The 72,089-nt window shown below is 38.3% G+C and overlaps 2 protein-coding genes and 1 long non-coding RNA gene across 5 annotated transcripts; 2 read left to right on the top strand and 1 right to left on the bottom strand.

Annotated features, from left to right (window-relative positions):
* Positions 1-3,896: 3,896 nt before the first annotated feature.
* Positions 3,897-10,918, top strand: UTS2B (urotensin 2B). Its single transcript, XM_072139569.1, has 5 exons — positions 3,897-4,055; positions 5,286-5,384; positions 6,439-6,476; positions 8,374-8,470; positions 10,481-10,918. Exons 1-5 carry the CDS (start codon positions 3,953-3,955, stop codon positions 10,504-10,506), a joined length of 363 nt encoding a protein of 120 aa, XP_071995670.1. The 5' UTR covers positions 3,897-3,952; the 3' UTR covers positions 10,507-10,918.
* A 9,028-nt stretch (positions 10,919-19,946) lies between these two features.
* Positions 19,947-47,495, bottom strand: OSTN (osteocrin). 3 transcript variants are annotated; one of them, XM_072139568.1, is made up of 6 exons: positions 47,387-47,495; positions 42,801-42,916; positions 32,294-32,380; positions 30,969-31,183; positions 22,733-22,828; positions 19,947-20,719 (listed from the first exon to the last, which is right to left on the bottom strand). In XM_072139568.1, exons 3-5 carry the CDS (start codon positions 32,378-32,380, stop codon positions 22,744-22,746), a joined length of 387 nt encoding a protein of 128 aa, XP_071995669.1. In that variant the 5' UTR covers positions 42,801-42,916; positions 47,387-47,495; the 3' UTR covers positions 19,947-20,719; positions 22,733-22,743. The 3 variants fall into 3 exon arrangements, with proteins under 3 accessions (XP_071995669.1, XP_071995668.1, XP_071995667.1); XM_072139567.1 differs by lacking the exons at positions 42,801-42,916; positions 47,387-47,495 and adding an exon at positions 38,450-38,538; XM_072139566.1 differs by lacking the exons at positions 42,801-42,916; positions 47,387-47,495 and adding an exon at positions 36,051-36,264.
* On the top strand, positions 25,653-31,446 carry LOC140120586 (uncharacterized). Its single transcript, XR_011853889.1, has 3 exons — positions 25,653-25,823; positions 25,975-26,129; positions 30,991-31,446. It is a non-coding gene; the product is annotated as an uncharacterized lncRNA (long non-coding RNA).
* Positions 47,496-72,089: the final 24,594 nt, after the last annotated feature.

Here is a 72,089-nt window from a genome sequence, read left to right as displayed (position 1 = left end):
CAGATTTTGGATCTCATGTGAATTTATCAAAATATCCCCCTTTTAAGGTTTTTGCACACATTTCAGTTTTTGGCAATTGCCTTGCCAACTTTAACTACACCAAAAGGCAGTAGGGGTGAGTGAAAATCGGGCACACCCACTTCACCCCCACATGCAAAAAGCATGCGCCAAAAAACAAATACAATGTACTGAGTATACTGCAATAACCTTTATTATACACATATAAAAATGTAAAACTTATGTCCCCTATAGACATGCATGGGAACGAGTGGTAGACAATACAGGAACAACAAACAGACAAAAGCAAAGCTCTCTACCTTAATCAAAGATGCTGATAAATCCCATGCATGTCTATAGGGGACATAAGTTTTACATTTTTATATGTGTATAATAAAGGTTATTGCAGTATACTCAGTATATTGTATTTGTTTTTTGGTGCTTGCCAACTGTAAGCAAAATTGATAATTTTAAAGAAAATGGCTATTCTTGCAAACAGTAGTCATAAATTTGAATTATGGAGATCACACCAGTTTGTTTCCCAAGGGGCCTCCGTCACTCTTATTTATTCCTTGGTTATCATTAATCTTCTTTTTTAGATGGTGCCTGATTTATACTGTTCACCACATCAGCTCCAAGGCCAGTTATATGTTATCCAAATATGAGAGATAAAAGCTGTTGGTAACATTTGAGTATCTAATATCTTCCATGACATACCGTATTTCTCTATTGCACAACTACAAAAGATAAATTAATTGAATAAGGTAATGGAAATATATTATACCTTATTACATGGCCACTTCAGAACATAATTTATTATGATATGAAGGAAAATCAATACCATACCCAAATACTAATTGCAGTACATCATATTTTTAATCCAGGTCTTAGCTAACTACCCAATCTACAGTATGTTGTAATATCTATCAGTGTCCATATAGGTGTAAATAATATTTTTTTCAATGGGTAATTCATAGTTTCATACTTTATACGGAAAAAAGTCACGTGTCCATCAAAACATACTGTTAGGTTGTTTAGATTGTGAGCCCCATGGGGACAGGGACCAATTTGACCTAATTTGTGCAGCGCTGCATAATCTGTGTGCGCTATATAAATAAAGAATTATTATTATTAAATTCAGCCAAGGAAGGGAAGGGATTGGATGAGAATTCTGTGCTTATCCATAAAATTAAAAAACCTTTACTGTTTATATATTGTTATTAGAATCTTAATCACAATCTGAGTTCCAAATGAACCTATCTTCCTGCCAATATTTTCATTGGTTACATATTTGAACCCACAATCCTAGTACTCCATTGCGATATTGCTAACTAGTGCTGTGTTACTGAAAAATAATGAATGGAAGTGCCATCTTGTTATTTGTTACTATTTTTCATTTTCTTTTCTATGGAAACTTGAGTCAAAAAATTACTGACTAAGTTGAGTTGCTTATGGCAATTACTGCTGTGCCCCCTGTGGTGTCCCCAATAAAACCTACCCCCAACCATATCACTGGTTATAAAAAGACACTGTACAGAGTAGCTTCCAATTACCCAACCTGTAGATACTACGTGTTTGTATCTTGGATCTGATCTGATATAGTGTTCCCTTCTCTTGACCCACTTGGGTGGTAAGCCTAATTGGACTACTAGCAGCGACCTTGTTACTGTGTTGCAGAAGTTTAGAGCCATATAAAGACGTTTAATGGTGAATACCAATGGATTCATTTAGATAACACCCTTGGAAGTAGCCCTAAGACATACAGTCATGTACTGCCATGCACAATACATAATAAACATTGTCATGCAGCGGCAAAAATTCATGTGATTTATTTCAAAATAATGCTAACACACAACGTTCAAAAATCCCCCACAAAATGTAAGGAATATTCACATTTTGGGTAAAAGGTGAAGCTAAAATACACTGTATTCTTTACAGGTGACCTGCAGATGTAACCTTCTCTAAACTCTTGAATGCACATGTCTAAATGTTCGGCATTTCTTTACTTTTTGCATAACTTGCTGTCCACAACAGGATGTTCTGAGATGGACATGGCCACTGAGCTCAGAGTATCATCAGCACTTTTAACATAGAGGCAGAGAGAATGGAAGAATCTCACAATGGCATAGAAGTAGACGTCCTTTGGCCACATCCCACCATCCCACACTGATCACCACTTGATTGTAAATAATGGCCTGCCAAACCGAATAATGACTGTCACAGAACCCCAGACACATTTAAGGTAGGTAAGAGACAGACCATTCAATACCATTTGTTACTGACAACACCACCATGCACAGATATCATCATTTTGCATGGGGCAGGGAGCATCTATGTTGGATGAGGAACCAGTGGGCCTTAATGGTGACCATTGCTGAAAGTTGATTCACGTTGGACACCAATGATATTTGGAGGCATCAAGGAGAGCACTATGCATCAGCCACTGTTTTCATCAGAAGAGTCGTTGGTGATGGTGATGGTACAGTGTGGGCAGGTGTGTTTTGACAATCTTCATAGACATTCAACTTCTTGGCTGACAATACACCAGCTCATTGGGGTAACATCACTTTGTACTCCAGAACCCCATTGGCCCTTAAAATAGAGTAGGATGGAATACCTCATGAGACAGTCAACTTATAAACAGCATGAGACATCTTTGGCAAGCTGTAATTGATGCTCAAGGCAAAACATTTTTGGGGAGTATATACTCAGCACGGTTGTTGGCTTTTGTTTCAATAAATTGAGATGTTGAAATCACCACTTCATGCTTCTACATTTAAGATGAAATATTCCTGTAGGGTGAACCATTTCCTTTTTCCACAAATTTTACCTGATTGCCAAATATCCTTTACTTTTTGAAAGTAGTGTCTATGTTTTTAAATATTACTGCTATACAGTACCAAACAACAGTGTCCAACAGTATCTTATAAAGTCAATATATACAGAAACTGATAGTAAGAGATATCAATATGCCACCATTGCAGAAGCTCAGAAAGCTTCCTTTAGTGTTATTTAAATGTTCATTTTCCAATGTACAAACTGTAATATACATTCCATCTCTCTGGACCGATTCTAATTATCTGCAATAATTTCCGGAATGGGTTTTGATTGCCCATATTTTGACGCACAGCATTGCAGAGTTTGTCAGATAACTTATTTGTAAGATGCACACGTTCTGTTCTTTTAGCTTTCGGCATTCAGACCAAAGATTGTGTCATCTTCGCCCGGATTCCAAACTTTGGCAGAGTAAATGAGAAATGTGACATTGACAAATAGCCATGGAAAATCAAAAGGAGGAAGAGTCACACCTGAAGTCATCAGTAGCGGATGACATCCATTCATCTAAAATTAATCAAGCCCCTGGTCAATTTCTGTCTTGTGTTCTCTTAAGAAACACCATGTATTACAACTTCTGCTGACACTCCTGAAGACCTGCTATGTCTCTTTGATGAATTTCATATTTGTCTTCAGTCTTTCGTCTTCCCCATTTTATCATCTTCCCCTCCGAACTAATTCTGTATCATCATGTTGTGAACCATGGAAGTCATTTTAAAGAGCAAGGTCCTGAAATCAATTCAATTAGTGATTCTTCTGCCCTCATTTTGGCATTTATTACAAAGATCTCAGAGTAATTAAAATGAGAGCATGGAAATGCAACAATAAATTACCATGAGCCTGTCACTACCTTCTTTGCCTTTAGCGTGTGTATACCGGTACTTCTTTATTGGTCATATTCTGGATAGATTGATCTAGGTCTGACGTCAAGAAATTCACGCAGTTCATTTGTCAGTTTTCCAAGAATTGAATGCCATTGACAGGATGAATGATTTTTATTGGGGGGTTTTTGGAATATGACACAATGACGACTGTGGGCACTATTTAAAGTGGGGCTGACCTAGAGGAGGAACACATTCAAGCCTCAGGTACTCTACAAGGTTCAATTACCAGTGAAGACATGTTGCACAAAGCTGCATCTGTACATCTCTGTCTTGGGACTTTAACTTTCCTGTTCATGATCTCCATGCAGACTGCAGAAGGAAAACCTTATCTATTGCAAGGTGAGTTTTCAAGAATTAAATGTGAATTCATTCATGTCATAGTATTCTACTTCATCAAAGTAGACACTGTATAAATATAGATATTATACAGGTAGAAATACTTATTTTTTACATTTTCATAAAAAGAACCAGACTCAATATAATATTACTTTCTTCTGAAAGATTTCTTGACAAGTTGAATTAGTACCAAATACTTTCTTTGAGACACTAGCAGTATTTCCTAATATGGTATTTACTGGTCCATCTGCATTAATTGCATTAACGACTTTATTTTTCAAAGTTAGTTTTATTAAACAATTTTTTTCATTTTTACAGCAAGTACAATATATAAGCAAAACCCAACACTTCCCCTTTCCCACTAGTTGCACATTTAGTTAAATTTCATAGATAAACAATTATTACAATTCACAGACCTACAAAGGTCCTTTATAAATAACTTGTCCCATAGAAATCATTTAATTGTTATTGTTGCTTTGCCAGGTTGTACAGAGTTACACTTGCAGCTGAGAAGTAGCATACTTACTACCCCTAAACAGAGAGAAGGGATAATGCAAAGATTTGTTTTTACTTTTTATCTGAACTTTAATAGAAATGAAAAGTGAGAGCAACAAATGTATGACCCCCAACTTTTCTTACCCCAACTCCAAAAAAGGGTGTGGTTCCTACATAGGCTATGTAGCTACGAAATCTGTAATTCAAGCCTTAGATGGGATACATGAGAAAATCCATTTTAAGAATCAGTTTGTTTTCTCATGTGCTTTCCTGGCTTCCTAAAATGAATGTTTCTATAGTTTATAAAGTATTTTAATTTGAGTATCATACTTAATAGATTTCACAGATAAAACAGTATCAAATCCTATCCATGTGTCACTTTTTTGTCAGTGATTGTGCGCCAAAACCAAGAGTAGCTTGAAAAAAACCACAGCATGTGCAATTTCTTTTCATTATATCTTATCTCTATTTAATCTCCAAACTTTTGCTTACAATCACTGATGGGAAACACTGACCATGTAATTATAATGTGAATAATGCCCTAAGGAGTGTTATAATGTACACAGCCAGGCTCTTGCTTACTGTTTCCTATTTAAACCCTCTGTTTTGCCTGCATCATCCAAACATATAACTACCGTGTCTAATTCACGTGATTAGTATTATCTGCAAAGCAATTATTTGTCATGATAATATAATAATTGTTATTTTGTATGTAATATTCTTTTTAACATTGAAAAGAAAATGAACTTTATCCAGATAAAGATGTGAATCACCAAGATATGCTCCTGACGCTTCTCCTCAATAAACACTTGCCTGTTAGGAGACCCTCAAATTTTGGTAAGAGCTTGTGATATTTTTTACAAAAATATTTTGTTTTTAATTCAAAAAAGGACTAAATAAATCCCCTGGAATGTAATGTTACTCCGCTAGACTAATGGTAGCGGTTAGGTAATGTTAATGTTACCTAAACATTGACGGTTAAGGTATGTTCTCATGCAGATTGTTGCAGCTAATTTTTCGACTATTAAAACTTATCAAAACTGTACAATGTTTTTAATATGCTTTTGTGTTGCATAGTAATTGCTTGTAACCTTGCAGCTGTACAAGGTATATGATTAAGCATTGAGTCTGATATATTGCTTCATAATGGTAACTCATTGGTGACTAGTTTACAAAACAGTAGTCTGTAAAATTTAATAAAAGCTTTATTAGCTTACAAAAAAGGACTACAGACTACAAAAGAGATCCATGGATTGTTTTTTATATTGTATGCAACATTTAGAGCAGGTCACTGCCATTGTCAGTCCATGGGACACAAGATTCTGTGGTTCAGGGATTGACAATGGCAGTGGCCTGCTCTAAATGTTGCATACAATCTAAAAAACAATATTACTAGACCAGCAATATTGCTGGGGACGGTACTCCTTACATCATAGCAATCTATGGGAGTTCCGTCCCCATTGTTGTCAGTTTGGTACAAAGAACGTTCTGTAGATCACAATCTGACAACAGCAGTGTGAGCCTACCCATAGGTGAATGTTGAAATACTGGACACAGCACATGGCCAAAAGTGCAAAGGCTTCAGAGAAATTGTGACCGTTTTAGTTCTGGAGCAGTTCTGGATAATCAGCACCCAACTATAAATTCCTCTCATCCAAGGCTCCTGGTTTTTTATGTGCTACAAAATCTGCTGTAAAGTACTACATAAAGTCTAAGTTTTGAAGGAATAGCATAGATCAAATATAAAAATAATGTCAGAGTAAGGCTATTCTGCACTCTTTCTTGTTTTACATAGAACTCCCTCTGAAGTAGTTCATTCCTTTATGTTTTATATATATAAAAAATGGTCGTACATTTTTAAAAATTATTTATTAAATATTTTGTACATTAGAGATGGATCTGGAGAGCAAATTGGAACAGCTGGAGCAGGTTAGTCATACAATTTATTATTTCTAAACATATTTGTTGCAATGTTTAATGTATACAGGCAGTCTACATCCGACTAAGGACACCCGACTTACAAACTTCCCAAGTTACAGACGGACCCCTATGCCACCTATGACCTCTGCTGAAGCTCTCTGGTTGCTTTACTATAGCCGCAGACTGCAATGATCAGCTGTAAGGTGTCTGTAATGAAGCTTTATTGATAATCCTTGGTCCCATTACAGCAAAAGATTTTGAAACTCCAATTGTCACTGGGGCAAACAAAATTTTTGTTTGGATATACAATTATAAAATATACAATTTTGACTTACATACAAATTCAACTTAAGAACAAACCTATCTTGTACGTAACCAGGGGACTGCCTGTATAGTTGTTATGTTAGTTCAAACAAAAAACAATAACAATTGAAATTCTTTATCAACAAAATACCAACATTCATGCTCTATCTTTTCACCGTGTACGGTGCGGATCGCCGCCAGGCCGCCATTGCCGTCTATGGGGACGTATATGCAGCCACAAATTTGCCCTAATGAGCCCTAATATTAATAAATTCTACAGTTCACAATTTGTACCGCCTGCACCACATATATGAGACACAGCCAGTGAAGTGCAGGGGTACTGTTTCAGTTTAAAAAACAAAAAAACTATTTGGCTAATGTCAGAAAATCCCTTTACATAGAACCGAATGCTATGTTATGAGTATTCAGATCTCTCTGCATAGTTAAGTATTACAATTGCAGTTCGTATGTACTTTGGTACCTGAATACTTGTTTTCTTAAATAAGAAAGTACTTATTTTATGTCATTAAGAAATGTGTAGCTACTAGTGATTAGCCGACTTCTTAAATTCTTAAATTTAAAAAAATCGGTTAAGGTTCAGGCTCGGTACACCCAACAACCCATCTGATACTGACATTAATCATGGGTGTTAACTATTTCAAGTCACCAGCAGCATTTAAATTAGTGGGGCTACCCATGTACCGTTGACGCTGCATGCCACCATTCTGGGGAGGGTTGTCGCCATGACCATTTCCATTAGATAACCTGCTGTCTAGATTTATGAAATTTATTTTGCAATATTCATAGTTGTTGTTGCTTCTGGGTTGACATCTTTAAAGGGAACCTGGCAGCAGAAATTGACCTAATAAACCGCTAACAGTAGGTTGTCAACAGCTGAACACATTCGGGATCATGTTACTTTCATGACCTGGTGTGGTGGCATCATCCAGAAAACAAGCTTTGAAGTGAGATGTGAAATGGTTGTATAACGTCAAGGAGGTGGAGACTTTAACTCTGAAGTCATACTCTCAGAACGTCCCCTTCACTGTATTCATCCTGCATCCAGAGACATCACTAAGCAGATTGCCTGAACTTTGATTCATGATATCAATCACAGCGTAGGAGGCAATTGGGGGGAAAAGATCTTGACTTCAGGACTAAACTCTCCGCCTCCATGACTTGATGCAATCATTTTACCACTTTAAAAATGATTTTCTGATGAAAATGCAAGAAACATGATTTCAAAGGTGTTAAGCTGCTTTACAACAAACTGGTGCTAATTAGGCCAATTTCTGATGACAGGTTCCCTTTAAGTAATTTTCCTATAGATTCCTCAATAGGGTGAAAATATGGCAGACAAGATATGCATGCGACAAAAAGAGACAACGGTGGTATTTCTTAATGAAAATAAAGGCCATGAGAACACTTTAGTGTGCAAGTGGCATACATATTAATTAATATTAATATTAATTAAATTAATTAATCAACTCTCAACAGCATTTGGTATAATAAAGTAGAATACAATCTGTTTATGCTCCTTCTTAATGCATCCAAAGGTGTTGAGTACAAGTTGCACTTAAAATGACAAATATTTTTTTTCCAGCTAGAAAAATTGAAGGAACAACTTCTAGAAGAGAAGTCTGGTGACATACCATATGCCATTGACAGGCTCCCACAAGCTTCACATCCAAACAAACGAGGTATGCATTCTGTAAATCATAGGCTGGTTCAGCTGTTTCCTTAATTCCAAAGCATATAAAGGAAAAAAAAACCTGCACACATGAGGCTAGCCCTTCCCGGCATCTTTCATCTTAAAAGTCATACTCAATTCACTGATACTCCTTGTTTTAACTATTCCCAAGTCAACTTCTGGTTCCCTCTAAAAAAAAGGAATAAAAGAAGTGCATCTATGTATTTAGTGGGTACAAGTAGAACACAGACTGCATGTTAAATACATTTCCAACTTATTGTACATGCTTTTTCACAAAAAGCATACTCTTACAGGTAATTTTCGATAATAGAAAAAATAAAACTGCACTCTTAGACCTTCACTATTCAGCATTTTGCACACTTATTGAACTTATTGGCTCAAACAATTCTTGTTTTTCTTTCTTGTCTTGTACTAGTAAGGAGAAAGTAGTATTTTTCTTAAATTATTGGAGATGATGGTTTTAGAGATTAGTTTGTCTTTCTGTTACTAAACCCCACCACTTTTATAAAAGTTCTCCTACAATAAACCCTGAATGTGGATGAATGAGATTGGTTCATTGATTAACACTGGAGATCAAAATTAGAACGTATGATCACTTGATTTTTTTCAGAAATAATGTAATCTCCATTGATGGATTATTTTGTAAAGTGTACACCGTGCCACTAGAACAGTGTTCCACAAAATTGCCAAAGTCTGTTAACATAAAACCTTTATTTTGCAAAAAACATGTTGATCATAATTAGAGAACAGTAATGATTGTAGCACTGAGAGAGTCAGTATAATTGCATTTTCTCAAGGTCACACCAGTCAGCAAGGACACAGGCCTTTGCTTTGAATGGCTTCAGCATATCTCCGGCTACAGGACATCACTAGTCTCTCACACTGCTCTGGTGCGATTTTGGTCCACTCTTGTTCTAGTCACTTCCATAGTTGTATGACTATTATAGGTTTCTTGGCCATAACTTTGTCACTAAGGATTTTAACGATTTTTACTATTGGGTTTAGATTCAGACTCTGGGATGGTCATTCTATCTTTTCAATGTTTTCCAATTTGCTGTGTGGCAGGGGGCATAATCCTGCATGAAAATTGCTGGCTGATTAAGTGAAGAATGCAAGGAAGGAACAACAAGTTGTTGAATAAGGTTCTGATACACACTTGCATTCACTCTGACATGTAGCCGCATGAGAGGTTCAACTCCTGCTGCAGAAAACATTCCCCAAACCATGACACCTCTTCCACCACCTTTCACTGACTTCTTTACACACTTTGGCTTCAGTCTATCCCCAGTTTGTCAAAGAACATAATGGGGCACACTTACTAAGGGTCCGCACACCGCATTTCCGTCGGGGTTCCCGACTATTTCCGATTTGCACCACATTTAACAGGGATTTTTGGCGCACACGATTGGATTTTGGTGCAATAGCATGACTTTCATGCGACACAAATGGGGGGGCATGGTCGTTGGACAACCGGACTGATTTGGACTAAGCGCGGGATTTAAAATTCAAATTGTGTCGCAAAACATGCACTCACATACACCGGGAAGAAGAAGGTGAACTCCGGCGGACCTCAGCGGGGAAGAGATACATGCAGGATATTGGGCGCACAATATTAGTGAATTGCGCCAGACTTCGTCCTCGTCGGACAACGCACCTCGGGGATCGTGACAGGACAGGAAGTAAATTTGCCAGCGGCAGTGTTGAAAGATAGGGTCACTCCTTTGGCTTTCATCTGGACAACCTGTTGCTGTAGCCTTTTTGCAAGCACCAGGTGTCAGAATAACACCAATATCTGAACGTGTTCTCTAATTTTGATCAGTGTTCTTCCACAATTATCTAATTTACATGTTTTTAATATATACAATTTATGAAATAAGCTTAAAATAAAGCTATTTTACGCATGTTAAGATATATTCACAATGGCATGACATTTAGTAAATTGTGTGTTGTTCTCTTTATATTTCAAGCTTTTTTATGTCTCATTTTCCGTTTTTTACAGCCTGCTTCTGGAAATACTGTGTGTGAAGATTACCCTCTGGGAAGAAGCATTATCATTACAGTTCTTACCAGAGCTTTGGCATATAGACCAAAAATTTGCAACAATGAAAAAATGTGAAGTTATATTTTTATGCAACATTTGTAATTTATTTGTGTAGTTTGGTATTCACTTCAGTGGAACGCTACATATGAGACATTACCAAGCCTCTGATCCCCCTGAGCTTTACAAGTCCACAATGCATTAAGGATATTGCATCACTTGACTCATTAGACGTTATGAGCTGAATTTACTATTGTGTTTTCAAATGTCAGCTGCAATCCATTACCTACTTTCATCTTTATTAGACATGTATTTCATTCCTTACATTATTACTTGGTATATGAGCCAGAAACTCATTTTTTGCATTGATTGAATAAAGATGTATCAATTATATTTAAACTGTTCGTATGATAGACTTCTTGCTTATGTTCTATAGTACTAGCTTTTGCAGTGCACTCAAAGTACAGTAAAGTAGAACAACACAGCCCATTTACTTTTGCCACTGACGAATATATCATAAATATTGCCCTCTTGTAGTATATAGCCAGCCTTCCCTCCCCCCTATAGTATATATGCAGCCTGTCCCCTGTAGTATATAGCCAGCCTGCCACTCTGTAGTATATAGCCAGCCACCCCCTGTAGTATAAAGCCAACCTGCTTACCCTGTAGAATATAGCCAGCCTGCCCACCCTGCAGTATACAGCCACCCTGCTCCCATTATATAGCCAGCCTGCCCCCCTGTAGTATATAGCCTGCCTTCCCCTCTGTAGTATATAGCCAGCTTGCCCCCCTGTAGTATATAGCCAAACTACTCAGGTTTTCCAAAATATTTGCCTACTATTTTACTCTATATTACCCACTTCTGCCACATGGTTTGGACTGCTGACACTGATATTTGACAATGGAGAACATACTTTATAAAACTAAAACAAAAGAAAACATTTGCGTCAGTTTTCTGTTTGACTTTGCACTGAAAAAAATGTGCAAACTTCTTGCACATGTATTTATAAAGTGTCTGCGCCAGTTTTGTGTCACGGCTGCTCTGTGTCCAACAAGACAGAAAAACGTGCACCCAAAGGAGCATGTTAGTGTCATATTTATTTCTGACAACTCTCCAGCATGTAGAAAGTGCACCAAAAATAGTTTGCACATGTAGTTACATAGTGTTTGCACTAGTGCTGCATCACGGCTGCACTATGTCCACCGTGACACATTACTGTGCACCTAAAGGGGCTTTCTGATACACTTTATTTATGTTGGGGAATCTGACATAATTGTGGTGAACCTCCGTTAAACTGAGGCACCAAAAAAGAAAAAAATATGGTACCGGGAGCGTCAGATCCAGTGCACCACATTACATGTCTTTGCCTCACTAAATATGGACCATTAAATACACATTTACATCACACTAATCATGTACACTTACATTCCACAGACATGCTTACTACATACACATACCACAGACATGCTTACTACATACACATACACATTCCACAGACATGCTTACTACATACACATACCACAGACATGCTTACTACATACACATACACATTCCACAGACATGCTTACTACATACACATACTCATTCCACAGACATGCTTACTACATACATATACACCTTCCACAGACATGCTTACTACATGCATGTACACCTTCCACAGACATGCTTACTACATACACATACACATTCCAAAGACATGCTTACTACATACACATACACATTCCACAGACATGATTACTACACGTATATACACATTCCACAGACATGCTTACTACATGCATATACACCTTCCACAGACATGCTTACTACATGCATGTACACCTTCCACAGACATGCTTACTACATACACATACACATTCCACAGACATGCTTACTTCATACACATACACATTCCACAGACATGCTTACTACATGCATATACACCTTCCACAGACATGCTTACTACATGCATGTACACCTTCCACAGACATGCTTACTACATACACATACACATTCCACAGACATGCTTACTACATACACATACACATTCCACAGATATGATTACTACACGTATATACACATTCCACAGACATGCTTACTACATACATATACACATTCCACAGACATGCTTATTACATACACATACACATTCCACAGACATGATTACTACATGCATATACACCTTCCACAGACATGCTTACTACACGTATATACACATTCCACATATATGCTTACTACATACATATACACATTCCACAGACATGCTTACTATATATGTATATTTACATTCCATAGACATGCTTACTACATACATATACACATTCCACAGACATGTTTACTACATGCATATACACCTTCCACAGACATGGTTACTGCATTCACATACACATTCCACAGACATGATTACTACATGTATATACACATTCCACAGACATGCTTACTACATACATATACACATTCCAAAAACATGCTTACTACATACATATACACATTCTACAGACATGCTTACTACATACATATACACATTCCATAGATATGCTTACTACATACATATAAACATTCCAAAAACATGCTTACTACATGCATATACACATCCCACAGACATGTTTACTACATGCATATACACATTCCTCAGACATGGTTACTACTTACACATTTCACAGACATGCTTACTACATACATACACTCATTCCACAGACATACTTACTACATGCATACACACATTCAACAGACATGCTTCCTAAAAACACATACACATTCCATAGACATGCTCACTACATGTATATTCACATACCACAGACATGCTTCCTACATACACATACACATTCCACAGACATGCTTCCTACATACACATACACATTCCACAGACATGCTTACTATATACATATATACATTCCACAGACATGCTTACTACATACATACACACATTCCACAGAGATGCTTACTATATACACATTCCAGAGACATGTCAAAAATAAATACTTACGGTTCTTCTAGATCTTGCAGATGATACCTTGACAGAAGTTAAAGCTGCCATAGTGCATCAGCAGCTGGAGGATGGAGGAGGTCGGGGACATAAGATTGGGCCACTGATGAGAAGGAGGGGGCAAAATACAGAAGTAAGATTCTGAGGGAGGGACATATGTGAGGGATCAGCTTGGGAGGGCATCTGTTGCATCACTTTCCTGTCCACCTGTTTTGCTTCCTGTGTCACTGTCACTGTTTCCCCTTCCCTCCTGTTACTGCCGACTACACAGTAAACTACCAGAACAGAAAGGGAGGGACATAGCAGCACACATGACAAGAATACAGATTGCATTCATCTTAGAAAAAAAACAACTAAGGGGACACCTCATTACAATGTACAAATACATGAACTGGCAGTTCAAATATCTTTCCCAATATCTTTTTATACCTAGGCCTGTGACCAGGACCTGGGGGCATCCTCTACGCCTAGAGGAGAGGCGATTCTACCATCGCCATAGACTGGTATTATTTACTGTAAGAGCAGTGAGACTGTGGAACTCTCTGCCGCAGGAGGTTGTTATGGCTGATACTTTGTACATGTTCAAGAGAGGCCTGGATGCCTTTCTTAAAAACAAAAATTTGTTATTGGAAGAAAAAAATTCTTTAATTTAAGAGGTTGGACTTGATGGACCTGCATCCTTTTCAAACCTTATCTACTATGTTACAGTGATACTGTGATAATATATGATAAGCACTCCAACACCAAAGAAAAAATAGAGGCACTGACCCTTTAAACCACTTGATCGGACCTGAGAAGTGTCAAGCTCAGAGACCACAAGGGGGAGCATCGCTATCTTTGGTGTCATGTCTCATTTTAAAGATAAGAATCTCATCTTTCATAGTGTAAAAAGGCTGGAATTTGATTTGTATCTGAAACATCCCATTCCAACAATGTCTTAAAATGCCTGTAATGGAGCCAGTGCAAGTGGATAGTTTTCATACAGGAGTCGTCTTGAAGTTGTTGTCACCAACAAAGTCTTTTGTACAAGTATTAAATAGGTGTGTGCAATAATTCTTCCCTGTGTCATTTTCATTATTACACATACGGTCATTTCATTTATGAACGTCTATGGCTTGATTTCATTACTACTGTCGATTGTTAGCTGCATCTGGTAATTATTTCATGTCAATAGCAGCTTTAGAAATATATTTATGGTACTTAGAAAATCGGTAATGTATTATATACAAATTTATATACAGTTTATGAAATTTATATATCATCAGAGAGGTCCTACTAGTAATTGGTAGCTATCTCTTCATACACATTAAAGAAAAACTACTACTTGCGTTATGATTTTAACAAAATATTCTTGCAGATTGAGCTTTTGTTCTATATGTGGGAAGATGACTTTGTTAGGTTTGAAATGCCTGCATTGTGCAAAAAAAAATATCGACTTTTTTTGCACAATATAGGCGTGTAAATAAAGACATTTTCTCGCATATGGAACAAAAGCCTGACCTGTAAGTACAGTATATTTAGTTTACATCATGGCTACCCAACTGGTAGTTTTCCTAAAAAGAGGAGAGACTATTGATCAGAGATAGGACACGTTATCCTTTCCCACAAAACTAGAGGTCAATCTGCTCAGCTCTTTCTGTACGGCATGTAGATGATATATTTCCCATGTGAAAAGTTTTCTATATAAAAATTTCCATAGTTAAGATTTCTGTTACTGGATTTTCAGATTAGACAAACATTTTCGACATTTACTTTATTGAACAAGTACATTTTGTATAAAATACCAACACTGCAAAATTATTTTGGAATTTGATTTTATTGCAAACAAAACAACAAGTCTAACAGTAGTAGTAAGTCAGGGTAAGGCTACATTCATATGAGCGTATGCCCGGCGGGTCGTAGCCGGGCGGGCATAAGTCCGGCGCCATGGAGAAGAGGAAGGGTGACCCCTCCACTCTAGATAGTGATCCATTGCGCACGGCGGCATAATACGGGGAATGATAGGACATGTCCTATCTTTTCCCCATGTACGGAGCAGTACGGTGCCGCACATGTGTGGCACCGTATTGCCCCATTCGGCCATTGCTTTCTACATGGGATGTACGTACGGCATCAAGCTTGTGGCCATACATACATTCCCAATACAGTCGTGTAAATGCGGCCTAAGAGCATGAGCCGGGAATATATGCAAGAAAACAGAAATATAAGAAACAGTACTCCCATATTATATTGCCAGTAGGTAACAAGTTATAACAATTGATGGTATTAGAACTGTGGTTTTATCTCAGTGGTATTAAGTACATTTTTTAATGTTCTTATGTTCAAAAGCAATGCAATGCGTAGTTGTGTTGTTTCTGTATTGTTTTTATCTGTCTTCAGAATACTTTCATGATTTATTTATATCCTTTACTTACTAAACATTGCTTAGCTTTGTGATCTAAGACTTTGCAATCAAATTTGATATTTGATATTTCTGTGTACGTTATATGTCTTGGATAAGCAGACATTAATAATCAAAAGATACAAAGTCCTTTACACCATAAGTCCCTTGTAAAAAAATGTTGTAGTCAATTTGCTCACAAATTCCTGTAGATGGTGCTACAGTCATATACACAGTTGATGTACATTGCCCTGCAATGTGATAATTGTTCCCACCCTCTTATTAATGGTCTCTTCTGAAATAGGAAATAGGAATACAAAATTCTCTCTCTTTATAAATACTAGTCTACAAATCTGTTACGTACACCAAAGTATAGTGGTAAAACAGTATTAATATAGCTTTCATCTAGCATTCAGCAAAAATGAGTGTCAAAATATTAGTAATTACTACATCTATGATTCATTCCTGATGGGGAATAAGTAGTTAAATATGTTGTAATATGCTACATGAAAGCATAGATAAATCTATGATACTTCTAAAAACAGTAATCAGCTGCCTTGGAAACTGATAGGGAAGTCCGCTCATACTTCTTTTTCCATCCTTTTTCCCAAATGTGCAGAAATATAGCTATAGATGCCTTCTAAAATTTGTGTCTACTTTATATTACTATTCAGATCTCATCTCTGATCAGAGCAGCCCATGATCATGATAATCCATCGGATAGGTCACAACTATCAGATTGTAGGCATCCAAAACCTGGCACTGCCACTGACCAGCTGTTCCTGGCTGCACCTGCACTGGAAGTAACACAAATGGGACCAGATAGCTGAAACCCAGCTTTCATTCACATGAATTGGTTGACCTATAGTTTTAAGGGTATTTTTTTTTAAAAAGGGTTTAGGAATGATTTCCTCGATAGACTATGTCATATAAACCGCAGAAAGGAAAAAATGAGAAGCAACACATTCATTATTAGAGTGGAATCTGTGTGAAGATCACAGACAATTACCATCACTGTTATAAAACCATTGGGAGGCTGAAAAACCTCATCAGTACTGACCCCCAAAAAACTCATTGCCATAACAGAAACTTAAAACTTAAAATCCTTGTGTAAAACTGAGATTACTGACACCACATACAGCCACAAAGAGCAAATGGGGAAGTGCAATATAGCAAAGCCCCTCCACCTGATATTGATGGCTTCAGTCTCATAAATACGTAAAACCACATTTAAAGCTGAATTACGATTAAAAATATGTGTAGATTTTACTTGAACTCCATTGTAGTTAGATTCTCCTGGCTGAACTGAAAATGTCACTTCTATCAGGCTTCTCTGATCTTCAATGATGACAATGATAAGCTATTGTAGACCAATGCCAGCTGAAAATGGGGACAAAAGTAGAACGGATGCCCTGTGTAACAGTGGTATTTTACTAATCATGGGACACGTGAATCTGTCTGGATTTGTCATCCAAATGAAGACCCAATGGACTACAAAATTAGACTTTAAGGAGGCAATTCAAATAATAGACAAGGAATAAGGATGTGCAGAGAAAAAATAAAGAATGTGCTGCAGTTCAGCCTTTTATTGTTTTTCTACCACGACTTTAACGTTCATAGTTATGGGGCCAAATTCTTAGTATTTTCAAATGAATACACTCAGGAAACTCCTGGTTGGGTTGTGGGTTGCAGCCTCTCAAGATTTTTGCTAACGTGACACAAAATTATATTGGAAATGAGAAACTGGAGTCTTCGACCAAATTGGTGCTAAGTTTAGGTGACACATCTATCGATGAACATAGCATCACACAATTTTACTGTATGATTGTGGTCCAGCCACTTCATTTGCACAGTATAGCCACACCAGGTTTTACCTGATTTAGTTAAGAAATATATTTTTTTAAGTCATCCTGCAGATTATTATTCTTTAGAAAAAAAATGGACCAAAATTACTGCATTTAACCTACCAAATAGTACACATAACAAAGAAAAAATCCAACACATTTGCATTATTGGTAAAAATGACAAGGTCTTCCATGATCATACTTCCCAAATGGGAAGTGTAGAGACAGTGGCACATGACCATGGTTGCCTTGTGAATCATGAAGCCTTCACTGGTTGGATTATACTGAGCAACCACAGTGCCAAGGATGGGACTCTGGGCATCCTTGGCGAGAAGTCTTTGCAAACAGCAGCGCCAGCTGTAATCATTATTACAGCATGGAAGGAGGGACTCATTACATTACAAATCAACTATCAGGAACTGAGGTCTGTCCTCAACAGTCCATGTAACCTGGTCAGCAAAGAACGACCACGCTCATGTGTCTCTGGCCTTATAGTTATCATGTCATCTTATTACAACTAGAGGGGGGGGGGGTGGATGACTTTGTGACTATTATTTAAATGTATATGAACATATACATAAAGCATTTTTTTTGATGGTTGGCTATGATACACTTTTATCGCTGAAAATCCAGCAATTTAGATGAATTCTATTGCTCGATGGTTGACATTTATTTTCATGTAATTCTTTATATACAATGCTACGTGTGCCAGAGCTATGCAAAATCATCATATGAGGGATCTGTGGATGGACATATTGAACAATTATCTTAATCCCATATCTTCAGAACCAATCTATCTTGTTTATAGACTTGGTGTCTGAAAATGTTATGTTGCATCTTTAAATTCCTCTACAATGTGAGATTAAAAACAGTATTGGATTTGTATATAATGTGCAAAGGATGGTAGTGGTGCAGCTATAGAAAAATATTGGAGATGTTCTATGTATTTCTATTGATTTACCAGCAATGATATTTTTTAAATTTACTGTAAAATATACAGTATTTTCGCAGGCAGGACTTAATTTTGGAACTTGTTTTTTTTTAGCCACATTAAGAAATGGATCCAGGAGACAGAAATATTTCCTTTACAATTCCCATTCCAGGATTTAGCTCCAAAATGCATAGTAAACAGTCACAAAAACTGTAATCCCAAAAAATTGAATCATGGAGAGGGAGTTATATTAGCCTTGTACATTAAGGCTACTAAAAGTGCAGTAAATTTTATGCAGGATAGATTTTTACTTTTCTGTGAAAAAATGCTGATATGTTATGTTAAAACACAAAACCTTTGATCACAAGGCAGTCTAGCTAATAGTGTACACTGGTAGAGAGCAGAATAGTGAAGAAATCAGGCAATAACTTTTTTTGAGGCTGAGTATATTTGATGATGGCTTTGGTCAGAGATGATGTTATACATAAAACAGACAATACACAGCATTTTATACACACTAGGCAGTGATCATCAAAGGATATTAAAATAAACTTTATTACAACAGAATGATATATAAACAGACATCTTTATTTACAACAGGATAGTAATAAATAGACTAAAAGATTGTGAGGTGTGACAAGAGACCACTGGCTCTTATCTGCATGTGGCCTCCAGGTCAGAGATAGGGGGTCATGAATATTAAGACGACTTTGCAAGGCGTTGAATTTCTGAATTAAATTATACTCCAATTCTTTAATTTCCCTCTCAGTTTTGAAATGTCCCATTAAAACATTAATCCGCAAATCTTCAATAGTGTGGTCCTCACTAGAGAAATGTGTGGCCAATGGGAGACCTTTCCATCTGTGTTTTGAAATGTCCGATAAAAAAAAACAAGTCTTCTCTGGAGAAATGTGCTACCACTCTTTCTACAGATCTTTCCTTCTGTTGTAGATATTTGATTAGTACAAGTTAATGCGCTGATGAAGTTTCTAGCCTGTTTGCCGCACCATGATGCCTGTGGTGGGACACTGTTCACACATAATAAGGTAGACCACATTGGCGGATCTGCAGGAAAATGTCCCCTTGATCTTATACAAGTACAAGCACGTGGTCACCATGTGAACGTACCAACATGTTTTGCACTTGTTTTGCAGGCAGGGTGAGGTGCCATTTTATGCAAAACAGGTGCAAAACATGTTGGTACATTCACATGGGTGACCATGTACTTGTACCACAATCACAGCAGCTACCTAAGATCAAGGGGACATTTTCCTGCAGGTCTTCTAATGTGGTCTACCGTATTATGTGTGAACAGTGCCCCACCACAGGTCTCATTTTTGCGTGAAACAGGCTAGAGATGAACTCACACCAATCAGATATCAACAACAGAAAGATCTGTTGAAAGAGTGGTAGCACATTTCTTTAGAGAAGACTTGTGGATTACTGTTTTAATGCGACATTTCAAAACACAGTGGGAATGGGAAGAATGGGAGTATAACGTAATGCATAGATAAAATACCTTACAGATTGGTCTTAATATCCATTCCAGCTTCATGACCTCCTATCTCTGACCTGAAGGCCACAAGAAGGTAAGAGCCAGGGCTCTCTTGTCATGCCTCACAGGTTGGTTTGTTTCTGTATGTTTGTTTCTGTTTATTACCATCCTGTTGTAAAGTTATTTAATATCCTTTGATGATCACTTCCGGGTGTGCATAAAACATTGTGAATTTTCTGTTTCATGCATAATATCATCTGTGACGAAGGGAACTAGTATTCTCGAAAGCTCACCATGAAATATACTCAGTTAGCCTCACAAAGGTATTGCCTGTTTTCTTCACTCTTTTAAAGCCAGTCTAGCATTGTATATATCCACCCTGTAAAGTGACCAGACACACCCTGGCTGTGGAAGTCATCTGATGGATTGAATCTATTATTGTTTTGACATTGGACATGAAATAGATTTATAGATGGTCAGTTCATTAATCAATGTAACATAAATCAGGATCTGGAAGACTGCAAGGTATAAGCTTGTTTTGGTGAATTCTGAGATGTGTTATATATCATCCAGGGTGTGTACACCTGCAAAAGATAAAAGGGAATGTTCTGTAAGGCAAGACATCTTCTAAGCATCATTTTGTTTCTATTCTATAAAAATGACCTGCTCAAAACTATTGCTTGGACAAAATATATAACAATGGGTTTTAATGGTTATTCTTATCCAGTAACATTTATGGCTGATTTTCCACCACTCGGATCCTCACCGACTGGAAGTAGGCCCCTTTTCCATTTTTGCGTTTCTGTTTTTTTAATTCTTGCATTCCAAATGCCATAACTTTTTTATGGTTCCATTTACAGAGTGGAAAAAGATCTTGTTAAAGGCGTCACGCTTTGTACTGTACATGTACGGCGCAGAGGTGTTGAGGCAGTATGAAGAGGGCTCACAGGGGCAGCGCTCTTTTACAGAGGTGGGTGTTTGCTCCATATGACATCATCGGGGAGGGGCGATTGGTTGCCATGACAGCCTCGGGTCTTCATCAGATCCCAGGCTGCATGGCATCTGCAATTTCGTTACAATGAGCCAGTGGATCATTGTAATAAATACTGTGTAAAAATGCCATATACTGTAATACAGTAGTATTTCAGCATATGTTAGGAACAATCAGACCATCTAGGTTTAAAGTACCCTAGGGAATTGTAAATAAAAGTTGAAAAAATAATAAAATAAAAAATAAAAATTTAAATCAACCCTCTTTTCCTAAACTGTAAAAATAACAAATATGTTTCACTGTGTCTCAAAATGCTAGATCTATCAAAATGTAAAAATGGTTATTCCCAGCGGTGAACCCCATAACGGAAAATAGCGCCCAAATGTACAAAACGCTCCTTTAACATCATTTTACATCACATAGAAAATGTAATAAAAAGTGTTCAAAAGGTTGCACAGTCCTCAAAATGGCACCAATGAAAACATTCCATCAGAAGATGGTGAAAAAAAAATATTTTTTTGTACACATTTGTTTGATTTTTGTAAATATATTAAAACACAATAAAACCTATATAAATTTAGGTGTCATACCGAACCAATGAATAAAGTAGACATATCATTTGGAGTGCACAGGGAAAGTCTGGAGCCCACAAGAAAGTGACGCAAATGCATTTTTTTTGCCAATTTCACACCATTTTTTTCTGCTTCCCAGTACACGGCATAGTACACAGCTTCCCAGTACAAGCCTTAGTTCTTTGATTGCCATATCACCTGTAACTTTTTTAAATACTTTTGCATACAGAACTGGGTAAGGTATTATATTTCTGCAGGACGAGCTGATGTTTTAATTAAAACCTTTTTATACCTGTGCAACCTTTTGATCACTTTTGATCAAAATTTTAATGACAAAATTGCAAAAAATCATTGACATTTGGACCTTTTATTTCCCATGATGCCATTCACTGCATGTAGATAAATATAATTATTTTGAATTTTTTTAAAAATTTTTTTTTACACTTTTCTTAGGTTAATAGATTAACTGCTGCAGCCAGCATTTATCACAACTGCCAACGCAGGGTTTTTCTCTATAATAATTGAGAGGCAGCGTTGTGGAGAGAGCTCTGTTCATGAGTCTTTTCCATACATCACTAACTGCACCACTAAGTACAGTTATTTTGATTAAAGATTCTCCTTTGTTTAGTTAGAGCGAATTCACTGGACAAAATCTACTGAATGGATGGATAGAGCAAAAAGGAAAAAACACTCTAATGAGTTGTGTGTCCAGTTCAGAAAAAAAATCCCAGCAGCTAAGAATCTTGTTAAAAGAAAAAAAGAACTACTTACCTCTCAACTTAAAGCACTCCAAGGTCATACCACGAATACAGCAGTGATGTCATGTTGATGGCACATAATCACTGCCGCCTATAAATGGCTTTATACAAATAGAAACCAGCAGTGATGAAAGCCGCATAGAGAAACAAAAGGAAGAGCGAGGTGATTGGCTACTGGACAAGTATCTTTGAGATCCTGGTCAATTTCTTTAGGATGGGAATCTTAAATATTATATAGAACATCAATTAAGAATTTAGTAAATAATAAATACTCACTATAAATTATTTTAACCTCTAGTATTAGCAAGGCGGTTCATGCCGATTCTGTCGATGGGAATCCCAAATCTTCTTTTTGTAAGATCTACTACTTTCCTGTAAAAACAATAGCATATGTATCAGGTTTAGAGTAAATCAGTTTTGAAACTATGTTCTATCAATCTTTGGTCAAATGTAAATATTAACTGAGATGAAACTAGATACTTTACAGTAAAAAAAGCAGATTTATCCCCAGTAAACTATTATGTAACATATTCTGCAAGATAATTGGTTGTCTGTGGCACAATGGGGCCTAAATTAAAAAATTTCCATGGAAATTGTGGTCTTTTAGCTCTTTTGTGCACCGTGAGGCACTGTTTAAAAGAGTGGCCAAGGCAGGGTGAGGAACAAAGCAGGTTAGGGCTGCGATGCCTTGGACACCCAACTTTACTATAACTTACACCAAAACACTGGTGCAGGTCAGGGGCGTAACTACAGTGGTATCAGACATAGCAGCTGCTATGGGGCCTGCGGTGTCAGGGGGCCCCATCCACAACCTGACACACTAAAGAGTGGAGGATGTGCATTATTATACACATATTATGCTGCACTTTGTACAGCATAATATGTATATAACATATACTTTATTTGATGTATAAATGCTATATTTGTGATTTATATATGCTATATGTGTATACAATGTATCGTGTGTATATATACTGTATTATACTGTATGCGTGTATGCTGTATGTTTGTATATGGCACTATACTTCTAGAGGGGTGAGTCCCAAACCCAGGGATAACCCCAAACACCCGCACGTCCCTCCTGTAAACAGAACCCTAACCACTGCCAAAGTGAAAAAAACAATACCTGGATGCTATAAAGACAGCAGAAACACTAGTATACAATACCTCAATACAGGATAATTAATGCGGGCAAGACACCTTGCAATGCAGATGGTTGGTATGAGAATGCAGATCGTAGAGGGGAGGAGGGAGGCAAGGTGGGGGTTTGAACCCCACACATTACGTCACGTATCCGTGAGGATAGTAAGTGTTATCCCACTTATATAGCCACGACTAATGAGTTACTTGGGTAGCAGGTGAGGATGGCATGATGGCGGCACAGCCATATTGAGAGAGTACCCTGGTGGGTACTGCGCGTGCGCTACCAGATGCTTCCAGTTACCTAGCCATCTCTCTCAATATGCTCTCTCTTTATAGCATCCAGATATTGTTTTTTCACTTTGGCAGTGTTTAGGGTTCTGTATACAGGAGGGACGTGTGGTTGTTTGGGGTTATCCCTGGGTTTGGGACTGCGGTCCTTCGCGCATCAGGGAGTATTGTGTGATATGTAGCACTTTTTAATTGTTTTTATATTGTGTTTTGTATTTCTTTATATATACTTTTTGTGATTGCTAATAAAATTTACTATTTTGGCCATTTATCTGCAGTGCTTTCCTCTTATTTTGCATGCACAAGTATGCGCAGCCGCCAGCTCTGCATAGATAGTCTATGCAGAGTGCGAACGAGTGCGCGCATTAGATGTCGTAATAGGAGGATTGAAAGATGCTACTGGGGCGTGGAGTAGCCACGCTATGTAGCTTCAGCTCTGGCTACTCCACGCCCCAGTAGCCTCTTTCACATATTTGCATATTAGGGTGATAACAGATTTCTAAATTTGGAGACCACTCAAGGATTAGCCCTAAAAAGGGCTCCAGTGCCTATCATTATATGAACCTGCCACCAGATCTACCTTAATAGGTAGATCCGAGATGGTAGGTGTTCTTTAAATAATCATAATAAACTATGTAGGGGAAACCAATAATGATCACTAATTTCCACTGGAAAAAAAAATGTTTAATTGCATAACAATAACAATTTTGAAAAAACAACTATGTATATGAAATGATAAAAAATAATCACCCAGCTTTCTTAAGAATGAATAAATAATGAAAAATATACACATGGAAAATATCCCCCACAAGTTTGCATGTATGGGGAATTTTGTTTCCAGGCTACTTTCACATCTGGCATTTACATTGCGTTTTAAAACACAATACAACAGCGCAGGAGAGGAGATTTGCCTAATTATGTTGCTGTTAACATTTGCATCTACAAAGCGCAGTGTTAATTGAATGTTAACAAGTTGCAAATACCGTATATACTCGAGTATAAGCCGACCCGAGTATAAGCCGAGGCCCCTAATTTTACCACCAAAAACTGGGAAAACCTATTGACGCCAGTATAAGCCGAGGGTGGGAAATGCATTGGTCACAGACCCCCCCAGTATATAGCCAACTTGCTCCCAGTAGTATACAGCATGCCCCCAGTAGTATACAGCTTGCCCCCAGTAGTATACAGCCTGCTCCCAGTAGTATACAGCCTGCCCCCAGTAGTATACAGCTTGCCCCCAGTAGTATACAGCTTGCCCCCAGTAGTGTACAGCCTGCCCCCAGTAGTGTACAGCTTGTCCCCAGTAGTATACAGCACTGCCCCCAGTAGTATACAGCACTGTCCCCAGTAGTATACAGCACTGTCCCCAGTAGTATACAGCGAGCCCCGGCATTAAAAAAAAAAAAACTTATATACTCACCCTCCGGTGGCCCCGATGTCTGCGTGGCTTGTCTTCAGGCATCCGCGGCCGTCTTCTTTCTTCTTCCATTTAATGATTATGGAGACCACTATGATACATTGACTCGTGTATAAGCCAAGGGGACGTTTTTCAGCACATTTTTCGTGCTGAAAAACTCGGCTTATACACGAGTATATACGGTATATTGAGGCAGATTTATCAAGTGTCTGAAAGTCAGAATATTTCCAGTTGCCCATGGCAACCAATCACAGCTCAGCTTTCATTTTACCAGCGCTCATGAATATTTTAAATGGGAGCTGGGATTGGTTGCCATGGGCAACTGGAAACATTCTGGCTTTCAGACACTTGATAAATCTGCCCCATTGTGTTTTGTAAACACAAATGTTATCAGCTATTTAATTATATCCTCTCCACAGCTGTTATATTGCGTTTCAAAACACAATGGGGCTTATTTACTAAGGGTCCGCGACTGCACTTTTGTTGGATTTTCTGACGTTTTCGGGATTTTTGGCACAGGTATTTAACTGGGGATTGTGCCGCACGTGATCGGATTGTGGTACGGCTGCGCTGGCTTTCATGCAACAGAAATTTGGGGGGGGGCGATCTGTCGGACAATCCGACTAATTCGGACTGAGCGCAGGATTTAACTTTCATATTGTGTCACAAGATCAAGCACTTACAAGAACCAAGCAGAAGAAGGTGAACTCCGGCGGACCTGAGCGGGGACACAATACATGCAGGATATCGGGTGCACAATATTAGTGAATCGCGGCACAGTGCATTCCAGTCGGACAATGGACTTTCGGGAACTTTGTCGTACGGGTAAGTAAATGTGCCCCAATGTATACGCCACGTACGTGTTACAGGAAACACATGCTTTGTGTTCATAAGATGATTGGACTATCAGACTTTTTTATTTAGGTAGCGATTTCAATTTATGCAGCTGCTTCCTCTTGTTTGATGATTTTTGATTCACTTAGGTGTGAGGTGCAGAATCCTAGCAGTGTCTAAAAGCAAACAGTGTGTCAGTAATTACCTTAACATAAACACAGGCGTCCGCAGGCTGCTTATTTTTGTGTGTTAATAAAGAAGTGATTCTGGAATATGTTCAGTAAAAATTCCTCTGCTCCTAAAAAGTGTTATTTCAGTAGCCGTCCTATATCTAGGTCAGAAATGTAGGACTCCACCTTTGCTTTTTACTAAAATATTAATCATCATGTCAATAGTAGGAAAAGTTTTTTTCTGGCACCTAAGGCCAGGATGGCAAAATGCTGCCCCACTTCCCCTTGATGAGAAATCAAATCCAATTTAGGTACAACTTATGCACAATGGAATTTTAAATTATCTATACAAAATATTATATTCAGTAAAAAACAATATGCTTAAAAACATATAAAAGATTTAGTCAATTTGTTCAGTTCAAATCTTCTATAGCTTACTCGCTAGTTTTCTTTTGGAAATTAATATTTTTCAGCAAATCTACATTTTCAAACTATTTTATTAAAAGCCAAAAAATCCAATGTCATCATTAACAGTTTGATGGCTCCCTCTTCTGGTAAAATCTTAAAAGTACACCAATACTGTATATTTGGTGGACAAATTTTTTATCTGATAACAAAAGCAATTGAAAAAATCATGTTAAAGTTATTACTGTTGATTTAAGGCGTTAACTTCATTGTAACATTTAGTTCCATGTATTAAATCCAAATTAACATTAAGTTTCTTCATTAGTGGAAAATAAGATTCTCTCTATATAAAATCACAATTATAAAAATAACAAGCTACAAGAAATATGAAACCAAAAAAAATATATCATATAGAACGTGTAGAACACAATTAAAAACTGGATCTTACGTTTTGTCAGTATGGTACAGCATTTCCAAGGCGTTTGCTTGTACAAATTCTGCTTGTACAGCCAGTGACTTACTTAAGGAAAGGAGTAATATCCTAAATCCCTCTCCATGGTGTTTCCCATTCCCAATGTGATGTACAGTGGGTGTGGAAAGTGTTCACACCCCTTTAAATTTTTCGCTCTTTGTTTCAATGCAGCCACTTGGTAAGATCCAAAAATTAAGGTTTTTTTTGCTCAATAATGTACACTTTCCATCGGATCTTAACAGAAAAAACAGAAATGTAGATATTTTTGCTAATTTATTAAACAGGCCCTTTGTTCAGTATTGACTGGAAGCACCTTTTGAGCTAGTACAGCCAGGAGTTTTCTTGGGATTGATACAACATGTTTCTCACACCTGGATTTGGGAATTCTTTGCCATTCTTTTTTGCAGATCCTCTCCATTTCCCTTAGGTTGGTTGACAAACATTGGTGGACAGCCATTTTCAAGTCTCTTCAGAGATGCTCAATTGAGTTTAGGTCAAGGCTCTGGCTGGACTAGTCAAGAATGGTTCTGAAGCCACTGCTTTGTTATTTTAGCTGTGTGCTTAGGGTCATTGTAGGAAGGTGAAGTTTCAGCCCAATCTGAGGTTCAGACAACTCTGGAATAGGTTTTCATCAGGATATCTTAGTACTTGGTTAAATTTATCTTTACTTCAATTGCAACCCATCGTCCTGTCCCTGCAGCTGCTACCACCATGTTCCACAGTTGGGATTATATTTGGCAGGTTATGAGCAGTGCCTGGTTTTCTCCACACATACCACTTTCTCCACCCAAAAATTTAATCTTCATCTCATCAGACCAGAGAATCTTATTCTCATAGTCTGGGAGTCCTTCATGTGTTTTTTTTCAAACGGTATTCAGGCTTTCATATGTCTTGCACTGGGGAGAGGCTTCGGTTAGCACAGCCCTGACTGGTTGAGGGCTGCATTGATAGTTGAGCTTGGTGAACTTTCAGCCACAGGGATCTTGGGGTTCTTCTTTACCTCTCTCAGCAAGGCTTTTCTCCCACAAATGCTTAGTTTGGCTGGACGGCCAGGTCGAGGAAGAGTTGTGGTTGTCCCAAAATTTCTTCCATTTAATGATTATGGAGACCACTGTGATATTAGGAATCTTGAGTGCTACAGAAATTCTTTTGTAACTTTGGGCAGAAATATGCCTTACCACAATTCTGTCTCTGAGTTCCTTGGGCGGTTCTTTAGACCTCATGATTCTCATGTGCTCTGACATGCACTCTGAGCTGTGAGGTATTATACAGACAGGTGTGTGGTTTTCCTAATCAAGTTTAATCAGTTTAATTAAACACAAGAGTAGAATGATCTCAAGGAGGATTAGAAGGAAATGGACAGCATAGGAGTTAAACATAAGTGCCTCATCAAAAAGTCTGAATACTTAAGACCATGTGAAATTTCAGTTTTTCTTGTTTAATAAATTAATATGGGATGCAGTGTGTACATTAATGAGCAAAAAAAAAAAAAAACTTTTTTGATCTTACTTATTGGCTGCAGTGAAACAAACAGTTAAAAATTTAAAGGGGTCTGGATACTTTCTGTACCCATGATTAAATATAACCTATCCTAGCTAGGACAGGTTGTATATTTATCACATTATCAATGGGATGTACTTGATGGAGAAGGATTAAACTATTATTCTTGTCAATGAGCGAGACATTGGCAGGTCATATGGCATTTTACCTATTTTGTAACAATGTTGAGTTTTAAAATAAAGAGATTTCAGTTTAATGTATTTCATATCCTCAAGTATTGAAAAACAATTTTTCTTACACTCACCTTTCCCACTATGCTTCCACCAAATAAATGTCTTGGGGTGAACCTGACAACCTCTTTAGAAATATGGTAAGATTATAAATACTCTCCACCAGAGGTGAGCGGACTTTACTCCAACTGCGTTTGGGCTTAGTTGATGCGTTGCTGAATCTGGCAAATGAACGCCCCTAGCTGCTGGCTATGGCCAGGGGAATCGTCAGCTATTATAAATGTTCCCAATGATATACATACTGCAGGCACAAGGTGTCGTTGTGGATTATAGTTACATATCACTGAGCAGCTTGGCCACTGTGAAATGTATACATGGTATAAGGTGTGTATATACTGTGTGTGTTTATATAATGTATGTCTGTATATATGGTGTATGTATTTGTGTTTATGCTGTATGTGTGTATACAGTGTGTTAATACTATATACGTATGTGCATATTTGGTGTGTATATACTGTGTGTGTAATAATATGATGTATATATAGTATTGTGTGTATTTGAGAGGTATATACTATATTGGTATAGAGATGTATGTATAAGTATATGAATGTATATATGAGTACATGCATGCATATTAGTGTATAAAGGTGTGTATGTGTAAGTGTAGAACTGTGTATAAATGTGTGTGATTACATAAACATGCAAGTATACAGATACAGTATCTACAATTCTGCTATGGGGCCCAACTTCTCTTAGTTACACACCTATACATTTACATCACATATACAAATCCATACATTTAGACACTTATACACACCAGGGCCAGGACAAGGGGTAGACGAGTGTAGGTGATCGCCTAGGGCACTGTCCCGGCCCCAAGTAGCGATCAGCGATATGTGTATCTTAGATAGACATGGTGCTGGTTGCTATGCGCAGCATGGGTCATAGGGGGGCTAGCTATATACTACAGGGGGGCACGCTATATACTATAGGGAGGGCTGGCTATATACAATAGGGGGGCAGGCTATATACCACACCAAGGGCTGGCTATATACTACAGGGGAGGCTTGCTATATACTACAGGGGGCAGGCTATATACTACAGGGGGCAGGCTATATACTACAGGAGGATCAGGCTGGCTAAATACTACAGGGGGGTCAGGCCGGCTCAATACTGCAGGGGGGTTAGCTATATGCTACAAGGAGGGCTATATACTACAGGGGGGCAGGGTATATAATATAGGGGGCAGGTGTCTATATCCTACAGGGGGGCAGGCTGGCTATATACTACAGGGGGAATACTTCTCCAACTAGAGTTGGGGATAACAGTTTCTTTTAGGAATATAAGCTGACCACAAGACAAACTAAGGGCATATGAAAAGATAGCAGGAATCACTTTCTAGGGGCATTGTCAGAACATTGTCAGAAAATTCTGCCATTCCAATTCTTGTACTAGGCTAAAGTCTCTTCCAAGTGTATTGGGAGAAATTTCCAGTTTAAACCATAACTAGAGCTAAAGCATTGTTTTTATGTCCTCTGGTTTAAGTGTAGACCTCTATTTCTAGAACTTGCAGAGACTTGGAACATGGATGGGCAGTAAGACTAGACACACACAATACATAAACAAAAGTGTGCGGCCCATATGGCACAAATGAACATGGGCACCGCTCATCCATGTATAGGACCCTCTCTGACGGTTGCATGCAAGCCCTCACCACACAGTGACCATGCAGGGTGACCTTTAAGGGGTCTTGGGGTTACTGCAATTTGTGTGGCTAGCTCACGTCCCCCAAACACTGTCATGTGCATGAGTCTTGAGCAGACTTGGCCTGATTCTGGATGATAAATTTGTTTTTTAAAACTGTCTAGTCATATTTTACACTTCATATTAGATAACATAGTTTACATTTATAAATTTGACACAACAAATTATTCCCCAAGGTCTTCACATAGTAGACTCAAATTTTGATATATTGTCATGTAAACTTTTGTAAGCACAAATCATTATTGTACTACATTTTGAAAAGTGTTAAAGTCCTGGTATATGTATTTACCGTTGTTTCCCTTTTATTTCAGTGGTGCTTGCAGAAATTCTGTCTAGTGGAGATCCAAATCCAGGAAAACTTCTTTTCTTTTTGGTCTCGATCACATCATTTTCCAGAGAGACTAGTTCATCTAAGAGTAGGAGTTTAGCTGCCAAATCTGCTGACTTCTCTTCATTCGAAACTGACCGTTGACCAACATCCAAGACAAGTGGAGAGTCAAACCTCTGTTCAATAAAATTAAATATAGATTAGAAAGAAAATACCAAAACAACCATATCAGCAAAAATATAGAATAGTAACAATGGGGGAATTTAAAGAAATCTACCATCAAAATAAAGCATGGTAAACAATTACCGTATATACTCAAGTATAAGCCGAGGCCCCTAATTTTACCACAAAAACCTGGTAAAACCTATATTTTTTTACTCGAGTATATATGGTACTCAGACATTCAGGCACTGGGACTGTAGTAATCTTCTTATATTTGTTATCTATGGCCTCTTTCTGTCTAAAATCAGCTTTTAAATTTATGATAATGAGCTAGAAATGCTATGGTGGGCATTACCAGAGACCTTCCATGCTGTAGCTTTACAGGCTGTGATACTGTACAGGAGTTTTTAAACCTTCTCACTAAGTAAGATTACAACAGGCAGAGGGAAGTGGATGTGCTAGAAGAGCTGGGGGGAGGGGAAGACAGTGTAACAGTATGTGAAGATGCAGCCCGGAGAGTCTCTGGCACACACCCCCAGAGCCCCTGCTAAGTTTAAAAGATGATTTTAAATGGAAGCGGGCCATGGATAACAAACAACAAGATTACCACAGGCACAGTGTCTGGATCTATGAGTAAGTGCCTCTGGCTTATCATGCTTGATTCATTGCGTTTTTTGCGACTTTTTTTGCCAAGAACTCTCAAAGGTGATTCTCGCCACTTGAACTTAAATGCCCTGACCAACAGAATTGTCGTTCTGACCTCTAGTGCTATGCAGTGTATAATTTACAAACTTCAACTTTTTAAAAGGTTTTATAGAAAGTGACGGTAGTCCCCCCGGTGTATGTGAAGTACAGGAATATTGATATCTTACATTTTCACAAAAAGCTTGTAAAAAGCCAGCAGTACAGAACACTGCAGGCAGATTTATTAAAGGGCCATGGTTAACGGACCTCTAAAGACATTCAGTAGCCTGTGACACAGTGGTGGCCTTATGATAGATGACCCCCAATATGTTTATAATTATACATCAGTTTTAACGAGCTCAGAGTTGTGAGCATTTCTTTGCTCGTAGGACCTGATGGGAGTAATAAGAAAAGTAATTCTACAGTACTTACTCCCCTACCTCTGAAGCTGCCTCAGCTACACCAGTCCACTTCAGAATAGTAACAGCAAGGAAAAGGTATAGACTGACATTGGTCCAGTCCATCATCTGTAAAAAAAAAAAACAATACTATTAATAAATAATATATTGCAATACTCCACGAGGACAGGGAAGACACGTGTTTCATCACAAGGGTGGATATATTGCACAATAATGCCATGTCAAACATGATTTTTCATTCTTTAACTCACAATTTCCCTTTAAAATTGAAGGTGGAGATAATACTTAGCAGAACTGGACATTTTCCAACCCAGTTTCCAACAACGTTTCTTCTATAATGTACACACACACACACACACACTATATTCACCTATAATTTATGATGTGTGTCTATTTCTGCAGCTTCATAACCATTTTTTATGGAAGACATTTAATTTTCAAAATTTCACGTTAAAGATGTGTGAACTGGACCAAAGGGAAGAATATACAATTATGTAGAGGATTAGGAGTACATACATATATGTCCACATTATAAAAAAAGATTACTTTTCCTTTACACCTAATTATTATGTTTTTTCCCCGCAAAATGTTGTTAATCTTGGAAAAATATACTCTGGAAACCTATTTTTAAAGTGATTGCCTCCAGATTCACATTGAATTAAGTTGTACATCAAAGTCTCATATTTGAGGAAAGCGTTTTCTGTAATAGATTTTATGAGCATATTAACACATCTTCAAACTTTCATAGCTTACAGTGGCATTGGCATTCACCGTAGGTCTGGAATAAGAGTATAAAAAATTGTGGTTTCAGAACTGCATACTTTGTACCAATAATGTAAGTAGAAAATATACAACGGAAAATAGATAAAATACTTCATAATATTACGTCAAAGCTTGGATTTAATAAATTGTAAAGTGAACCAGTCAGCAGAAAATCAACTTTGAATTGACATGTAAATTAGTTGCATAAAGTCACAGAGACAAAGAGGTCAGTACTATAGTGCCTTCTCTGCTGTGATAGACATCATACATCACTTCACCAGGAGAGCCTGTTGATGTTCCTGGACATTGGGCTGCCAATTATTGTAAAGGTGGAAGGGGTAGCTCAACTTCAGTGCTGAGCTCTCCATCTCTGTGACTTTATATTACCAATTTGCTTGGCACTCAAAATTGATTTTCTTCATGATGCCACCATTAATGATAGTGGTGAATTAGCTTAGGTTCCCTTTAAAGCCTAATTTCTAGGCTTCTGTCTTCATGATGCAGTGTGCTGCTCGCATCCTGCCCCTGTCCCCTCCATTACAATACAAACTCACACAGAGACACTTCCAGCGAACAGCGAACAGAGTTTACTCTACAGACTACCGATAAGATGAGGTCTTTATCCAGGGAAGGGGGGCACTCTGTGTTTGTTATAGCTGAGATGTAGCAGAGCTGAACTGAGCCATTGTGTGCTATATCCATCGCATGAATCTTATCATCTCTCATCTCTGATCTCTCATTTCTCATTTTCTATGTGTCAGATACTAGTAGAATGTTCAGAAGCTAAACAAAATTGCAGATAAATCCTGTGCTCTGATAATCTAAGCACACAGTATCTGATAGCACTAGAGTGATCATGAAGTTTAGTTTTTAGAGAGTTCCCACCCATACTATGGAATTTTACACAGCCTGTCATTGAGTGATGGTAGCTAAAACAGCAATAAAAATTAGTAAAATTATAAAGCATGGGGGTTAAAAATTAGCTTTATTGTGTAAACATCACTAGGGGATTTTAATTTGAGAACTTTGTTTCATGGACAAAACCATTTAAAGGGAACCTGTCACCAGGAGACCCATTTTTAGCACTCCCCCAGTCCCCACAGAGCATAGTACATACACTGCCAAAGTGTTTTTGTATAAAAAAATTGGCTTTACAGAAAAAAATATGTTATATTATACCTTTCATTAGCATCTGCTTTGTGACTAGGTAGTTGCCAAAAGGGAGGGTCTGGTAAGGAGCAGTCCCCCCCCCACCCTTGGGAAACATGTGACCTTTTCAAATATATGAATAACTACGCACACTCAGGATTGGCTGTAGAGGAGCAGGGGGCATTTTGGTCTATATAGCCGGTTGAGAGCTTGTTTTTGTGGGATATTTGTACTTTACAACAATAACATTTATATGTATAGATATGTTTTTTCAATCACTTTTTATTGCATTTGGTTTGGGACGAGATAAGTGAAATCATAACTCTTGGTGGGTTTTTAAAATTCTTTTTTACACTGTTCAATTTTTGGGTTCAATACAATTTTTCTGTATTGCACAGGTCATTACGGATGTGGCGATACTATATGTGGAGTTTTTATGGTGATTTTCACATATTTTATAGATAATGGGGAGCATTATAATTTTTTTTCTTAAATTTTTTAACTAGTTCCACTATGGGACATGAGCAAGTAATCATTTGATAGTTGTTTATTATAACACTATACAGTACTGATGTATATGCAGGGCCGGCTCCAGGTTTCAGTAGGCCCCTGGGCGACAGAACCTCAGGGGGCCCCTTTGCAGTGAACTCACGTGGCAGCATTTAAAATTCAGAAACTAAAACAGTCTCCTGTTTCCTAAAATATTCCCTAATTTATCATCCCAAACAGCCCTATCATGGAAAGGGCAGTTTTGAGGTCATTTAACCAACAGGACAAGCCTAAAACTTTGTGCCCCTCTGCCAAGTAATAAAACTGAAGCTTCTACTCAGCTGCTACGGAACCTCATAATACACCCCTCAGCTGCTGCGGAACCTCATAATACACCCCTCAGCTGCTGCGGAACCTCATAATACACCCCTCAGCTGCTGCGGAACCTCATAATACACCCCTCAATACAGATCACTGCTGCTGCCTAACATCATAATACACACTTCAGCTGCTTCAATACATCACAATAACAGTTCAGCTGCTGCAGAACCTCCTAATACACATCACTGCTGAAACAGAAGCCTCTCTCCTTCTCATGTACATACAAACCAACAGGCAGTCACACATGCAGCAAGACATATAGAGGCAGTCACACATGCAGCAAGACATATAGAGGCAGTCACACATGCAGCAAGACATATAGAGGCAGTCACACATGCAGCAAGACATATAGAGGCAGTCACACATGCAGCAAGACATATAGGGGCAGATTTATCAAGCAGTCTGAAAGTCAGAATATTTCCAGTTGCCCATGGCAACCAATCACAGCTCAGCTTTCATTTCACCAGTGCTCATGAATATTTTAAAGGGGAGCTGTGATTGGTTGCCATGGGCAATTAGAAATATTCTGACTTTTAGACTGCTTGATAAATCTGCCCCATAGAGGCAGTCACACATGCAGCAAGACATATAGAGGCAGTCACACATGCAGCAAGACATATAGAGGCAGTCACACATGCAGCAAGACATATAGAGGCAGTCACACATGCAGCAAGACATATACAGGCAGTCACACATGCAGCAAGACATATAGAGGCAGTCACACATGCAGCAAGACATATACAGGCAGTCACACATGCAGCAAGACATATACAGGCAGTCACACATGCAGCAAGACATATAGAGGCAGTCACACATGCAGCAAGACATATACAGGCAGTCACACATGCAGCAAGACATATACAGGCAGTCACACATGCAGCAAGTATAGCTACATACAGACAGATACATACAGACAAGCATGGAGGCAAACACATCATCACACATACCATACACTCACCATATGGATCAGTCATACACAGCCATACATGTGACATACCATTACACCCCATGGTGTCTGCAGCAGCCCTGGCATCACACAGAGGAGTCTTCAGGCTTCTCCTTCTCCTCCTCCTCCTCCATCTCGTCCCGATCTCTAAGCTGCCAGATCTCTGCTATTCTGCAGCTCCGTGTGAAGAAGAGATGGGGGAAGGGTGGGTTAACCTATTATGTGCTGTATTTCACAGGCTGCTCAGCAGCCTCTAACTGTCCTGTGCCTTGTCCAAGTGAGGGAGGAACAGTGCAGGGCACAGGACACTTCCTCAGTCAAAACAGGAAGTGAAGATGTGCACAGCTTGTGTGGGCCCCCGGCAGCTCTCTGGGCCCCGGCACTTGCCCAGGTATGCCGGGTGCTGGAGCCGGGCCTGTGTATATGTACGTATATATTTATATATATATAAGACAGAGAGATTAATTTTAAAAGAACAAATAATAATAAAGTCAAAGCATGCTCGAAAGGTCATAGTCTCGATTTAACCCCTTTGGTTCAAGTGTATTAAGCACATGTATCCAGTATGCCTCACGGCGGCGGAGAAGAATTTTAACATTACCACCCCTCCTAGGGACTTCAATTTGTTCTAACACTTGGAATTTAAGTTGGGCAATGGTATGTTTTCTCTGGTGTAAATGGTAAGGGATAGGTAACAATTCATTCCTGCACCTGATGGTAGATTTGTGTTTATTAATACGTGTTTTTACCGGTTGCATCGTTTCACCAATATACAGGTAACCGCAAGGGCATTTAATTGAGTAGATCACATTATTAGAATTACAGGTATAAAAACCCTGGATTTTAAACACTTGTCCGGTGTGAGGATGATGCACCGTATCACCTTTTAATACGTTGGAACATTCTGAACATGTTAAACACGGGAATGTCCCTTTTCTCTGAGTGGCCAGAAACACTTGTCGAGGTAGTTTACAGCTCCCACCCATGTCTGCACGTATCAATTTATTGTGTAATGACGGTGCTTTTTTATTGCAAATCAATGGGGGGTTGCTAAATTCCTGTATATTAGGATAAGATGTCCTTAGAATATGCCAATGTTTCCTGACCACAGCATCAACCTTGACATTAAAGGGATGATATTGGTGGCTAAATACAATTCTTTTATTCTTTTCAGTTTGTGGTGTAGTGGTACCCCTAATGGCTGTGTCACGTGCCTCCTTCAAAAGATGTTGAGGATAACCTCTATCACGAAATCTGAGTTCCATCTCATCTAATCTATTGTTTTTAGTAACTTCATCAGAGACAATTCTGCACACTCGTTGGAATTGTGACTTCGGTACTGACCTTTTAGTCGAGTATGGATGATTGCTCCTATAGTGCAGAACACTATTTCTGTCTGTGTTTTTTCTAAATAGATCTGTGCCCAGTGTGCCGTCCGTGTTCTTACATACCATAGTATCGAGAAAACTAATTTCCTTAATGCTACTTGTCATGGTAAACTGCAGTTCGTCCCGGATTGAGTTAAGGTGTAATAGGAACTCATCCAGGGTCTCCTGTGGCCCCGCCCAAACACAAAAGACGTCGTCTATAAAACGCCGCCAAACTTTGGCGTACTGAGTGAACAGAGTGTTATTAAACACAAAATCTTCTTCAAATGCTATCATGTAACAATTTGCGTAGGGCGGGGCCTAAATCGAGACTATGACCTTTCGAGCATGCTTTGACTTTATTATTATTTGTTCTTTTAAAATTAATCTCTCTGTCTTATATATTTTTTCTAGAAACGCACTCAAAATGATGTGAACACCTGAGTCACTACGTCACACCTCGGACCATGGGATTCCGGAAGGATGTGACGTCAGTGGGCAGGGCTTGAGAGGAATCACTTTCTATTTAAGTGTATCTGTTACAATTGTTTGTTCATGGTTGACAAAGGCTCGTGTGTAGAGCCGAAAACGCGTTCCTATTGATGTTATTGCAGTGATGCATATTAAAATTTAATCATCAGCATTTGCGAGTGCCGGGACTTCTTGATTTATACTTACTGGCTTGGACCGTACCCGGAGCACCGCATATTCCCGGCAGTGCCGTCCACCTACTGATTCTGGTGTAGCACTGAGCCGGCATCGGCTCCATCACGTACTATTACTGCATGGAGCGCTAAGTTGTAGCACTCCATGCCGTAATAGTACTCCAAGGAGTGGTAAGGTTAATGGGTTGTCCATTTTGGGCATTCAATCATAATTTGTGAGGGGGCCGTGAATAAAGTGTGCTGTTTTACCCCCACAGGAGAGAGAAAACATTACACTACTTATATTTAAATCTATAGGCTCAACAAGCAATTCACACACATGTTGGATTCTCCGATGACCCTGACATTTTTGTATTATTTAGGAGTCCTTGATTGAGCCTCAGAATATATAACTGGCTAATCTAGCTAAAATACCCACCTCCATTTTATGCTAAAATGAAAGGGCAGCAATGTACGGTCTCCTGTATTACCTAACAGTACAGTCTGAACTATAACATCTGGTTAACCAGTAAAGCCAGTTATGTTAACTGGTGCCACGGCTGTAATTACACTGTATATGCCTAATAATTTGTGAGCAACTTTATTTTACACATGCCCATCAATAACTTGTTTTATAAAGATCACTTAACAACATTTAATTAATTGTTATTGCATTCAAAAGTCAAAATTGCAGAGTAGCGCCTGTGACTTTGACACAGTGGTCAAAAAGTCAAATGTGAAAATGACTGCTGCACAGCAAATCTCACCACTCTGTATAATAGAAAACTATTAGAAAGATTTAATACTTTTAGAAAAAAAAATAAAATGGGGCAGATTTATCAACCTGTCTGAAAGTCAGAATAACCTTAGTTGACCATGGCAACCAATTACAAGTCAGCTTTCATTTTACCAGTGTTCATGAATATTTTAAAGGGGATCTGTGATTGGTTGCCATGGGCAACTAAGAATATTTTGATTTTCAGACAGCTTAATAAATCTGCCCCAATGTGTTTTTACCATATAAAAGGCATACAGTTAACAGTGGTATATCTATATTATACCCACTGCCTGCTTAAAAATGACCACAATTCTAAAATCATTGTAAGAAAAAAAACTCATATAAAATTTTCTAGTAAAAGATATTGATCATATAACTCATAATATAATATACCTTGTGTGCTGTAAACCAAATATTAACCAGTTGGTGTATGCTCATCAGAACCTCCACATGAAAGCATGCCTTAAATGTCTATTTAGCTTTGGTGTGTCTGATTCTTACTCATGCTCTCAATCCTCCTACAATAGAAAATCCATGAATAGCTTTATAATATGTCTGTATGCATGTAGAAGTATAAAGAGACTCTATCACCCCTTCAACAACCACATCCTGATTATTTGGACGTGAGGATGTAAAAATAAACGGGCTGCCTAAATACACACATTTAATATGGCTTAATGTGCTTGCTTGGGTTTATTCATCTAAAAGACTGGATTTCTAAAAATAGGATATGGTATACTAACAAAAATAAACCATAGCACCTGCCTTACAAAAGACACTTGATTAAGTGGTTGAAATTAGACTCATGCAGAATTTGGAAGTGGTATCATTTGCTGCCTCCTATTTTCTCACCATGGCGCCCAAAACAAAATGCTGAGGTTAAAGGTGATTTAGGGGAAAAATATTTTAAGACTTTGAGGCTATTTTAGGGAATTTTGGGGAGATCCTACCTTATGACCTCTCCTGACTTTAGCTTGGAAGATATATTGGCACATTCCATTCTGCATGTTGCTAATCACATATCCAAGTGTTTCTTTACTGCTGTACAGCACACTGTTTAGAATATGATTACTTGAATTAAAATCTAAGAAGATTTAGGTTACATTTACGGTACTTTAGTATTTTTTTATGGTACAAATAATTGTAAATATGAAAGCTGTTTAGTTGCCAGTCTTTAAGGAGCTGTCCACTTTCCACTTTTATTCCACTTTTATTGTAATGCTGGGTCAGGGAGCAGCCTAGTGACAGAGACAGTAGGCTCTAAGACTAAACAACCTTCCCAGTCGTCCCTACCTAATTGCCCAGCCTACCCTAAGAAGTAATTATTATAAATCTTTATTTATATAGCGCACACAGATTACGGAGAACTACACAGAGCTTGTCAAATCAGTCCCTGTCCGCAAGTGGCTCACAATCTAATCACACTACCAGTATGTTTTGGAGTGTGGCAGGAAACCGGAGGACCCAAAGGAAACCCATGCAAACACTGAGAGAACAGACAAACTCTTTGTAGATGTCGATCTAGATGGGACTGAAAACCAGTACCCCAGCACTGCATGGGTGTAGTTCTAACCACTGAGCCATTGTACCGCCCTGCAGGTAGACAACTGGTCAGCATTCCCTTCCTGTGCTTAAAGAAAAGACAATACAGACAGGGAGGAATAGTGGCTAATAGTGCAAAATCACTAGGCAATCACATAATAACACAGCCATTTTACTATTACAGGACTACAGAAGCTAAAAGTATCATAGTCCAGACAACCATTTATTAGATGCCAGAGCCCCAGTCCAGAATATTATTAGATCAGTATTCTGACATCACACAGGATGACAACGGGAGTGAAGAGAGATTCAATTATTCACAGCATGTTAACTGTAATTAAACCAGAGTAGAGTATTTAGGAGACATGTGTTTGTGGGGCCAATCAAGGATGCTAGCGGATTATAAACCAGTGTTCAGACTCAGACCAATGTTCAGATCAAGGAGAGATGGAAACAAATTAACACTTTCAGCGCATCTATACTTTACTGACAGTGGATAAAAGCTTGCCGATGGTCATGTGATATCACACAGGTGCAAGGCTATTTACATCACAAAAAGTAATCAGCACTGTGTGTTATAATGAGCCATGCATCTGTGTGACATCACATGACCATGGACAGAGAAGACTATTGGAAAATTATAGAACTTTCCAGTATACAAACAATAACATTTATTTGCCTAAAATGGACAACCCCTTTAATCAGTTAGACAATTCTTAAGTCGCTCAGGTTTATTATCAAGGTTTGTCAGTTAACTGTTTTTAAAAATCACTCTATATTTAGGCTGAAATAGCAACAGAAACAGGATTTCTGGTAGAACACCGCATGTTGACAGCTCACTAAATTCCCGTGTATATCACATTTGATTATACAGTTCTTTTAGACGCAAGACCATTTAAGGCTCAGTTGTAATAGTCATTTACAATGTATCAAACCTTTGTTACTTTTCCAACGTAAACAGAAACAGAATCACATATTTCTTCCATAACCAGGCACAATAAATATAAATTCTAAGATAAATGGGAGCGCTCTGGATGGATTTGATGTTAGCAATAAAATGCAAAAGCCTAATTATGTTCTAAAACATTTTCATGGATTTTCACCATATAACTTTAAATGCAAAGATAACAGAGACAGATATGTTGGTGACACTTAGTCATGAATACTCTGATTAATGTCTAAAGAGAAAAAAAAACTATGAATACAAAAAAACTGTACATAGTACTGGTCAGACTATTTCCCTGAACTGGATTGTTGTACAAAGTGCATTCAATTCAGGCTTTCTTTTTCCTTTTCTCCCTCACTTCCAAGGAGCCTCATTTTTTAAAAGGCAGCACCAATTTTAAGATGCAAGCTTCCATAATGACTTCACTGAAATGTATTGGGAAACAGATTTGTAGATTTCCAAATGTTTAGTATTTTTATGGTATTTTTAGACTTTTTTGCCAGGGTTTAGTGGCGGGGATTATGCGCACATTGTTTTCCTATTACAAAATCTGTAAAGACACATTTAAAAAAAACAAACCCAGAACATTCTACATGAAAAAAGGGGAAATATGCAAAAAATGGAAATTCTGATTTTAAGAGATGAAAAACTTGTAAAAGACTTCGTAATAAGCCAAAAACAAAACAGATGTTTGAAACCAGCTTTAGGCCGTATTTATATGTCAGTGTTCTGGTCAGTATTTTGCATTACAATGTGAAACCAAAAATGGATACTAAACATAGAAGATATAAAAAATCTTTCCACTTCTGGTTTTGACTGATGCAAAATTCTGACCAAAATATTGGCATTTGAAACTTAAACTGTTCAAACATTATTCCAGGTTATTGTGCTTGATATTGGCACTGATTGGACTTATTGACATCAAATTACACGGCTGCTGTTTGTGCATCTTGTGCGGATAAAACAATATACCAGTTGTTTTTTGTGCTTGTTACTACAACCCCAAAATCTGTTATACGTTTTATATATAATTAAATGTTATTATTATTTTTTTAAATTTAAATCTCATTCAATTAACTTTATTCACATAATTTTGGATAAAATAATAGTCTGTGAACAGTCTTGCTTGTTATAATCTTAATCATTTTGAAACAGCTACAAAAAATCTGAACATTTGGGAAACTAGTTAAATGGAAATACCGTTCTACAATATGCAACATTTACAAGAGACACATGAAAAAGCATAAACGTCCCTCTGAGTGATGTACCTACCATGTTTCCATTTACTGTAAAGAAATGAGTCACAGTGAGGTGAAGAAACCACAAAATATTTATTTTCTATGTCTGGAAATCAGTAAAAACTAACATACGGGGGCCACATTTCCAACAATTCTAAGATGCTGGTTATTTGTTCTTCTTATGTATATTTACAAGACAATTAGTGATATTTTTTAATAGATAAAACACATGCTATAAATTAATTTACTTAAAGCCTGACAAATCATGTATTCTTATCTGTGATACCTTAAGAAGAGTTTGGACTTCAAGGAACTTGGGTTTCTTCTTTTAGACTGCTTGGTTTTCGGCCTGAATGAAATAGAACTCAGAGCTGGAGTTCCAGATTGATTCAAAGACGTCCACTAGAAACAAAGGACATAAAAATATGCAAAATTCAATAGCAGTCAATGGGATTATGCTCTAATACTCTAGTCACCCCCCACCTTTTTCTGTAGGATGAAGGGAATGGCAGTTCTATTATATATCTTGTAAAATATTGTAGGATACTGGAAAAATGATTAACAATACAAAAGCCTAATATTGAAAGTCAGCGTTGAATTTGCCAGCCTACAAAAAATAATTTCTGATGGGCACTAAAGATCCCTCATTTACTTTATTTATTTGCTTTTGCTCATTTGTCATTGGCATTACCACGTTGATGCGCAGTTGAAAAAGGGTGCAAGTACATTGCATTTTTTAAGGAAATTAAAATGTCTGTAGTAGACTAGTTTTGTGGTGGCAGCTTTGGGGGGGATCAAATATAACAGATCGTAACAAAACAAGGTTGGACGCATTCATTAGGTATGCAGGATCAACTGTGGGGTGGGATTTGGGTAACTGGGATGGTAAGCTGGCAGAGAAGGTAACTGGTCAATTCAGGAAAATAATAAGAAACGTTGACCATCCACTGCATAGTTTTGTAGAAGATAGAGTGAGTTTTTTCAGTGTAAAACCATATGTTCAGAGGAATCTTTATTCCAATGATTTCCATTCCATTAGATTTGAGAATAAGCTGTTACTGTTGTGGTGTGGATGTTTACTGCATTGTGTTTTGTCAACCTATTAACGTGTTTATGTATATTTAATGCATGTTCTTTTATGTGTTTTATATTTGTGCGTTTGCGATGTTCATGAAATTTGAATTTCCCTTTGGGGACAAATAATGTCTTATTATTAATATTATTATCCATAGTTTTATATATTTTGAAAGATAAGGATGTAACTTAGAATCTGTATTGTAAGTAGTGAGCAAGTGCATCGCTTGTGTAAATGAGGCCTCAGTATTCTGTGATATTGTAAGATGTAGATTAGTTGTGTGATATAAACCATTGTAAATCGTTGGTCATAGATTTTGTAGCAGTAAAGAGAATTTTATAATACTGTGCCTCTCCTGCAACAGTGAGAAAAGGAAAGAATTTGTACTATGGGGACATTATCACCTATTTGTCACATAAATTGTAACTTTTATTTCTAATTTTTTAAAAGATGGATCAAGGATCATTCAACTATGGGTGAAGTTTAAAACTATCAGACAGTGGTGCGCAACGAATTGGGTATCAGGAATACAGGGCATACAGGGCAAATAGTGATAGGTCCCATCAGATGTAGGTCTGTATGTAAACTGTCCGGACCATCAGTTTTCTTCCTAGCTGAGTAGCCTTGCTGCGGTGTAGCCGCTTAAGCCTCCTATCTGTGAACTACGAAACAGCACATTCAGAGACCAGCATCATTTCTATTATACAGCCTCAGCAAGCTAAAGGGAGGAGGCCCGGTACCCCTGAGGACGCCACGTTCTGTGGCGAAACATGTCGGGGGGGCTGGCTTGCACTGTACAATTTTAGATTCAGCAGTGTGCTACAGCGATTCGCAATAAGCTCTAATACAAATTGTATGTGTGATGGAATGACTGGTGACTAACTATAGGGCAATATATAGGAATCCTCCCCTACTCCCCCTTCCCCTCCTCCCTAAATAAAGACTTTCTGTTTGAATAGGTTTAGTGTTTCATATCCCTCCATCTTTAGACAACAGTGTATTTTGTCTACTGTTGAAAAAAGAGCTTATGAAGTAAATTACAACCTGTATGAAAACAAGATGGCTTCAGTATCTTGAAATACTTCTGCATATTATATGTTGTTATCACTGTTAGTATTAATAACATGTAATATTATGTCTATTGTCTTTACTGTTCAGTGACAATTTTTTCTAAATACTACATAGTAAATACTATGATACCAAATGATCATATTTTCAGAGCCAATGAGAGCAACTAATGTGGAAAACCCACCAAGTTCAGTGAGAGTTACAGTGTAATAACATATTCAATATTTGTTGGGGGAAATAAATTTATCTGCAGCCCAATAGGAATAAATGGAGAAGCAGTACGCACACATGGTATACATGATTACATTAAAACAGGGAAACCTCAGACCCCTGTTTTTGTGACTGGTGGAGTTCCCAGCTGTCCACCCTTTATTGATTTAGCAGTTATCAAGTGGTATAACTTGTTCCTACCGTAAAACATTTTTTAAAAACATAACGCCATAATGACCACAATCTTGGAATTTTAGATCTCAGTTGATTGCAAATAATTTCTTAGAATATGAAATGTGCATTGAAAAAGTTTGTCATATTTACATGTATATTACCAAACTCCCAAAAAAGTTTTTCTAGCAAAATAAATTAGCAAATGGCATAAGTCTAGAGATGTCAAATCCCTTCATTCAGCAAAAAGATACATTGTAACATATGAGTTGATTAGATTGTAAGCCCCATTGGGGACAGGGACCAATTTGGCAAAGTCTGTTTTATAAGTTTTATAAACACGTATAAAAAAAAAAGACATAGCAGCTATCCCAGCTAGTCAGATTCCAGTTCTCATTTACCAAAGGCCATGTAAAATGAAATCTATAACCTGATTGTTTGCCATGGTGAATTACATACTTCACACTTCTCTAATTAAGCATGTTCTATAGTTAAGTAAAAAGAAGTGAATAAAATTATTAAATCTATTTGTAACTTACATCAATTGTAATTATATCCAAATAAAAGTTAGGAATCAGGACTTTATAATACTGTATAGTAAAATTATAGAAATGATACTGATAACAAAATAAAGTACGAGAAACTCAAATGTATATGAAGAATGTTGTTTCTTAATACATAATACGTTGTCCAATGTTGCAAATAAATGCTGACAGTTTTCTATTTCCATTGCTGAATGATCAAACCTATTCATCTGTGACATGTTCTATACAAAACATTATTTATCATAGTGATACTGCTGTACATCATATGTATATTTTTGCACAAAAAATGGGAGGCAACAATTGCTTAAAAATATAAAACAAGCTATTAATTGAAGATTGCTTAAAATGTCTCAATATATCATATACCACATGCATAAAAACAAGGGTTTCATTCCGGACCCAAGGAAATGAGGCTGTATTATTAGTATGTAATATAAAGTTATTAGTTATACCAGAGCACAATATTAGTCTTCAGTTCTCTTTATTAGTGGAGTGAAACACTCTCAGTACATACATTAGCGGCTACCCCAGTAAGAGCTATACAGGTAATCACATTCAGGATATGCTAACGCACCTACCCATGGTAATAGTGGACAATGGACGATGCCCAGATGCACATTTCACAGATATTGCTTACTCGGGGGATCCAACGCACCTGATGCTCAGATATTGTTTCCTGAGGGAACCCCCTTAGGAATCAATATCTGTGAAATGCATGTGAGAACATGGGCAAGTGTCCACTATTACCATGGGTAAGTGCATTGTTACGTCCCATGTGATTACCAGTATAGCTTTTGCTGGGGGAATTGCTGATGTATATACTTGTCTAACTTTATATTATACTGTAATAATCATAACACATCATTCCGGTGGGTCTTGTGACACTTGTATCCAGCTATTCTTTGAATGGAATCTCTGTTTTTATCTGTGTGGTATATGATGTATTGTGACATTTTAAGTAATCTTCACTAAATAGCTTGATTTATATTTTTGTAAGTATAGTTTTGTGTAGTTTTAAGAGGGACCAATGGAACAGGTCCAACCTACAATTTAGTTTGAGGATGCACTTGTTACTAACATATATAAAGAGTAGAAAAATTCGAGTTTATTCATATGTTGAATGCCACCTTTAAGCTCTTTAACAATCTTTCTCTGGTATATAGCTGAAATGTTGCAATTAACATAAGAAGATAAACCACACTTTATGCATTGTTGAGATTTAAAATACACACAAACATCTCTCTCTCTATAATATATATATATATATATATATATATATATATATATATATATATATATCATATTGTGTATATATTTGTATATATCTGTCTATATTTCTATCATCTATCTATCCCTTCCATTGTGTGTGTTTCATACCAAGAATGCTTCAATGCTTCTTCATAGAAAATAAGGGAAAGAATAGAACAAGAGTACATTTGTATGCTTTCTAGGAATCTGCAACTGAAATAGCAAAACAGAATGTGTTTTTATTTTTCTTACATGTAATATTAATCCACTCAATGTTAAATTAAACATATTACACCAATTTTGTGTTACTGGCTTCTTTTATGTCTGCAGTGTCTTTGTAACCATGTTTTTGTAATCTTAATATTCAGTTTTATCATTTACCTTAAAAATAATGGATAAAAAAATGTGATTTTAGTTGTAATACATAATATGATATATAATATCGCACAATATATAATTTACTATATATGATACATAATAATTAATAAGTAAAGCTCAGCCATTTGTAGTCATGCCATAAAAAACATAACATCAGTGGTAATCCCTCCTGCTTACCTTGAATAGAATTCAACGGGTTGAAAGTTTATGTCTGCTTAGTTTGTTTCTGTCTCCTCCTCCTCCTGTCTAATCCTTGCTTCTTGAGCTTGTTCTGGGAGAGATTTTATAGACCCTGCTCCAGCCTCCTCACTCCAATCCCTGCCTAGGTTTCTCTTACATCATTTTTAGAGATTTTCCACTGATTTTTATTTTAAGACTGTACTTCCTCTGTGTAACTCACTATCCTTTATACCTTTGTTGCTATCTAATTGCAATCTGTAGTTGACTAGTTTTACAAAGCAATGATGTACTGAATATATCACAATGATTCACTACATCCATTTAGTTACTCATAGTTTCATTTATTTGACCCACCATCAAATATTTTACAAAGCTTATTAATGTGCTGCTTGTTTGATAAAATATGTATACTTTACAACAGAAACAGAGAAAGAAGTAGGTAGAAAAAAACAATAAATCTCTGATAAAACAGTAGTAGCAGCCAAAATTGAGAGAATTTAGCCCCATCACTAGCTGTATATATCTCTTCTCCATGTAAATCCTGGAATGAGGTAGCTTTAACAAAAGCTCTGGTGTGGAATTCAAAGATGGTTCAATCAGAGACCATGCATCACATCTCCTATGGGTAGGTGATAAATGTTGAATAATCTCGAGATGATTTTAAAACTAATTTCCATTACAAGCTTTTAACACCTCTCCACAGAAAATGATTGCTAGTAACAATGGAACCCATACTGATCACTAGAACAGGTGTTCAGAGTCCCTGTTCTGGAGCAGCATGAATGAAGCAGTAGTCACACCTATGGCCTGCCTTTCATGGCAGCAAACCAATACTTACTGTTGATGGTGTTGATAACATACAGTATTTTGATGACATTCCATTTGTCATCAGGTAACTGCTACAACTTTAAGTAAACCTCAGTGGTGGCCTTTACTCAAAGATAGCCAATGGAGTCACATTTTGTTTTTGTGCAAGTCAACACTAAAGTTCAGTAACCGGCCAGCACAAGTTCCAGGATTCACGGGTCAACCATGGTCGACCGTTTTATGTTTTTTTTTTATTATACTACGTAATGTTATGCATTTAAGAATGTAGAAAGGGTTGATACGATCTGCAAATAATAAAAAAGAGACAGAAAGTTCATTTTTTAGCCCCATAAAACCTCAAAAATTGGATCAAGTTGTGGCCTATTCAATGACCTGCCAGTTATCACCAATTGTTACAAACTGAGAGAGACAAAATCCATGAACTCCGAAACCTTGTTTTGCATGTTACACATGTCCCAATTGTTCAGCATTGTGTGATTTTCAGAACAATGTTTGTCAGATTAGAAGAATGACACATATTTTCAACCACAAGTGAAATTATACAACACATACAAAGCCTAAATGTCTATCTCTTCTTCAGTGAGGAGTCTTTTTTATTGATTAGATGGATAACTGAAGACCAAGTTTAGGCTTTGACAAGGGAATGTCAGAGGTGGCGTACTTCTGGTGTGGGATTGCATATTGTCCAGTAGCTGGACACCTCTAATTTTCATTGCAGGTCCACCAACAGCCAGTGGAAGATTAAGTAGAGAATAGGCCCAGGTTGCTCCCAAAACTTGAGGTTGTCCAAGGTAAATAATTCTTGCTTTGAGGTATTGAGGTAGTAATGCGTTCATATAATAGTCTGTACTCCGGTTGTCGTTGCCTTGGAGCTGTCCGCAATCTCTGGACAGGTCACTGCAGGACTAATCACTGACATCAGCGGCATTGTATGGGTTTGTAAAGCAGTCACATACAATAAAGCATGGTGTTCATGAGGTGACGGAACAATTCAAACCATTCACACGGTGGTATGACAGATTTTCTGCTGGTAAATATGTGTCAAATACCATGTGAGAATCCAGGGTCTTTTTGGCAGGAAATGTGGACTGACCACAAATCCATATCTGTGGTCTGTGTTAAGCTCCACCTCTTCACCTCTACATTCATGTTGGTGTGAGGTGGAGGCAGGTCACATGCTTTCTCGGCTGGGGAAGAATGTTGAGCTAGTGACCTCTGCCAGTACCAGCTTCTGTGCCCTGATTTGACAATGTCAGGTCAGCATATTTGCAATTTTGAGCAGCCTCAGGCCCCCTGAGACCTTTGGGTCCCAGGAGAACAAACTGATGATAATCTTCTATTGTCAACTGTTTACTGTCACATTGAGTTTGACACACATGGCTTGATGTTGCCACCACCATGATTCACTGTTGGGATTGTATTTGGAAGGTGATAGCAGTGCCTGGTTTTCTCACCACATAACGCTTAGAAATAACACCAAAACGTTAAAACTGCATCTCATCAGACCAGAGAATCCAAATTTTTTCTATTCTATGAATCCATCATGTGTTTTGTTGCAGAATGTATGCAGGCTTTCATATGTCTCAGCCGCAGTGATCCCGGGCTTCTTCTTTCCTCCTCTCACCAAAGCTCTTCGCCCGTGATTGCTTGGTTTGGCTGGATGGGCAGGTCGAGCAAGAGCTGTGGTAGCCACAAATTTCTTCTTTTTAAGTATTATTAAAATGTGCTCTTAGGAACCTTGAGTGCCGCAGAAAATCTTTTGTAACCATGGCCATATCTGTGCCTTGCCACAATTCTGTTTCTGGGCTCCTTAGGCAGTTCTTTAGACCTCATGATTCTCAAGTGCTCTGATATGCACTGTGACCTGTGAGGTCTTATATACACAAGTCCGTTCCATTCCTAATCATGTCCAAACAGTTTACTGCATATATAGTTTATGTGTGCATATGTCTGGAGTGTATATATGGTATTTGTGTATTCTGAAGTTTAAAATATGGGATGGGGAGCAGTAGTGAGGGTTTAGGGTTTCACAGTGGGGCCCCCTGGAGTTTTGTTATGCCACTGATTATTGCCATGCCCAATAGCATGACTGAACATTAATTAGAGAACCACTAACAACCTCCTTGATAGCATGGTAAGGTGTCATTAACATATTTTAAATGGAAGGTGTCAACATAAACTTACCAAATTTTTGAAAAATATTTATTTAGGAATTTTTTATGATTTTTAAAAAGTATTATTCCACATTACTATCTATATTTAAAGGAAAACTACCACTAAGAATAACAAAAAACAAACTACAGATACTCACCTTCGCTCCTCTTCATCCTAAATGCAGCAATGGTCTTCTTTGTAGTTTGTATTTTGTTACTCGTAGTGATAGTTTTCCTCTTATGCATAACTAAATATTCTCAGGTTCTTACACAGTGGAGAGATGAGGAAAATTGGCAGCACATTCTAAATATTTTGTTTCCATTTTTAATCATAAGCATAACCTTAACATGTCTATCGATTCTGTGATTTCCAAAGCACAGTTAGACAGATGTTTAATGTGGGTACTTTTTAAGCCAGGTTTTTATTGGAATGCTATTCCGATTTTTTGTGTGACTTTGTTGCAAATCATTATTCTTATTACAAGCACCATGCTACAGAAAGCCTAGCCACAACATAGAGCCTAGAAAAAAAGGATGAAAAATAATTCAGTTAAATTAGAAATAAAGGTGCAAAACAGATCAAAACAAGCCACAAAAATAGAACTGAAGGGTCGATACCCTATGATCATCCCGGTGTTACAATTTCAAGGGCAAATTTTTATGTGAGTTGGACAACCCCTGTGAAGAATATTTTTAAATAATAACTTCCTAATATACTTGAAGAATGAACAAGACAGACACAAGTACAGAGGTTCATGTATCTTTTAAAAATGGTGATTTTATGTTAAACTGGTGACAAGACAGGGAGGAAGTACAAGCCCACAATCTAAGTCCCTGCCTACTTGCCACACCTGCACTAAACAGATGGCGACAACTGGGTGACAGTCCCTACCCTGGTTATGTGCACAAAACAGACAAGACAAACAAACACAAGATAGACAAATAGTCAGATCAGTTAAAACTAAAAGGCAAGGTACAATATTGTAAGGCAGTAGAAAAGTCTAGTACAGGAGACAATCCAATGGTCAGAATCACAACAAAAAGCACAGTAGAGTTTGTGATTCACCATGGGCCAGGAAACTTGTCTGACACCGAATGAAGTCACAGATGATTTGAAATGCAATGCCTAGATGCACTGCCAGCAGCTGATTGATTACTCCTATTGGCACAAGTTATACACCCCCAACTCAAAGAGGCAGATCGATATTAAGCACTCAGCCCTCTGCAGAGGATATACCTAGGTGTCGTACTCAGCCAGCAGAACTAGAAGTAGAAAATGCAAGGGTTCTGGCAACTGACTTTAGGAATAAGGGGTTAACCTCTTCTGTTATTTAGGTGGGTGGTCATGGGGCTCTACTGATGCTAGAGAATTATTGATATCAACAACAATCATTAACAACCATCATTAACAAGCATATGGTAGTACCAGCAGCAAGATGGAAAGAGACTCCATACAGCTTTGAGACACTTGTGGCCCGACTAATCAAAATGAGGTAACAAAAACATTATTGGGTTTGTAGGAAACTGCCAATAAATGTGAATTCTCTGGATCACTTTCTCTACTGTTGGCCACTACCTGACAAAAAATGATCGGCTATTTGTGAAAAAAGTTACTTGATAATAAAGATGCACAGTAATATTTACCCTAGATGTTTGCATTATTAATACTTTTGAAAATATTAGAAGTAAAGGCAGTGATAGGACAACCTCTTTAGGGCTCATTTGGTTATTAATGGCAGATAGAATCAAAGCCAATAGCAGGTCAGTGAAACTGATTTATAAAAGGAATTTATATGTTTAATTCCAAGTTTTCATTTTTTTCAGAAACTATAATATTTATGACATGGGTTTTTACTGTACCAACGTTTATTTCATGTGATTTTTATGAATTATTATTTTTTTAATTTAGGAATATTTCTAAACTTTTTGAATGATAAAAAACTGTATTTATCATTACCAGGGAAGACTTGGTGTTGTTCAGCAGCGTTCCTTACTCTACTAATGTGTGTGGAGCAGAGATATATGATGTACATTGTACACTTTTTTGTACCAATGTGGTTTTTACTTTACTTACTAAAGTATGTGCTTTGGGTCTTATCTACCCTGAGAGCTAAATGACATCTTTTTCTAAATGTTTACAAACACTTTAGATTACAACTGACAGAAACTCAAACACATGACATCATCTTGCAACTTTCTGGTATAACGCAAACGAGTTTCATTTTGTGATTATAATTTGGTACTAACAGGAAAGAAAATCCAATTTGCTAAGGTACCTACCTACTACTTATATATATATATACTGTATATCCATACAGTTATATATAGGCTAATAATTATAATGGAGCCAACCACAGAATTGACAGCACAGTAGGTGGCTGTTTCTACTAGTCACTATGTAACAATATCTATCCTTAGGTACGGTATACAAAAACAGTTCTTTAAAGGACATTTTCTTGGCCTTTGTTCACCTACCACAGATCACTGTCTTAGGAATAAGATAACTTTGACCTTCTATGTGACTAACAAAAAGTACATGTGCTTCTTCTCTTTACTTCTATAGTTCAAGCAGAGATTTTTACATTTAAACCTTAAGCAGCTGTTTTTTCCACTACATAAATTTTCCCACACTAGAAATGTCATATTTCCTTTCAAGTATTTATATTTTTAGTGCCAGAGATCAGGAGATTATATCTCTGGCTCAGCACTGTAAAAAGTGGAAGCTGTAGCTGCTGTGTCACTCTCAGGTAGGTTTCAACATTTCATGTCTCAGATATTTCCTTTAGTATGTTTAACAAATAATTATGGTTAGATTGATGGACTGGTGCAGTATATCTATAGTACTTGGGTACATTGCTACTGAATAAAACAGATGGATCTGATAGTTCCCTGGTAACTTAACAGGAGCACTTCTCACACGACCCAATGGAACTGGATCTGTGCGCTATTCTCAAAAATATACAATATTATAAAATACTGTATCATAAGCAAAACTTTTTGATGTTTTTGCATAAAAAAAGTTTGATGCTACCGGTTGAATTACTTACTTTAATTAACGTTTGACAACTATAAGCAAACTTTTTCATTATTAGTAGTCATTATTATCATTAATAGTTGTCATTCCACTGATTGTAGAGCAGTTATGATAATGGTAAATTGTCTCTCTAATGTGGGTGATCCTAAACTAGATCTGACAACTTGGGGAATCCATCTTATAATAAAGAGCCTAATTAGCATATTGGTACTGAAATTATCACCACTTATTGCTTTTGTTACACAAAATACACAACTGTATCGGAGCAGCAGTTTGTTGGTCATCTGTCCCATAATGGTTCAATAAAGTTTCTATGAATGCCTTTTTTATTTGTATAGTCTGACATTCATGTAGTTCACAGCATTTTCAATGGTCCTTATCTCTGCTGAAGACTTTATCATCTGCATACTCACAGCCTTTTCAGTGGTATATATCTGACTGCTGAATTCTTTTTCATCTGTATACTTCGCCATTCTTGTCATCTTTAGCCTGTTAAATGGTGAAGCTCAGAACTGTGGAGTAGGACAGTACGTTAGACCAGCTGTTTGTTGGTCTAGTTTACGTACAGACTGACTTTTCTGCTGCCTGGGATAGACCATTTTTGGGCCATTTTCCAAATTGTCTGACTTGGCATAGAGAATGCATCCCTTGTTCTGCCACATGTCTAGGTATAAAAAGATCATTGGAAAAATCCCTATTCTGCCCAATCAGAAAATCTCTTTGCCAAGTTTGTTGTGCCTGAGTCTTCCGCCTAATTTATTATGCAGTCTTTCAAGTTTTTATATTGTTGTACAGATGAGAGAAAAAGTTGCAAATTTGTGTATTAAAACACTCCCCTCCTCTGCTGGCACAGGGAACTAGGGCTGAAGAATTTTTGCAAAGAAACAAAAAAACGATTTTTATATTTTGATAGAGAAGGCATTTTAGAATGTGACAATACCTTACATATTTATGTTTGTTTATTTGTATTTTAGGGAAAGGGGGGGGGGGTAAAATATACTTCGATACTACAGTATAGCAGTTTGTGGTAAAATTATGGGGTCTGCCAATGGATTGGATCCCTTGGATAAGGTCCTGGCTGCCATAGCAATCGGCTGGTGACCTTCGGTGATGTCACTTAAAGGAAACCTACCATTAGGAATCTACCTATGTAGGTAGAAGTCCGGTGTAAGGCTCCTACAAACATTTTAAGCCCTAGACAATTTTTACCCAATCCTATAAGACTTCCTAATATAATCTAAACTTTAACTAATATGCACATTTTTGACAAAGGCTACTGTGGGTGGAGTAGCATTTGCTCCCACAGCCGAGAGAGGTTAATCCATGCCCCAGTAGCCTCTGCTGAAAAATTTCATATTAGGGAATAAGGGAATAATATTTTAGGGCGACCCTCTATTTTCTATCATTACGCCAATTTCTAACCAAAATACACAGATTTTCCCCTTGTCCCAGTAGTCTCATTTTAAATACCAACATTTAAGCAGTATGCTTTTGAAATGTCTATAATGATAAAAGATGATACTGCCTTTTAAGGTTAAATAGGTAATGATCTCTAGGCAAGAAGGTTGAATATGTTTCAAAAATAATGGGTGCACATTTGCTAAGAGTTTGCCTGTGTATTTATGGTACCCGTTCTTCATGAATCTGGCACCCTCTGTACTGCCCCAACAGATTGCACCACTTATTTTTTGGTGCACCTTAAACAAATGGTGTGCGACACACATCTATCAAACTTTGCATGTTAAATGTGGTGCACACTCCGAGCGTGCACCAGAATGCCCATTTCAGTGCAGAAATTTGCATGAAGAATAGTGCAGCCGTGCCACAAAAGGTTCATGTGTGACACAAATGTGGTGCAGACACTTCTTGGGGCCGGGTCGGGGGCCGGTTTGGGCCTGGTGGGGCTGGTGTAAAAATAAAAAAACATGAAACTCACCTTTCCGACGCTTCCCCAGCTGCCCCGCTACATGATCCAGTCCGGCCGCGGTGACAGCTCCATATGCGTCGGCGTCGCAGACTATGACATTGGCAGCTGATGGAGCTGTCACCGTGGCTGGACTGGATCATGTAGCGGAGCAGCAGGGGAAGCGTCGGAAAGGTGAGTTTCATGTTTTTTATTTGCATGTACTGGGGTGTGGAGGTGCTGGCTGTATACCAGAGGGGGCTGCTGTTTACAGGGGGGGGGCTGCTGTATACCAGAGGGGGCTGGCTGTATACAGGGGGGCTGCTGTATACCAGAAGGGGCTGGCTGTATACCAGAGGGGGCTGCTGTCTATAGTGGGGGCTGGGGGCTGTATACAGGGGTGACTAGCTGGCTGTGTAAAGGGGAGGAGCTGGCTATATACTTGGGGGGCTGGCAACCTATATACTTGGGGGGGCTGGCAGGCTATATACTGGGGCGGGGGGCTGGATGGCTGACTATATACTGGGGAAGGCTGTTTGGCTATATACTGGGGGGGGACTGACTGTCTGGCTATATACTGGGGGGACTGTCTGGCTATATACTGGGGGGCTTGGCTGGCTATATACTACAGTGGTCTGGCTGTATACTGGGGTGGCACACTGGCTGTATACTGGGGGCTAGCTATATACTGGGGGGATGGCTATATACTGGGGGAGCTGGCTGGTTATATACTGGGGGGGCTGGCAGGCAATATACAGGGGGGCTGGCTATATATTGTGGGGGGCTGGCTATATACGGGGGGGGGCTGGCTACTAGTAATAGTAGTTATATTCTTGTACATAGGGGGCTGTATTATAGTAGTTATATTCTTGTACATAGGGGCAGTATTATAGTAGTTATATTCTTGTACATAGGGGGCAGTATTATAGTAGTTATATTCTTGTACATAGGGGGCTGTATTATAGTAGATATATTCTTGTATATAGGGGGCAGTATTATAGTAGTTATATTCCTGTACATAGGGAGCAGTATTATCGTAGTTATATTCTTGTACATAAAATGTAGTGTTACAATATATTTTACTTAGGGGCAGTATAAGTTATAAAAGAAGCTTTATTCCTGTAAGGGAGGTAGTATGAGTCTATTCAGACCATCTATAAACAATTTGTATGGAGTTTAGTAACTCCATCCACATCACATGACCACACCTACTTGTTTTGACCCTGCCCACAGAATGGGGCCACTTTTACAGTTTTTTCCAGGACCACTTTAAATTCCCATTCTGCCCCTACACACGGCCCTTATTATTTGTGTCCCATTAAGTGTGGAAACCTGCAAGCTTTTCATTCCCTATACATGCTATAACTCTTACACAAATTTCAGGTTTCCGAAATGAAGGTGTATGGAATCTGCTTTCCCTATGGGTAAATTGATGTGATCCACATGCTTGTGTTTAATATACATATATCTGAAACTAGAATGACGCACATAACATTTTTCCTTCCTCCCTTACTTCTATGATGTCTCATAGTTAACTTACTGATCCAAACATATGATGTTATGGTTATGGAATGATTGACAGTTCTCATGTAGAGATCGCATGCAAAATGAACTTTGGTAGTATACATGATGCACATTAGTTTTGTAAGTATTTTTTAAAAGTTTTATTATTATCATTATTATCATTAATATCAGTACTTATTTATTGGTCAGCATTATGGTTCAATTATCTTTATTAAGATAGAAAGAGCAGAGGACCCACAAGACGGGCACATATTCGGGTTTAGTTAGCATTATTATACCTAATATGTATAGCTTTTTTATGTTTTACATTGTTACATAATTGGGCCAAATATATTTTAAATCAGCAGCATATTAGAAAGAACTTATCCAAAAGCCATCCACATGCTGTGGATAGTTTGGTCCTTGGGATCTGAATGGAATATGGACAGGTACATCTACTGGCTTCTTTTTAACCCCTTAAGGACGGAGGGTTTTCCGGCTCATTTCTCGCTCTCCAACTTCAAAAATCCATAACTTTTTCATTTTTCCGTGTACAGACCTGTGTGAGGGCTTATTTTGTGCGTAACAAATTTTACTTTCCCGTAATGTTATTTATTTTAACATGCCGTGTACTGCGAAGCTGAAAAAAAATTCCAAATGTGGAAAAATTGAAAAAAAAACGCACGTGCGTCACGTTCTTGTGGGCTCAGTTTTTACGACTTTCACTCTTCGCTCCAAATAACACGCCTACTTTATTCTTTGGTTCGGTGCGATCGCGGTGATACCAAATTTATATAGGTTTTATTGTGTTTTAATACATTTTCAAAAATTAAACGAATGTGTACAAAAAAGAAAAAAACATTTTTGCCATCTTCTGACGCTAATAACTTTTTCATACTTTGGCGCACGGAAATGTGTGAGGGGTCATTTTTTGCGAAATGAGGCGACGTTTTCATTGCTACCATTTTGAGGTCTGTGCGACATTTTGATCATTTTTTATTTCATTTTTTATGTTATGTAAAAAGGTGTAAAAGTCGCATTTCGGACATTTGGGCGCCATTTCCCGCCTCGGAGGTCACCGCCGGCCGTAACCGTTTTTATATTTTGATAGATCGGGCATTTTGGGACGCGGCGATACCTAATATGTCTGTGATTTTTACTGTTTGTTATGTTTTATATCCGTTCTAGGGAAAGGGGGGTGATTTGAACTTTTAATATTTTATTAATTTTTTTTATTTTTTAAACTTTTTTTTTTCTTTTTTTTTTCACTATTTTTTAGACCATCTAGGGTACAATAACCCTAGATGATCAGATCGCTCCTACCATATACTGCAATACTACAGTATTGCAATATATGGCGTTTTTGCAGGTCTTACATTACAATGAGCCACTGGCTCATTGTAACGAACCTGCATAAACCATGTAGCCTCGTGTCAAGAGAAGACCCGAGGCTACCATGGTAACCGATCGCCGCCCCCCGATGACGTTCGGGGGCGTGGCGATCGAAAAAAAGATGGCGGCGCCCGCGCGCCGCCGTCTTTTAAACGCCGCCCGCGACTTTGCGGGCGGCGTTTAGAGGGTTAATAGCCGCGATCGGTGCAAGCACCGACCGCGGTTATTAGCGGTGGGGGTTTTGTGCAAAATGCAAAAACCCCCACCTCTGTATGAAGAGGACTCAGCCCGTGAGCCCTCTTCATACTTCCCTTATACCTCTGCGCCGTAGAGCTACGGCGCAGAGCGTTAAGGAGTTAAACAGTTCTTTATGGCATATGTTAATTATTGTGCAGAGATACTGGGCATCACAGAGGGATGAGAACAGGTGCACTAGCAGTTACGGCTCAGCCTCAAGTGTATCAAGAAGCTAATTTGCATAAAAATGCTTATTAAAATTTCTATAAAACAACAAATCACTGGGAAACCAGAAAACTTGTTAAATGGGTATTTGCATTATAGCAAATTAATGTTATTGTTTGTATTTTAAAAAGTTATACAACTTTCTAATATACTGTACTTTCTGTATACATTCCTCATTGTTTTCTAGATCTCTGCTTCCTGTCCTAAAGAAAGCTTTTATGTCTACATCCAGAGGACAGAAATCTGACCATGGTCATACAGGTGCCCGGCTCGTGACATCACACAGCTCTGATTAATTTTTATGATGTCACAATCTGTGCACCTGTGTGACCATGGTCAGATTTCTGTCCTCTGAATGTAGACATAGAAGCTTTCTATAGAAGGACAGCAAACAGAAAACTGTGAGAAATTGATACAGAAAGTATATTGGAAAATTGTATAAATTTTTATCATGAAAGCAATAACATTAGTTTGCTGAAATTGGAATACCCCTTTAGGTGCCCTGTGCAACATGAGGTGAATGGGCATCGGTTAAAATCTCTGTAAACAAACAAGCCAATATAAAGTATGAGAAATCCCAAACTACATATCAATTTGCTCAGAAATTTGTGCACTGGCTAGATGTTCCTTTAGATGTAGAATTATGTAACAATGATTTACCATGCAAATAAAATAATGCTTTGAGCAAACAAAATCAGTGTGAGTATAAAAAGCACTGAATAAGACTTATCTCAGCTCTTGAAATGGATTATATATGTTTGGTTTACACAGCTCAACATGATCTTAAGTGAACGTGGTCACTAAAACTGAACTATGAAATCCAGATTGCTTCTGCTTGCCAGTAACTGTTACTATGGGCACAAGCTATTGGAAAAAAACAAAGAGTAAAAAAGGAGATTAGGATATTAAGATAATTGCAGCTCTACACAAGAAATATCAGTGAAACATAAACTAATTTAGAAATATGAGTATTTTGACTGGAGTTCTATGCAGGGCCAGAAAACATTAATGCTTCAATCCAAATGTTTCTATGAAACCACTTTTAATTCCTGGAAATTGTTTTATAAAAAAAAATTGGGCGGTTTGGGAATAAGAAAGTCAGTATACAAATCAGCATCTACTTCAGAAAACTACACATCAAAGATCCAGATGAAAAGCTTGAAAATGACAGAACGAAAGAAAAATAGGCAACAATCAGAATTACATATTTAACTTGTGACAAATTAAAGGAATCAAAATGGTAGAAATTTAGATGTGACTGTTGGGCAATAATTAAGTATCTGTTGACTCATTTTCTTTGTGTTGAATATCAGTCTTAGCAAATGTCATCATTCTTAAGTGACCTTTTCACCACTATAAGGTGATATTCACTGAAAAGGTACATGCAGAACTGTATAACACTTTTAGTTACATACAGTAAGTATAGAAAAAATGCTTCAAAGAACAAATACTTTCAAAGTTAATTTTTGATTTGAACAAAATGCAAAGTGAAGGAACATAAAAGAAATCTAAATTAACTCATAATCATATAAAGGTTGAACCACAGTCACTAATTGAACTGCTGTATAGGAGGCTAAAAGCTTTGTGAGACCATCCGAGTTGTGGATGATAGTTTTATATCAATTGTCATACTATATATTGAGGCAAAATTGACCACATAAAACTGCAGTTATACTGCATCAATAAAGTCTGTACCAGTTTCAAAAAGATTCAAAGAATCAAAAAGATTTCAAAGCAGATTTGGATTTTAAGATGTGCTGTTTTTGGTCATTTGAAAAAGCACCAAAAAGCAGGTAATGATATGTGAGTATTCTCATCTCAACCATTTGCATGTACAACGACACCTGAAAAGGTAATTCCCAATTTTTCCATACAGGCTCAACATTCACTTACATTGTGCTGTGGATAAAGATTAAACTGCTATATTGAAGGAAAAATCAAAAATATGTGGTTGTCAAGGGTGCTCCTGTGACCCATGTTACCGGTTGCAGGCACACCCGTGTGCCTTCCCGTGCCCCTGGATCCCCGAAGCAGAGCTTACCTTCCCTCGTTCCAGTGGCAGTCCGCTCGCTCTGGTGCACACACACCCTCCTCTTAGGGCGCGTGGGCACCGGCGTCCTGAGATTTAAAGGGCTAACGCCGGTGATTGGCGCTGGCCGCTTGCCTTCTCTGTTAAATTCCTGTGTCCCCTGCCAGATGTTTGTGCTCTATGCCTTTTAGAAAGCGTTTCTACTCTGCCTGTGTGATTCCCGTTGTGACCTCCTGCTACGTTTCTGACTCTGATGCTTTGCCACCTGTACTGACCTTCTGCTGCGTTCTCGACTTTGATCTTGTGCTGCCTGTCCTGACATCCTGCCTGTCCACGACCACGTTTCTGCTCTATGATTCTGTACTGCTTCTCAGCCACCACCGCAAGCAAAGTGGCGCCTGTAGAGAGACCAAGTGGTATCCCACTGCAGAAAGTCCAACCCGCTTTGCTGCAGGCTCTGGTTAAAACTGGGTGCCACTTAGACTCCGCTCCCAGGTGTCGGCTTACGTCATCGCTCACAGTGGTACAGTGGGTCCACTACCCCTGAATCCTGACAGTGGCTTTTAAATTGCAACAGTAAAAAACAATTGGCTTTATCTGCTCTGGTTCGCTTTCTTTGAATGCAATGTTTGGACAATCTGTTATCAGGGACCAAGCAGAACTTGTGATGTTGGAATTTTATATCACCATTCAGCTCCCACGACTATTCTGGTCAGATTGATCCAGTAATCAGGTGACCATACTTATGGCCAATTTGGGTGTGTCAACAGATGGACCAAAACCCAACTCATGGAAACAGAGTATGTAGCTTTTATATTTCACAGACCAAACATGGACATCTAAATTAGGCTTTACCCTTTATCTAAGTTTAAAGGGTAACATTTATCTTTATACAAATAATTTCATGATTTAAAAGTCACATTTATCAAATAACAAAGATAAAAATAAGAATTTTCCCATGATGGGTCTGTTGCCAAAGGAATGTGGGTCTCTAAAACAAGGTCTTAGTATCCCCTTACAATTTCCTATCAAGGATTTGTTATTACTGTGTATTTTGTGTATTTGCATTTGCTGTCTGTTAGAGCAAATTTTCATTTTATTGCAATATCCTGGTTATGATTGCTTTAAAGCAAAGTGACCCAAAAATAGCACTGATATTATAATAGGGCTGATATTTTTAAATTGTGGTAAACCAATGTAGAAGACATGCACTTTTACTATTTGCTCTAAGTTTCTTATGTTCAGTGGCTCTAGATCATATGTTAAAGCAGTATGAAATAACATATATTAAAGGATTATGTGGAGAAATTTATAGGAAGTGGTTTCTGCAAATAAAAATGTGGTTAATCCAGAACCCCACTCATAAGTGATATAAAACTACTGCTATCTTTGCATTGTTTATCTCTTTGTTTCCTAGGATAATGCACACTTGCTAAAATTTTTTCACAGTTGTATGATTAGTTTGCCAAAGAATAGGTACAAAATTATTACAGTAGTTAGTACATTTGTAGTAGTAGGAAGATTGCACATCAATCCCTGCAATTCTAGATTTATTAAATGTAACATTTATTTAGTTATATGTCATACAAAGCTAAATGAATGTTCAAGAAAACTGTATTATTAGCCTCTAACTCTAAATTGTAAAGTTTTTGTAAATATTTTATTTCCCTTAAGGCCTTAGGCCGGCGCCACACAGGGCGCTTTGTCTGCGCTTGCAAACGCAAACGCAGACAAAGTCGCGCCCACCGGGGCGGGCCTCGGCCCGATCGCATCGGCGTTTCTATGGAAACGCCTGCGATCGGGAACGAGCCGCCGGTGTTTCGTGTTAAATTAACGCAAAACACCGGCGGCTCGTTCCCGATCGCAGGCGTTTCCATAGAAACGCCGATGCGATCGGGTTGAGGCCCGCCCCGGTGTGCGCGACTTTGTCTGCGTTTGCAAGCGCAGACAAAGCGCCCTGTGTGGCGCTGGCCTTAGACAAAAGGATAGTTGCAGAAGGCCCACAGCAGATGTACAAGATCTAATCTTGCAGAAACCAGAGGGGCATCTGCATCAAGAATTAACAATTAATGGATTGAAACCTACAGTAGAGTTCAGTTTTCTCTGCTGGTTTTCATTGGAGCATGTGGATGGGATTCACTTTGGACAAACCTTTGAAAATGGTGGATAGCACCACGGCTGTCAATCATTCCAAAACTAAGCATAAGAATTAGAGGACAGGTTAGAGTTAAACCTGAGGCTAACCCTAATGAAAACATTTGTCGAAATGAACAAAGCAAGATTTTGTCTTTGTAAAAAAAAAAATAAGTAAAGGACTAGAAAGGATTATAATCTCAAAAATAAGTATTTGATGCAATGCCAATTTTTCCAAGTTTTCCCACCACAAAAAACTGGGAGAACGTATTGACTATTGAGTATAAGCCTAAGGCCGGAAATGCAGCCGCTACTCTTTAACCTCTTACCGACATGTGACGTAATACTACGTCACATGCCGGGTGCAGGTGCATGGAGAGGGCTCACGGGCTGAGCCCTCTCCATAGCCGGTAAGTCTTTTCTGACGGCTTCAAAAAGATGGCGGCACATCGGCGCTGCCAGCTTTCTGAGGATCGTCGCTCCCCATGACGTCATCAGGGAGCGGCAATCTGTCGCCATTCATTACAATGTGCTATCAGCACATCAAGTCCAATCTATTAAATTATGCAGTGTTAAAGCAAAAGAAAAGCAGTTAAAGCAGAGTTTAAGGCTGATCCTAATTAACCTTAACCCCATAGCGCAATAAGACGTAACCTTACGTCTTGCTCCGCATGGGGGAGTATGAAGAGGGCTCAGGGGCTGAGCCCTCTTCATACTCACCGGGCATTTGCTTCATAATGAAGCAAATGCCCGTCGCTATCACAGGCGATCAGTGCTTCCACCAATCGCGGCTCTGATCGTCGCTCCCCGTGACTTCTTGGGGGAGCGGCCATCCGTTGTCATGACAGCCTCGGATCACACAAAGATCTGAGGCTATCATGATCTCGGCTATCTATTATAATGTGCGATTTGCACATTATAAAAGATGGTGAGCAAAATCCCCATATACTGCCATACTGTAGTATGGCAGTGTATGGTAGGATCAATCAGACAACCTAGGGTTAAAGTACCCTAGGGAGTCTGAAAAATAGTAAAAAAAATAAATAAAAAAAAGTAACAAGAAAAATTCTATTAAAAAAACATAAAAATTCAAATCCCCCCCCTTTCCCTAGAACTGATATAAATATAAATAAACAGTAAAAATCATAAACACATTTTTTTCTGTACAGGAGGTTTTAATTTTTGTAAATGTATGAAAAAATTTTAAGACCTATACAAATTTGATATCACCGTGATCATATTGACCCAATCAATGAAGTAGACTTGTCATTTGGGGCGCACAGTGAAAGCTGTAAAAACCAAGCCCATAAGAAATGACGCAAATGTGTTTTTTCATCTTTTCACTGCATTTAGAATTTTTTGCCCGGTTCCCAGTACATAGCATGGAATATTGAATACTACCACTACGAAGTGCTATTTGTTACGCAGAAAATAAGCCATCACACAGCTCTTTACATGGAAAAATAAAAAAGTTATAGATTTTTGAAGGTGGGGAGCGAAAAATAAAAACGCAAAAACAAAAAAGAGCCTGGTCCTTAAGGGGTTAAACAGGGTAAAATTCCTTTCTGATCACTAATATGGAGATCACAATAACTCCCTGGATCAACAGAAACTAGTTACAAAGAGTTTTATTTCCATTCAATTGAATATTATTGCTCTCCAGAAAGCATCCAGGTCCCTATTGAACAAATTATCAGCCATTACAGAATCTTGCGGCAGAGAGTTCCACAGTCTCACTGCTCTTACAGTAAAGAATCCCTGTCTATGGTGATGGTAGAACTGGTTCTCTTCTAGGCGTAGTTTGCCCACTTGTCCTGGCCGCAGGCCTAGATGTGAAAAGATATTTGGAGAGGTCCCTATACTTCCTATTCAGGTATTTGCACAATGTAATGAGGTATTGTGTTGTGCTGTATCTTAACTGAATAACCACAAGTTTAGTAATCTGTCATTGTATTCTAGTCCTCCCATTCCCTTTCTAATCTTGGTTGCTCTCCTCTGGACCAGTACCAGTTCTAATATGTCCTTTTTATATAGTAGTGCCCAAAACTGTACACAGTATTCCGTGTGTGGTCTAACCAGTGATTTGTATAAGGGCAAAACTATGTCCTTATCATGAGAATCTATTCCTCTCTTGATACATCCCATAATTTTACTTGCTTTAGCAGCTTATGCCTGTCACTTGTCAATAACTTAAGTTACTTTCCATCAATAACCCCAAGTCTTTTTAGCCCATGAGTTTTAACAAGAAATGTATCATTTAAAAACATAATTTTCATTTCCTAGATCCAAGTGCATTACCATATATTCATCCATGTTAAATCTCATGGGCTGCCATTTGTCAGCTCATTCCTCCAGTTTCCACAAACTGTAATATTATACTATCCTCCTCTGTATTAATTACTTTACAGAGTTTAGTATTATCTGCACATATTGAAACTCTGCATAATCCCTCTATTAATGAAAATATTATAAAGAGTTGGCTCCAATACTGACCACTGGTAATTTCAACCCAATTTGATAATGTGCCATTAATGACAACCCCCTGTTTTCTATCGCTAGGCCATCTGCTAACCCAAATACACAGATTTTTACCCTAGTCCGAGCAGCCTAATTTTATGTTCTGATATTTTTATGCAGCACTGTATCAAATGTGAAAGAAAAGTCCGATATCCAGCCAGTTCCAGGACACTTCAAAATTCTTTATTGAGGCACATATTTAAAATCCACAGCAGGGAAATAACGCCAACGCATTTCGGACAGACTAGCCGTCCTTAATCATGGCTGATATAAGCAAACTAAAGTATACCGCCCGCACAGAGGGGCGATCCGTGCCATACAAGGACACTCATGCTGGAAGGTGAGCTGGCCCCCATTCTACAGCACTGTATCAAATGCCTTTGGAAAGTCCATATATACATTATCCACAGCCTCCCCCAGGTCCAGTCTAGAACTTAGCTCCTCATAGAACCAGATGAGATTAGTCTGACAGGACCAATCCGTCAGAAACCCATGCTGATAAGGTTATGTACAGTGAAATATTCAATATTAGCATCTCTAATAAATCCCTCAAATATTTTCCAACAACCAATGTTAGACTAGAATAAATTCAACATAAGAACAAACCTATGGAATCTAGTAACCCAGGGTTACTGCCTGTACTGTGTTTGGTATGAACATTCAATAGAATGGCTCTTGCCTTATCTCTCTCCCCAGTTCCTGTCGCCCCTCTTCCGAAAGGCATATTGTAGAATAATTCAAAGTGAATGATGTTGTGGTCACTGTTACTTAGGTGACCCTCAACCTGTAATTTTGATACACTGTCTGGTCTATAGGTCAAGATAAGGTCTAGGAGCTCCTCCGTCTCGTTGGGTCTTGTACCAGTTGTGACAGGTAATTGTGTACCAGCCTTCTGTGAACACGAAGCAAACTTCCTGCAAAATGCAAATAGAACATTAGCCCAACACAAACGCTGCATAAACTACAAATGCGACATAAATGCAATGTAAATGCGACGCAAACTCCTCATAAAAGCAAATGCGATACATAAGACACATAAAAATGACACAAATGTAAACGTGATGCGAATGAGCCATAAAATGCAAATGTCTCTAAAATGCAAATGAATGGGCCAAGTAAACATAAGTGTAAAGGAGACATAGCAGGCAAAGGCATATAGCCATAAGTCCAGCACAAAAAGGTGGAGAGGTAAAAGGATATTCTTTATTGTTCAAGGATAAAAGCCTCCATACAGGACATCACAGGCGGCGTCACAGACCGACGCGTTTCGACACAACAGTGTCTTTAAAGACAAACAGCATGTAAATGTAAATGCAATGCAAATGCAACATAACTGCAAATGCTGCATAATCGTAAAAGCAACACAAACACCACGCAAGTGTAAATGTGACGCAAACCCCACTTAAGCATAAGCATATTCATGATGCAAATGCAACACAAACGCAAATGTAATGTAAGAATAAACACGACACAAACTGGATGCAAACAGCACATATGCGTAAATGCTACACAAACATGATGCAAGTGCCATGTAAGAGTAAAAGCACCAAAAACGCACACTGTACGTTGTTGTAAGTGTACAAGTAACAGAAATGCCTGGCAGGAATCAATTCAACGCAAACATCACGTTAGGCAGTAACCTCGATGAAAATGCGCCGTACCCTCAACGCAAACGTAAGGTAGGAGCAACGCAAATGTGGCATAAATGCAATGCAAATGCCAAACAAATGCAAAGTAAATGCAAACACTATGTAAATGTAAGTGTAAAACTGATGCAAGTGCCACATAAACACAATGTAAACATGATGCAAACGCCAAGTAAACGCAACATCAGCAAAACGCGACAAAAGTGCCATGTCATTGCAAATGCCGCATAATCGCAAATGTAAGTCAAATGTAAATGCAATGTAACTACAAACACTATGTAAACGTCATGTTGTGTGAACGTAATTTAGATATTTTCACATCACGATTTATGTTTAAATTGCTTTTGCGGTAACATTGCGTTTGAGTTTACATAGCATTTGCGTTATTAAATTTACATTGCGTTTGTGGTAGCATGGCATTTGCTCTTACAACTTGTTTGTAATGTTAACGGAATGTACATGTGAATGCCATTTCATAATATTGTGATTATGTAAAAGCAGTATAATAGGCAAAATAAACACAATGGCAACAGAATATTGGCGGACTGTGTGTGAACACAGCCTCTAGATGAGCATAGAGAAATCATTGCTCACTACTGTTCATAGCAGCTTCTCTGACATCGCCTGCCACTGATTGGACAGTATGAGAGAAGATTAGCATAACACACGCCCCCAGATCCAGCACCAGCTCCTCTTCCCTGACCAAACATAGAATATAATGGTCAGTACGGATATCTCTGCAACCAGGGGGGCTAGAAAGAAAATGCATGGTGCTCCTGAATCTGTGTAGCAGTGTGCTAATATCCACACGTATGAGGTGGGAAAAGGTCACTTTAAACAAACGCCTCCCCTTATCTCCACCCATAAGGACCTACATTATCATTTTTCTTACCAATACCATCTTGCAGGAAAGGCATGAGGTATGTTTTCACATACTGTATAAAAAAATTCTCCTTTTTAATATAATAATTTCTAAAAAGACTGTAACCATATATAGTAGCAGCCCAGTTATAGCTATGGTGCAGCCATGTTTCACTAATACCCACTATATCATATTTCACTAGAGACATGCAAGAAACCATTTATCTGTAATACCAATATATTTCTTTGGTCTACCTGCATTCTTGATTTCCTCCCTACTTTGCATGTTAACATGTTAAACCTATCCCCATCTATATAACCCCTCCCCCACTTTATTATCCATTTCTCTGTTATCTATATCTGCCAACCTCCCTCGACCACATCCTAGTTTAAAAGCTCCTCCAGCCAACTAACCATCTTTTCTCCCAAAGAAGTCGTCCCAGTTCTCCATGAACCCAAACATTTCCTTCCTGCACTATTTTCTAAGCCACTTATTTAACTCCCACTGAAAACACTACCTTGAAGATTCTTGACTTTTTAACCTAGTTCCCTAAAATCATTCTAAAAGAGGACTGTCAGGGCAATTTGGCACAATAAAACATCCACAAGTCCTTATGGACCAATGGTTTAGTGTCCCAAATTGCCTTTTACCAACTCCCTATGTGGGTGCTATTAAAGAAAATCTACCATTTGATTTGATGCATTATGAAGCAAACATACCTTGAGAATTCTGTAGTTACACTGATGCAGAATCATATCTTGTTTCATCCTTGTGCTGAGTGGTTTTGCTGAAAAAACAATTATAAAATTCAGGACCTTGGGAAAGCTGTATCCACATTACACAAATTACACAAGTAGCTTTCTGAACAGCCAAGACAGAACTAATCAACCTGAGCTGGATCACTCATACACAGCAGCTGAGGGATGGTGCAGCAATTGATTATTCTGCCCGACTGGGAAAACAGTGATTGCATAATCCTCTCCTGCAGTCCATAACTAATGTGAAAGGAAAAGCGCTAAGCCCCAGCACATAATAATATTTTCTAATAGTTTTTTCATTAAACCACTCAGCTCAGAGATTAAACAAGATATGATTTTGCATCAGTGTAGCTACAGCATTCTCAAGGTATGTTTGGTTCATAATGCATCAAATCCAATGGTAAGTTTCCTTTAAACCAACAAACTTTTATATTTACCTTGATGCAATGCTCCCCACACCCATGCAGTCAAGCAGTGAAGCTGGTGACTACACCTCGGCTTCACTGTACATGTGTCATTGTTACGGTGCTTGTGCAATTCTGTCAGGGTGTAGTGCTGCGCAGGCTCGGGGAGCACAAGAGATGGGTCTGATGCATCTCAGTTTTGGCTTGTGATTTCAAGTGGCTAGTGAGTTTAAGTGGAGTTGAAAAAAGCGGAGTTTTGTGTGTGATAAGAGTGAATCTGTTGTTTGGGTGATTGTGGACTGAGTATATAGGTAATAGCGCTTTTCTTAGTGTCACAATTTAAATAGATTTTTTTTTTCCTTTCTTTGCCTGGTCTGCTAATTGGGAGGAGGGATTAGTGTTCACACCTGATAAATTAAGGTCTAGCAACTCACTTTTGAGCTCGCTCAGTTTTGGCTTGTGATTTCAAGTGGAGTTGAAAAAAAGCGGAGTTTTGTGTGTGATAAGAGTCAATCTGTTGTTTGGGTGATTGTGGACTGAGTATATAGGTAATAGCGCTTTTCTTAGTGTCACAATTTAAATAGATTTTTTTTTTCCTTTCTTTGCCTGGTCTGCTAATTGGGAGGAGGGATTAGTGTTCACACCTGATAAATTAAGGTCTAGCAACTCACTTTTGAGCTCGCTCAGTTTTGGCTTGTGATTTCAAGTGGCTAGTGAGTTTAAGTGGAGTTGAAAAAAGCGGAGTTTTGTGTGTGATAAGAGTGAATCTGTTGTTTGGGTGATTGTGGACTGAGTATATAGGTAATAGCGCTTTTCTTAGTGTCACAATTTAAATAGTTTTTTTTTCCTTTCTTTGCCTGGTCTGCTAATTGGGAGGAGGGATTAGTGTTCACACCTGATAAATTAAGGTCTAGCAACTCACTTTTGAGCTCGCTCAGTTTTGGCTTGTGATTTCAAGTGGCTAGTGAGTTTAAGTGGAGTTGAAAAAAGCGGAGTTTTGTGTGTGATAAGAGTGAATCTGTTGTTTGGGTGATTGTGGACTGAGTATATAGGTAATAGCGCTTTTCTTAGTGTCACAATTTAAATAGATTTTTTTTTTCCTTTCTTTGCCTGGTCTGCTAATTGGGAGGAGGGATTAGTGTTCACACCTGATAAATTAAGGTCTAGCAACTCACTTTTGAGCCTGCTCAGTTTTGGCTTGTGATTTCAAGTGGCTAGTGAGTTTAAGTGGAGTTGAAAAAAGCGGAGTTTGAAAAAGAGAAGTCCACAGAACTGTAAGTAATCTACATATCTCTTGATTTATATACTTATCACTGTTTTGTTACTAGGATATGGCTAGCAAGATTGGTGGTATGCTCCAGTGCACACTGCCGCTTGTATACACTGCTGGAGCAAGAGTTCCAGGGTGAATACCGCTGTGACAGATGTGCCCATATTTTTCTACTGGAAGCTCGTGTTAGAGATCTGGAGGAAGATATTGCACGGCTGCGAGCAATTGACAATCTTGAGAGGAGTATGCTGCTCACTGAGCAAGCAATAAGCGGGGTAGAAGTGGAGGATGGAGAGGTAAGCCAGCAGGACCAGGTGGGTAGCTGGGTTACTGTAAATAGAGGGGGTAGGAAGGGGTCAAAAAAAAGGAAGGCCAACTCTGACTCTGAACATCCAAGCAAAATTGCAAAATTGTGCAATGATGTAAGGACGTCAGTGTCAGAAATGGCAGCCCTAGCGGATCCTGCTCTCCCTTACAGCCGGGGGAGCAGACCAGCTAGTAGTAGGGTGGATGGGAGTGCAGGTAAGCCAAGGCAGCTAGTGGTTGTAGGGGACTCTATAATCAGGAAGACGGATAGAATAATTTGTCGCCAAGACCGCCTCAACCGAATGGTTTGCTGTCTCCCTGGTGCCAGGGTTCGGCATGTGGTGGAAAGGGTGGATAAATTACTGGGAGGGGCTGGGGATGACCCAGCTGTCGTGGTCCATGTTGGTACCAATGACAGAATAGATGGCAGGTGGAGGAGCCTGAAGAATAATTTTAAAGAACTAGGTTCAAAGCTTAAGGAAAGGACCTCCAAGGTAGTATTCTCCGGAATCCTACCTGTGCCATGCGCTACACAGAGCAGACAGCGGGAGCTCAGGGAGTTAAATGCATGGCTCAGATCCTGGTGTAGAGCAGAGGGATTTGGGTTCCTAAGAGCACTGGGCTGACTTTTCATTGGGGTACAAGCTGTTTTCCGCAGATAACTTGCACCTAAATGGAAGGGGGGCTGCTGTGCTGGGGGAGAAGATCCTAGCAGGGGTGGCGGAGTATTTAAACTAGGATCGGGGGAGGAGGAAAAGAAAGACACTAAAGGGGTAGACAGGTCAGAGAGGGGGCAGGTTATGTTGGTGGGTGGTGAGATGGGCGGTGTATGTGGGACCAAGGCAGTGGATAAGGAGATCCACAAGTTACAGAACGGTGGTGAGGATATATGTACCAGTAAATTTACTTTAAATCAGACAAATAACTGTGGAAAATTAAATTGTATGTTCACAAATGCCAGAAGTATCACAGGCAAAATGGGCGAGCTTGAGGCTCTGATTTTAGAGGAACAGTTAGATGTTGTTGGTGTAGCAGAGACATGGCTCGATGCATCGCATGCTTGGGGTGTTAATATTCACGGTTTTACACTCTTTCGGAAAGACAGGGCAAATAGGAGGGGAGGTGGTGTATGTCTGTATGTCAGAAGAGACTTAAAAGCGATTGTGAATGAGTCAGTGGTCTCAGAAGAGTGTGAGGAGGTTGAAACTTTGTGGGTTGAAATTCAAAGCCAAGAGAGCTTTGAGAAAATTATTTTTGGTGAATATATAGACCCCCTAACATCTCTGAGTAAATAGAGGGTCACCTATATAATCAGATGGAGCGGGCTGCACAGAAGGGGACCGTAGTGATAATGGGAGACTTTAACTTTCCAAATATTCACTGGGGTCAGGGCTCTTCTTCATCTGTGAAGGGGAGACATTTTATGAACATTCTTCAGGATAATTTTATGGTGCAGCTTGTAGAAGATCCCACAAGAGGTGACGCATTGTTGGACCTTGT

The sequence above is a fragment of the Engystomops pustulosus genome, chromosome 3, assembly GCF_040894005.1.
Source record: "Engystomops pustulosus chromosome 3, aEngPut4.maternal, whole genome shotgun sequence".
NCBI lineage: Eukaryota > Metazoa > Chordata > Amphibia > Anura > Leptodactylidae > Engystomops > Engystomops pustulosus.
Note: the sequence above shows the minus strand (reverse complement) of the source record. Positions and strands in the feature narration are given on the sequence as shown.

Coding starts and splice junctions, on each gene's coding strand:
- UTS2B (XM_072139569.1), top strand. CDS start 3,953: ATGTTGCACAAAGCTGCATCTGTACATCTCTGTCTTGGGACTTTAACT. Junction 6,477..8,373: donor AATTGGAACAGCTGGAGCAG/GTTAGTCATACA, acceptor TTTTTTTTCCAG/CTAGAAAAATTGAAGGAACA. Junction 8,471..10,480: donor TTCACATCCAAACAAACGAG/GTATGCATTCTG, acceptor CGTTTTTTACAG/CCTGCTTCTGGAAATACTGT.
- OSTN (XM_072139566.1), bottom strand. CDS start 36,086: ATGCCAGGGCTGCTGCAGACACCATGGGGTGTAATG. Junction 31,184..32,293: donor TAGCTGAGGCAGCTTCAGAG/GTAGGGGAGTAA, acceptor TTTATTGAACAG/AGGTTTGACTCTCCACTTGT. Junction 22,829..30,968: donor GAAATAAAAGGGAAACAACG/GTAAATACATAT, acceptor TTGTTTTTACAG/GAAAGTAGTAGATCTTACAA.